This window comes from Callorhinus ursinus, unplaced genomic scaffold (genome assembly GCF_003265705.2).
Source record: "Callorhinus ursinus isolate GAN/ISIS: 27379988/994484 unplaced genomic scaffold, GSC_fseal_2.0 scaffold55, whole genome shotgun sequence".
Taxonomy (NCBI): domain Eukaryota; kingdom Metazoa; phylum Chordata; class Mammalia; order Carnivora; family Otariidae; genus Callorhinus; species Callorhinus ursinus.
In genome coordinates, this window is record NW_027397117.1 from 5,207,208 (window position 1) to 5,279,296 (window position 72,089).

Here is a 72,089-nt window from a genome sequence, read left to right on the forward strand (position 1 = left end):
TATTTATGATCAGTGGCTCCAAAACATCAGTCTCACAAACATTCTCTAGGTTACAACCAACCAACTTTATTTATTTATTTATTTATTTTCAAGTAGGCTCTACTTCCAACACGAGAATTGAACTTACAACCCCAAGATCAAGAGTCGAATGCTCTACTGACCGAGCTAGCCAGGTGCCACAGCCAACCAACTTTATTTAATGAAGAGTCCACTGCCCTTTCAGGACAATGCTGTGTTCAGTGCTATACTTGCATTATTTTTGTTTCTGTCTTTCTCAATTCCCTTTATCTTATTATAACTTGTATCATAGGCACTCCATTTTGATTCTCATTCATTCTGCATGTGTCTATATGGTGGATTCCACAGAATAGCAGCTGCACTGAAATATGACTTGGATTTAGACATTCAACCTCTTTGATTATTTGGACACATTTTGAGATTCTAAACTTAGAAATAGCCAAAGGGCTGACCCAGGAAATCCTGGGATCTGGGCAGTAGGTGCTGTGATTGGTAAGGATTCTGAAGCTATTTTGAGTCTGGTTGATGCTCAGCCAAGCCAGGGCGCCCATAACATAGTGATGAAATGGGTTAAGGAATGGATTCATGTATTTCTTAAGCTTGCTTTGATTGCAACAGTAGAAAACATCCCCTCTCTCCAGAGAGAGACTCTAATGACCCCCCATGGCTCAATGTGCCATGGCTTGGAGGCAAGTGTCACACAGTGGCATCATGGGTGTTCTGGAGGCTCAGCCCTGTGAGCCGGGTGGCCCATTTCCCCAAACAGTAATCCTTGGCCACCCCCATTGGCATTTACCATGATCTAAAAAAAATGGAGCCACGTGAAATAGACTGTAAGTTCCCAGCAGACTGGTAGCCTGTTGAGAGCAGGATATATGTCTGATTCACCTCCCTGACACTTGCAACATGGGCTCAGTGGCTGGGAACACCATTTTTGGACTCGGCCTGCCTCAGGTTGAACTGCCACTCTCCTTACCAAAGTCATTCATCTGACTTTGGACATGTCTCTTAACTCTCAAGCTGCTGTTTCTTCATCTGTAAAATAAGGGTAGTGTGAGTACCTGACTCCCAGGTTGTTATAAGGATGAAATGTGAATGCTGGCATCCACCTGACAACACCAGGCTGGGAGATTCCACCATCCACCAAGCACTACTGGGAAAACTGTAGCCCCAGCCCCAGGTGGGAAGGTATAAACCTCATTAACTGACAGCAGCAAGACTGTTTTTCAACCTGAACTTGTTAGATAATAAATAAATTATCTCTTTAAATCTAAAAGGGACATTCTAATGGCAGTTGTCCAGAGTTTTCAGAAAGGTCCCTTAACAATGAACTGTTCTTCATGGTGAACCAATCCCAACACCCTTCCAGATGGCCTCCATTGTGGATCTCCTTGCTGTCTTCCCTGATTTCAGAATAGCCACTCTCATGCTCTGTTTCCCCTATAGGAATTATTCAAATGCTTATGTGATATAATGGAATGAGAAATTAGTTGGAGTCTTGCCTTCTACCACACTCACCTCCAGCCTTACCTCCACAGGGCTGGGACTAGAAACAGGGTCTGGTGTCCCACTAGAGGGTAAGATCTATGCCCACACCCACAAAGTGCTTGCAGAGGTCAGGACCTACCAAGGGCATGGCTTCAAGGAGGCCCACGGGGCTTAAAGCCAAGCGTTGGGACACCAGCAACATGGGTGTCCTGGAAGCCCATCCCTATGGCCAAGTCTGCCTCCAACACAAGGTCTCGGGGCATTGCTGGACAGCACCCCAAAAAGTGTTGTGGTTACCCCCAGGGAGCATCCTGATTTTGATGAGACTATATAAACCCTCGAGTTCTTATACAGTCCAATAAGGGAGATACCCCAAATATCAGACTGATCTCAGCCAGTTGGTGTCATGGAGTTTTATTTCAATTTTTTATTTAAGAAGTGTGGCATTTCTTGCACTTTCAGTTAGTTGGAGTAATCACACTGGTATCATCCAACCTCCTGCCTGTTCCCTGAGGTGGGCTTCAGGACTCCCTTCCCAGTGGGGGCAATTCCTTCAGCAACTGCTATTCAGTAGTTGGAATTGGGGACTGGACCAGCAAAGCATGTGATCCAGGAGGGGCAGTGATTTAACTCTTCAGGTGGCTTCAACTGCATGCCCACAACTACAGAATGAGGGTAGAACCTGCCTGGTGTGAGCCTGAAAACCTGCTTCAACCTACAAAAAGCCATTGGGGCCTGGGCAGTGGAGAGAGGACCCAGACCATGTAAGGTCCAAGAACAGAGAAGCTGGGAGAAGCCATCAGAAAGGGGCCAGCCACAGGGAAGATAGGCAGAGAGGAACAGGGAGGCTCAGATAAGGGCCGAAATAACCAGCCTCTAGGATTAAGCAGTGCTTAGAACTCTAGCATTATAAAAATAACTCCAAACCAAGATCTTCACTATTATCTTAATAATCATTAAGTTTTGTGATGATCTGTGCATTGTGCTAAGCACTTTATGTATATTAATTTTACCTTATTCCCCAAGCAACTCTGCAAAGCAGTATTAAGAACCCCACCCTACAGAGGAAGAAAGAGAACAGGTAATTTACCCAAGATCACTGAGCTGGTAAGCAAACAGGACACTTGCCTCTTGAAGCAGCAAATCCTCACTTCCATCCTCTGCACAGGAAAAGCTGACCTGGGGCTTGGGCAGGTCTGACTCTAACAGAGAAGAATGGAAGCCTGGCTGGTGTGACGGTACCATGCGGCAGGGGCCAGACCCCTCTCACAGTCTCCCCACTTCCTTCTTCAAGATGACAGAAGAGGCAAACGGAACTGATGCAAAGTACAATTGATTCTCATGATTCATGGTAATAATGTTCTATAAAGTCCCCATGAACACTGGATTAGCAAATACTGAACCAGTGCTCCTAGGGGAAATACACAGGTTAGGTTCCTGTGAGCCTCTGGTCACAACATTTTCATCAATCACATCAATACATGACCTTGTTTTAGGTGTATGTCTGTTTCAAGACACCTTACTTAATACATATTGTTGATTCATTAACATTGAACTCACAGCCCATAGCACCGTAACTCTTCCTGAACAAAGTTTACCTAACACATGCGTTTTCTCCACAAAGCACATCACAGCATTCTCACGCATGGGAACACAAAACTGTGAAAAACGTGGCACCAGATCAACCACGAAAAGGACACTTGTTGACAGTGTGAACATCACGTCATCCAACCTCATGTGGGAATTGTGTGTGTTGGGCAACTCAAATTCTGTGCTACTCTGGGCATGTCTACACATAGCTACAAAGAGCCATGAGTATTGACCCGGTGCTTACATATAAGTTTTAGCAAGTGAGCGAACTCACAAGTGTGGAATCTGTGAGTCATGAAGATCAGACTGACTGTAGCTTCTCCACTAGCTGTGTGGCCTTGAGCAAGAAAGCACCAGAGCCCAGTTACCCATCTGTAAAATGGGTCTAACATCAGCTTTGTCCCAGGATTGCAGAGGGCTGTAATGGTGATGATAACTCGGGGAAGCAGGCCATGAAACTCTGTGATATGGGTTCAGAGAGCATTCGTTCCCTTCTCTCTCTCTATCCAGGGACATACTTGGATTGTCTGCCATCCCTACAGTGGGAAAAACCTCCACAAGGCTAAGTGAGTGTTCAAGGTCACACAGCTTAAAAGCATCAGACCCCAGACGGTTAGGAAGAAGGACCCAGTTTAATTCCTCTCAACCACAGCTGAAATAACTGGTATGTGAACAGACTTGGCTCTCTGTACGCTTTTCTTCCATCCTTCTTCTCAATTCCTCCCCTCTTGGCTCAGGGAGATTGACTCCATGGCAGAAGAGCAAGATCTGGTTGGAGTGGGCCCGGCAAACACCATCACACAGCAGGCCTGCCTGTGGGGAGTTCACAGAGTCAAGTGCAGGCATTGAATCCCGACACATCACAGGACCAACGTCATCTTCATCTTCCAGCGCTTTCCAGGCCATTCATTCACCAAATAGACAAATATCTGCATTTTTGTAGATAAAATGAATGCAGAAGGAGCTATTTCCAAAGATAGATGACTGTCCTTTTTCCTTCAGCAAAGTTTAAAAAGGTAAAAATTATCATATTATGGGCACAGTGGTCATGGAGAGAAAATGAGGAGACTGCTCTACAGGGGAAATTGCTCTCCCTGCATGGGAATGTTTTAGCATTAAATTAACTCTCCTATCTCCTGCCTGCTAATAGGAAAGCTTTCACCTCTCTGTTTGGCAGGGGATCTGCATTTGCATTTAGATGGACCTGTTGTAAAGATGGCCCCGTGCAGGGGCCTCCATCCCTTATTTACAATAGCAGCCAAGTGATAAAATGATTATCACATAAGTGGTTGTTTCACTGGTTTGGATAGGGCTGGAACCAGAATGGGGAAGGCTGTCATCTGAATTAGTCAATGAAAGGAAAGGATCATTTTTCCCCCACGGTGAGCATTCTGTGGCCCCCTTGACAACACGGAGGTGTGCTCTCTCCCTCCTAGCTGCCCTGGCTGGATGCTGGGAGGCAAGGTGACAGTGACTTCTTCTATTGCTACCGCTGCTGCTTCATGGGCAGATTCCATGTTACCATTTGCAAATCTTCTCACATCTCACTGGAGTTGGGCAGTGCATGGATTATTGTTCCCATTTTTTAGACTTTGGGGGTGGGATGCAATGATTGTCCCATGGCCATACCTCCAAAAGGGTAGCATTTTAAGTGAGATCCTGACCCCAACACAGTCTCCTGTCAACAAGCTTCCTTACCATCCATCCATCCATCCTCCCGATGAGCACCTAGAATGGAAAGTACACAGAAGTGAGAATGCAGAGAACTAGAAGCCATTCTGATTTCTGCAATTAACTGCATGATTTGGGGCAGCTCTCCCCCACACTAGTACATTTTTTTTAGCCTCAAGGTTTTTGTCTGTAAAAGCAAAGGATCTGGACAAATGTAGTGAAAAGAAAAGCTTGCTTCTCTTGTCTGAATGCTCCGAATCTCTCTAACATCACATATGCACCCGTCCTGTGGACTGTGGGAGCAAAATGAGCAGCTGTTGCAGCTGTCAAGAAAAATCAGTCTGTTTCCAGCCACAGAGAGGTGTTTCTCGGATGTTAGCTGCCACTCAAATCACCTGGAGGGCTTGTTAAGATAGTTTCTGGGCCCCAGAGATTCTGATTCAGTGAGTCCAGGATGGGGCCCAAGAATTTGCATTTCCAACAAGTTCTTGGGTCATGTTCATGCTGCTTGTGCAGAGATGACAGATGACACTTTGAGAACCACTGCTCTAGAGATAATAAGGCTCATACCACTGTGGGAAGGACTACTTTTGCACACCTGTGATGACCTAATATGGTACAAGCCCGACCAGTGAAGTAGCTCACCATCCAAGTTTCCTTATGGGCTAGGGGAATAAAGACCATGGTCAGTGACCAGACCAACAACAGGAAAGAGAAAGTAATCTTGAAATGCACCAATGGAAAAAATTCTTACTTTGAAGAAACCATACAACGAAGTCATGCGGGTCTTTGGGCAGCCGGTCAACTTATGTGCATTAGTCATATGTCCTCTAATCAATAGAACTGTAATGTCCCTTTATCAAGTGGTAGATAGAAAGATAGACAGATTTGGACCCAAATCAACTAAATGGATCCAGAGGAGGGGCACCCAAGGAGACCGAGGCCAACCACATAAAGGAGGCCCTGCCTTGATAGCCCATAGTCCCTCTAGGCCCAGAAAACGGTCACACTAATTAGTTTCTGTTTTACTGCTTAAAGACTGGAATCTACCCACACATCCCAGCCTGGAAGGAGTTACTGCAAAGCAAACTCAACGTCTCTGTGGCCAGGCACCAAGAACTCCCAACAGGATAGAGTAATGAGATGGTCTCCAAGATTTCCCACACAAATTAAATTCCCTGTTCCTGAGTGTCCCAGTGTTTAAGGCAATTTATTGCTCCAAAGACAATGTCTCATTTTATTATGGGTGGAAAAACCATCCTCAAGAAAAAGGAGATGCTTGGTCAAGACTGGAAGACCCAGTTTACCAGAGCTGATCTCGTTCTTGCCATGAACCCCATGGAAACAAACGACAAGAGGAATGAGGTGGGCAGGGCTGGTGGCAGCTCCCTCAGAGGCTAGCTTGCCCCAGCTTAGGACAGATGCATATGTTGGAGCAGTAAAGTAGGGAACACTTCCTATTATCCACACTAAAAAATGAGAAAAGAAGCCCAGAATATCCAAAACAGGTTTCCTCCAGTCTATATTCTTTGGTCTTAGAATGGCATGCACTCATCTCACACACACACACACACACACACACACACACACGCGCGCGCGCGCACGCGCGTGCACACACACACACACACAGTCCCCGTTTTGCTCTCCATCTCACCTCACTGCTACCCCTCAGTCGAAGTCAAGGACCCAGGAGAGCAAGGGCTGATGAAGAAGGGAAACAGAAGAGTAATGACAACTTACAATAACTGAGTGTCCTACCCAGCTAGGCACAAGTAGGGGGAGGGGCAGAGGGACAGAATCTTGAGCAGGCTTTACGCTCAGTGTGGAGCCCAACGCAGGGCTCGATCTCACAACCCTGAGATCATGACCTGAGCCGAAATCAAGATTCGGATGCTGAACCAACTGAAACACCCAGGCGCCTTGACCAATATACTTTTTGATAGTCCTTGTACCAAAATTTTTCTGTGCCAATTTAGCTGAGATGTTATTATGTTTCCCGGAGTCTCCTTCCCTACACAGTTTGGTTAGTCATTTTGCATGAGATTTGAAAGATGCACCTGAACCAGCAGCCATATTCCTTATTTGCTTGGAACGTTGGTGCTGGGTGCGTCTATTTCAGCTTAAGTAAAGCATCGCTCATCTCTGGAGCACCTGGTTAGCATAGGGAGGCAACTTGCTGGTCACCCAGCTGATAAACAGTAGATCTGGAATCCTAACCTTCAGGATCTAGTTAATCAGATAATCCAAACTCATGCAACAGGTGCAGGGAGCATCTCCCTGGCAAGTCACCATCTTTAACTTGAAAAAGACAGAGGGTACCCTCTGTTTTGTGTTCTCTTAAATAAAATAGACATAGAAATAATATTTTAAGAGAAGTTTAGCTCATCATCTACCGTGTATAAGTAATTGCTGATCTTTCTGTTGAGATTTTAGCGTTCATGAGAGCATCCTGTCTTGCCGGCACTCAGAGAACGGGGTCAGCAGAGATGCCCAGGTGAGTGGAGAGACTGACTGCCCATGCCAGACACCAACGGAGAGCCAGTTAAAAGGTTGCTAGCTGCTACTTTTGCTTCACCTCTAGCCCCCACTGTGGGGTAATGACCCCTGAGAGAGAGGAGGGAAGGCCAGACAGAGTGCAGAGGGAAAATGTAGATGAAAAGAAATCAGAAGTCTTTTTCTTTCATGTTTCAAGTACCAAATTATGCTTGACATTTGAATTTTCCCCAAGGCTCACTTCCATGAAATCATGCCAAATTATCCTGAAAGGGATGGAGCTTCCCGGAGAGACTTTTGACTGTAATCAAACAGGTTCCTTCCATTGTTCCAGACACTCTGCAAGGATCTAGAGGAGAAAGGGGTGGAAGGGCAGGCGGGTCGGGGGGAGTGGTGGGGGGTGGGGATGGTGAGGTGGCCGCCTTTCTTGTGGGTCAGGGACTCACCGCCGTGAAACCAGGCATTGACGCAGCTCCTCAAAATGCAGACATCCCAGGGCACTGGGCAGATAGATACAAGGAGGCGAAAACATTCCAGGGCAAAGGGACATATGACAAGACTCACGGTGGCTAACATTATGGAGTTTATTGCAAGGCGGGCACTGTGCTGGGATCATGACCCATTTGAACTTCGCGACAACCAAGCACTACTATTATTCAGTCTGTGGGTATGAGAGCTGAAACTAAGAAAGCGAAAGGAACTTATCCTGGCCTTCTGGATGCCAGAGCCTGAGCTAGAGGTGCACCGTCCTGCCTGGGTGACCAGGTATAATGCCAATGCCACAAGCAGAAGAAAGAGGCATCTGGGTGCCAAAATATCACTGGATGTCAACATATCAATGGGTATCATCACTTGATTGAATCAAACCACCCAACTTCAGGGGCCTCATCTACACTAGCTTCTATTCACTGACTAATCAGAAAACACTCCTTCTATCCTGTTCTTCTGCCGGACTTGCTGAGGTCAGTGCTGGTTGGAAAAAAATTATCTTTAGAACCAGCAGGAGCTCACTGTCGCAAGAGGTCAAAATAGGTCCCGATACAGCAACAGGTCCTTCTGGATCGACTCCGAAGCTAGGCCTATTTCCTGGGGACCCTTTGCTGCCTTTGCTATCGGAGTCACCCATAGACTGTGGTTTGCATCCTTGTTCCCACTGCCCTTTGTTCTTTGCTCTCTCCAAGCACTGCATTTACCTTTCTTGTGCACGGATGCTGGCGTACCTGAGGTCCCCATCATTCCCTCTCCTGGATTATTCTTAACACCTCTCAACAGTTTGCCTCTTGACCCCTTGCATTTCTACCCGAGGGATCTAGAAGCAAATCTGCTCTGCACTCCTCCCACAGCTTCCCACTGTTCTCGGGATGCAGTCCCGGTACACCAAGGCTCTGCTCCCTCTGGGCCCACCTGTCTCCAAGTCCTGCTCCTCACCCTGTGCTCCATCCACTGTGACCCATCAGCATGTCTACAAGGGCACATTAACCTCCAGACCTTTGTGTGGCACCCTCAGATCCTTGAGGTGGTGCTAAAGCAAACTCATGCTCATTCTTCCACTCCCATCAAATGCCACTTACAGGCTCAAGGCCAATTTATGGATCAGCAGTCAATGTAATGCAACTACCTCCACTTTGTCCCTACGACAACTGGATGGTTGGGTGGGATTGACCAAAGTGACCATGGGGCTTTTGGCCATGAGTGACTACTGGCCCGGCCACCCATGGAACCAACAGGGGTAAAGTTCACTACCAGGCAGTGAGTCTCTAGGAGCATGGAAACTAGAGGGAGCACCACAGAAAAAGCCAGCTCTGACTCCCAAATAGCAGCACTCCAGGGAAGCCAACGTGGAATATATTTTTGGCATTGCCCGAGTTAGGCTTTGTGCGTTTCTTTTGCAGTTTTTACCTTCAGATTTAGCTCAGCTTCACTGCAGACAGTGCCGATGCTTCAGAGAGTGAACCAGGTACCCATCTCTCCAGCACCCACCTTGCTTGGCTCACTGCATGCCCAGAGGTGTTAGTTTAGTCTATGTGGCACATGCCTTTCTATTCCTGCCCGGGAGCCTCTCAGAATCCCAGACCGACTGGCTGGACCTTGATAGTCTGTTTAGATGCAGTCAGCCTCTTTCCCAGAGGGCTGGGCCCGCAGCTGTTTCCTGGCTTCCACTCCCAGTGAACCGTGAGCACTCGGATTCCTTGCCCCCTCTCCTCCAACAAACCAGCTCAGCCAAGTCAACCTGGTACTGCTGCATGGAGGTGAATGACAGATGTCCCAGCTCCCGGATGCATCCCAAATGGCCATGCACCACTCTTCCTTTTCTAAGCCTTCTCCTTTTCCAATTACTTAGGTCTTCCTGCCTTGGACTCAATGCCGACCCAACTCAGTTCTACATCTCCAACTGCCTCCTTTGAATACCAATGTTTGAACTCCCGCTTACACCTCTTTGAGGCAAGACCCCCATCTGGACCCGTTCACCTTACCTGGGGCCCACCTGTGCCTGGCATCTTCCCCTGCACTGTGACTCAAAATATTTCATTTTAATTTTATCGTCTCTCTCTCTGTAGGATACACCGCACCAATCTGCAAATGCCTAGTGACATCACTCAGGTTGGTGCTTTACGTAGCATAGGTTTTCAATGAATATTTGATTAGAACCATTAACAATTATAATTCACAGTGACGGATTGTGGCTACAAGCTGGAGGTCATCACTACAAAAACCCCTTGTCTAAAATATGACGGAATCATAAATAGAGGTGTCAGAGGTGGGGTTTCCCAGGAAGCAGCTTCTGAAATGCAGAGAAAGTTTATTAGGAAGCACTCTAGGGATCCTAGCTGTGAAAGGCCAGGGAAGGAAATGGTATGGGGCAGAGAATGAAGTGAGCCTTCTTGGAATCTGAAGGAAGGTCTCAGCAAACCCCAAGCAAACTTGGGCCAAGGTGGGTTAGCCCTGCAGAGCTGTCCTGGATTGAGGAAAAGGGATGGAGCTTTTAATTCTTGCATTGGCCAATCAGTGGGTACAGGTTGCCCCAGAAAGTGTATGTGATGTCGAGTGAGATTTCTTCAGCCAATGTACTTTCTACAGAGAACTGAAGGCTAAGGGCTGTCTGCTGGACATACTTCTACCAGCAGAGGAATAAATCCTTCATCCCTCAATGGGGATGCAAGTGGCCTATCTCACCATCCAGCAAAAAGGCAGATGATGCCCCCTCTCCTCCAACAAACCAACTCTGCCAAGTCAACCTGGTACTGCTTCATGGAGGTGAATGACAGATGTCCCCGCTCCAAAGTGCATCCCAAATGGCTATTCACCACTATTCCCTTCCCATCCCTTTTCCCTTTCCAGTGCCCCTGACTCATGATCTTGAATGTCCCAGTCTCACCTCCTTTCTAAGTGAATGCTTTCTCTCAAACCAGACAAGGCAATACTACTTGTCCCCTCTAAGATGAGCAGATGGCAGGGTAGCAGCTGAAGAAGAAGTGAAGGATGTGAGAACACAGGATACTAGGGCGTGGCATGATGGAACCAGGACAACATAGAGGTCAGACCAGAGAAGTGGGAGCAGGTGTGGTGCGGCAGGTGGTACCAGGGAGGACCAGCCAGGGTCTGAAGATGGGAGATCAGTGGAGGATGCCAAGAGCTGGAAGGAGAGGAAGAGAACAGAGCAGGACATTCAGAGTTTGGGCTTCAAGACAGAAGGCAAGACAGCTGCTAGGGGACCACAGACCATGCCTGGGGCCATTAATGGATGACCTGCCTCTGTTCTGCTCAGGGGTGGTGCCTTCTGGCCTGGGACCCAACGTTGGGCTAAGGTCACAGAGCAGCCTCTTTCTAAAACCATCCTTGGTGGCACCATCTAAAACAGGGAAAGCATATTGTGTTTTTCTAAAATCTGACTTCCTCAATCCTAAACAGCAAGTCAGGAATCAGTGAGGATCTCAAGGCATCATGGGCTGTTGCGCCTGGACAGGAGCCCAGAAAGGAGTTGGCAAGGAGGGAGTCAAGCCCGTCCCGGGAAGTGAGAAGCAGCCCCCTCACCAGCTTCTCCCTGGACTTCCAGCTCCTCTGCAGGGGGCAGGCTGCTCTGGAACTTGCTCTCCATCTGTGTGTGCCCAGAGATCTCTCAGGTCTCATCTCTGGGGCTCTAACTTGTCCAACTCATAGGGAGCATCCGCCTGGGATGCCAACCTTGGTAACCATGCATTCAGATGCTCAAGGGAAGCGTGTCTTAGGCTCCAGGAAACATGGCATGTTTTCCCTTGTGCTTGCCCTTAAATGTTCACACAATTAAGAGGCTCATGAAAAGGTACATGTAGCTTGAATTAAAACAGTAAGAGACCGCTTTGCTCTGGCCCTTGATTTAAAAAGGGGGGGGGCAGCCATGAAGACATGCTTCTCAGTTCTCCTTTCAAGAAAGAAGATGCTCTTCCACTCACTCTAAGGGGTGTAATAGGATGACAGCTTCTAGCTCCAACACTGGGCTAAGGGCACAGGCTTCCAGGGAGTCCCCAGTCAATGACTGAGCCTGGAAGGGGCCCCAGGGCCTGGCCAGTTCTGCCCCAACACAGGACCTCTCCATGGGCAACCCACACCAGAGCTCCCCATTTAACTGGCCAAGGCTTTCCGGGAGCTGCACCACTATCTCAAGATCTTCCCACCCTTTATTTCTTCCTGCCCCTCTTCTTGTATGCGCATCAGGCCTGCGAAATTGTCTGACAGTTTCCCCTGCCCCCGCCATACTGGTCTGAAGGCTTACCTGGCTCCCCCATTTATCTCTCATGAGTAAAGCTCTTGTACTTCTAACTACCTCTTGGCGTCTATCTCCTAGAGGGCCTGAATTGGTACAGCATCATCCCACAGATCAGGATACTGAGAGGTAGGGAGGCTAAATGACTTGCCTTAGGTTGCAACACAAGGTGATCTAGAAGAGACAGAATTTACGTCTTGAGAGATAAGTATCAGACCAAAGCCCAACACCGCCATCACTGTTAGTGGATGAATTATCTGAGACTCCAGACAAGGATGGTGGATGCAGGACCTCCCATGGTTTGGGCTGGCTGGACAGGAGGACCAGAAACATTCTGGTCAGTGCCAGAAATCAGGGAGCAAGCAGAAGGTCCCGTCTGTCACCCTGGGAAGAGATAGTCAACACAGGTAGCAGGAGATCATTAGGACTCACAGGTACTCATAAAAGGAATGTCTTGAAAATCCAAATCCCGAAATGACAACCTAGGAATAAAAGACAGGAAATAGAAACATGGAACAGGGACTGGCCACGGGCGTGCTCCTAAGGAGGTCTACTGACCAGGGGCTTTTCACCCCGTCCCTGCCTCTGACATTTCAGAGCAAACCAGACAGATGGGATCTGAGAAAAGCCAATCTCCATCTGTGCCTTAGTTCCCTCCAGTTGGAGCAGCAGGGTTCAAAACCATAATGTGGCTATAGCTGAGCAGACATTTCTTGGTCATTTTCCAAGCTGATGGGACTTTCAGAGCAGTGAATCCTTTATAGGCTCGTGTCCCACACAGAGCAGAAAACAGACCAGCATTGAACAATATCTGAGAAGTTGCCCAACATTCCGGAGTATGGGGGGCTCCCTCTTTCACCATCAAAAAAATCCAAAGAGCCCTCTCCTCCAAAAGAATAGCATTTATACTTTTTAGCCATTATTTGAGGAAGTGGACAACAACTGCTCAGATGCTGTGAATGAGGCAATTTTTTTAAAGATTTTATTTATTTATTTGAAAGACAGAGAGCATGAGTGGGAGGAGGGGCAGAGGAAGAAGGAGAGGGAGAGAATCATCAAAGAGACTCCCCGCTGAGCATGGAGCCTGACATGGGGTTTGATCCCAGGACCCCAAGATCATGACCTGAGCCAAAGTTGGATGCTTAACCGACTGAGCCACCCAGGTGCCCTTCTAAGATGCCATTTAAAGCACAGAGGCCCCTGTACTTTGCTCAGACAGAAATCAGGAAACTGAGGGGACAGAATCCAGACCACGGATCTGTCGATCAATGAGTCAGTCAGTGACCATCAGACAATGAGAACCTGATCCCGTGGTGGTCATAAAACCCCATGGGTGTCGTTCTGAATATAACAGCAGCACCAATGAAAAGGAACTGACGTGCAGACCCACTATGATGCCTACCAAATGCCAAACAGTAAGTTATAAAACTTGGACAAATGGGTACTGGAGCACCACAGAGAAAAAAGAATTATATCCAGCCATACCCATCTGTGTATGGGGATACAATAAACCAAAACCATCCTGTGCTTTCATTCGGAGCACAGAGTTCTGATTAATTGCCAGTTTCTCAGACTCTTTAAAGTCTGTTTTTAAACTCAAAGGTCTGACATTTTGAAACATAAATATTGTGGCTTTGCGGATTGTGGTCTGATACGCCTGCCGAGCAGCAATTCCTGACACGTCAGCAATTCCCCACAAAAGGAACTGCAGGGATGTCTTTCTGGCGAAATGACTCCACCTTCACATGCTCACCCATAAATCCCCCCTCTCTGGAGGGACACCCTCTCCTGTGTCAGAACTCACAGCAGCGGGACACCCTGCCTGGTTCACTCCGTTTTCATCTGCCTCTTATGCCCTGGGAGTTGAGTGTGGGGCAGGGATCCTAGACCCAGTGGGACGGGAGCCAAGGTTCTCTTGTAGCAAGTTGTCCTGAGGGAAGGTGTTCTCTCTTACCTGAGCCACGAGGAGAGGTCTTCCTGGGATTACAATGAAAAGGTTTTTTTGTTTTGTTTTGTTTTGTTTTGTTTTGAAGATTTATTTATGTATGGTAAAGGGGCGAGGGGAAGGGGCAGAGGGGAGAGGGAGAGAGAAACTCAAGCAGACTCCATGCTGAGCGCGGAACCTGATGCGGGGCTCGAACCCACAACCCTGAGATCATGACCTGAGCCAAAACCAAGAGTCAGACACTCAACCAACTGCCCTACCTAGGAGCAACCCCCCCTTTTTTAAGATTTATTTACGGTGAAAAGGTTTAATCCAGGGTGGAAATATTTCCCTTTGGCTGTTAAGCTTCCAGGCGTAACCTCAAAGAGACACACAAATTCAAGTGACTATAACTTTATGGAAATATGGCAGCTGGTGATGTTGATCATAAAAATAGCTGACATTTATTGAGCATTTACTAACTGCTGAATTCTTTGCATGCTCTCTCATCTGTAACCAGCTGAGAACACAGAGCCCATACCGGGAGTACATGTGCAGGACTTGAGTGGGGAGCTCGGTACCAAGGTGGGCTGAGGCATCCCAGAGACGAGCCACAGCAGCAAGGGGCCGCCCCTCTGCTTTTTCCATCCAACCTCCAACCACAGTTGGAGTAACTCAGACCCACTGTGATTTTTCCAACTGGGACCTTTGAGCTATGTGCTGTTCACTACCCTCAATAGCCCTGCCCACCACCATGCTGCCCTTCTTGGTCTGGGGAAGTTCTTGTCCTTTGGGGACAAGTTCCTGTCCCCAGCTTCCCTGGGCTGCCTCTATTCATTCTTTCTCTGTGCTTCCAAAACCTTGGGGAGGCAAAACATGAATTCTCATCCACTGCATTGTCACTCCACTAGAAAGGGAGATCCTTGAAGGTAAGGACCGTGAATAAGTCATCTTTAATCCCTGACCTGATAGCCACAGAATGGTGGCTTAGTAAAAACGAGTTGAATGACTAGACCATAACGATTCCAGATGTAGGAAAAAGGTTCCTCGGACATTCAGAATTTTTTTAAAGATTTACATATTTATTTTAGAGAGCGGGAAGGAGGGCAGAAGGCTAGAGAGAATTTCAAGCAGACTCTGCACTAAGCGTGGAACCCAAAAAGGGGCTCGATCCCACAACCCTGAGCTCATGACCTGAGCTGAAACCAAGAGTCCAGTGCTCAACCGACCAAGCCACCTAGGTGCCTCTCCTCTGACATTCTTTAGACTCCAAAGCACTACATAATTGTATGCTAATAAAAGCTTAAATTAATGAAACAAGGCCATGCTAAAGAATTCATAGTTTTTATACCCATCCTCTGCAGGGCATGAAGAGATGCAACTTGACAGCTATCTAATATACCAAATTGCACCTTGATATTCTTTTCTCTTACCTTTGCTGCCATCCTAGTCACAGGCTATTCATCCACATAAAGTCCTTTGAAAACTCCAGAATCCATTGACAGTGAATAACTGGTGAGTAGCTGTATTTTGTACCCATTAAAAAATAGCCCATTGTTGAATGGGTTTTAGTTCAAGTCTTGCTGGGAGTCCACCCTGTCTGGAGAAGCAGTCTGTACACCGTCAGCCCTCTGGCACCATTCCCAAATGCAGTGACATTTCCAACAGCAAACCCTCCTGTAGGAGTCCCCCCTGCCCCCAGCCTGAGCAGCGGGACCGCTAAGTTCATGGAACATCAAGGCCAAAGACTGGTTTCCATTTTGGTGATGACACGCATTCCAAAATGTTAACAGAGGTGGGATTAGAGACGAGTTTTTCTTGTATTTGCCTAAGTTTTCCATTTAGCGCAAGGATTGTGCTATTTTGATTATAGATTCGATTATAAATTACACTAGAGATATAGTATGAGCTAGGATACAATTGATCTACTATAGCCACAGATGGATTTGGTCACAAATTATACCATACGTTATGCTACTTTACAGTAAGAAAAACAATTATTTGTAAAAGGAAGAAAAATTGAGTTTCAAAGCATCCTTTTTCTTTTTATTTCAGAAGCAACAGCCAGCATTTTTTAGGTATAAGTAGGAAAGCAAACCAGAGTAGAAATATAAAATAAATCCGGGACTGAATTTAAATCAAACAAACGCGCATGCCTCCATGATTGCGCCTGTGTTCTATGTGGGCCACACGTGTGGCTCGAGGGTTTTCAGCAGCCAATGTGGAAAGGGGGTACCTAAGCAATTCTACAGTCGTGACCTCAGACAGAAACAGACCAATTACTCTAGAGAGGGACAACGTTTCCTGACTCTGGGCCCAGAAACTTCTACTCGAGCTGCCTGGTGGTGAGTTGGGTCTTTCAGGTGGCCCAGGCTGACGGGCCAGGTCTCCCAACATCTTAGCACTGCCCTTGGGTTTGCCAAACCAGGGATGCAGGACCGCCCAGGGCAGGAGCTCCCCCAGGTCTGCCTTCTCCATCATTGCTACCCCTCCCCATCCGCTGGTGGTCCTTCTGCTGATGACTGGTCCTCCTCTACTGCCTCTCCTGCCCTGTCCTCCCAGTGCAAGCCCGCATTTGGCTACTCTCCCAGCTCCACAACATAAACTTGGCTCTCCCCACTCCGTCGAGCACTTTCCTTTCATGGTGGCCCCTCTGCAAGCTGGTCGGCCAGGCTTCAAAGCCCCTGTGCACCTGGTCTCACTCACACTGCCTCTTGTCCTTCTCAATGGTCACCCTTTGGCGAAAGATCACACAGCTGCTGCCCAGGGTGACTGGAGAGCTATCTAGAGCAGGGTTCCTCAAAGCTGGTGCCTCAGCCAGTGCCAGCCCACAAGCTGCTTGTTATTGGCCCATAGCGAGAGAAGGACAGAAGTGGATAGCAAGCTTGTCAAAGCTTTGACAGCGTTGCCAGGGGACCGGAGCTTGGGAGCACTGGACTCGCTCATTATGGAGGGTAGAGACTAGTTCAGGTGCAGCTGACTCAAGGTAAGCTGCCCACCGGTAACATGCAGGAGGACCACTTACCCCGCCTGATGGATTGCAAATCTTTATAAAGCTCCACATCCAACTTGGTTGGGAGGAACCATATAGAGCCCCAGAAACCACAGCCTCTTGTCTAAGTGTAACAGCATAGTGAGGAGCTGAGCTCTTACTACTACTCTCCAGGCTCTGCGCTAGACAAATTGGGCATGTTGTCTCATGTAATCACAACCACTCCAGGAGATAAGTACTACTGTCATCCTTGTTGCATGATTAACACAAAGGAGTTGCAGAATCGTCCCGTGGCTTACTGTAGGTCTTGCAGGTGGTGTGGGCAAACCAGGGATGCAGACCCAAATTTGTCTGAATCTGAAACCCATGCATTTACTATTGCCCTCCAGAGTAGCAGGACGATGTCTGCAGGACTTCTGGAATCAGCAGGAAACCCCGGGCTGTTTTCCCTAATGAGGAGCAGGTACCGGGGAGCTATGTCCCCTGCCTTCCGTACCTTAGCTCCTTCTGGTTAGAGCTTGTTATTCCTGATTTTAAAACAATTGTTCCCATGGCAACACCCCTGGCAGCTTCCCTTAGCAACCAGGGCTATCTTTCACAATTGTAACAAAGTTGGTTCAAATACAAAATTGCTTTTTGAAAGAGTTTTCAGAGGCAAAACCAAATTGACCGATTGACCAGAGCTTAACTTTTTACACAGCTTAAGAAAATCGTAGAAAGATTTGAAAACCACTGGAAAGCAGTTCCACCAGGCCGAACAATGGGGGACAAAGGAAACACCCGCATTTGCCGCCCAGGGTACCCTTTCAAATCTAAAAACCAACAATAGGTAAACTCTAAAAGGTGCATTTTTCCTCTGATTGACAAAAGGTTCACAAATTGAGAGTATTTAAGGCTTATAGACCGTATTAGTTCTCTACAGCTGCTTTGACAAATTATCACCAATTCAGCAGCTTAAAAAGGAGACAAATTCAATATCTCACAATTCTGTCCATCAGAAGTCTGACATGGGGTTCACGGGGCTAAACTCAGGATGTTGGCAAGGTGCACTGCTTTCCATAGGGTCGGAGGGGGGGATTCCTTTTCTTGTCTTTTCAAGCTCCTACAAGCTGCCTGCTTCCCTTGCCTGATGGTCCCCTTCTTCCTTCCTCAAAGCCACCAACACTGAGCTGAGTCCTTCCCTTGTCCTCTGTTCCAATTCTCTCTTCCACTTTTAAGGACACCCATCATGCTGGGCCCTCCGCTCCTCCAGGCTAATCTCCTTATTAACAAACTTAATTCCATCTGTACCCTTAATTTCTCTTTGCTGTGTTAACTAACATATCCACAGGTTCCAGAGATTAGGATGGGGACATCTCTGGGGAACCATGGTGCTCTCTACCACAGTGGACAGAGCAGCCGAGGTAGGCAGGTGTTTCTAAGGAGGAAAAGAATGGGGGGGGGTGCTTCTGCTCTGTCTTCTCCTCCTTGTGTTCAGAAGCACAGTACCTCTTGACCCTCAGCCTCATGGACCCCTCTGGCCTCCCTCTTGGATATTCTGGAGGTTGGCTAAAGTACCTCCTCATGAAGGGGGAAAAAGATGTGAAGCACAATCTTTTCCCCAATCTTTACCCCAAACAGCCATGGTTGGTGGCAAAGGCTAGCCCACAAGGCGGTGGGGTCCGGCATGAGGGAGACGGGCCCAGAAAACCAGTCCTGTTTTGGAGCAAGGGCAAGGTCGCCTGCCAGGGCAGGAGGGGCTGGGAGGGGAGAGCAGCCGAAAGGTTAACCGAAGACAGCTGGGATGGATGCTGAGCAGGCGGATGAAGCGCGAACCATCCCTGCAACACGGCTGTAGTTACCCACGAAGACAATTCTGGAGCAAGATGGCAAACATCCCCACAGCAATCAATGAGAACAAATGGAAGGAGAACTTAGCAGAAGAAATGGCCTCCAGCTCTGGCTGAGAATGCACAAGAATGTGCTCGGTCCTATGGTGACCCCTTGGAGGAACAGCCTGAGGGAAGCCTCAGGCCCTAGCAGGAGATGGAAAAAATACACTTTGAAAAGCTAACTCACAATTGCAAACACACTAGTCAATGAGTCAAAGAACTATGAGCTGTTTTCAAAGAGGAATTTGGAAGAGGTTGCGGGGGGGGGGCGTCTTGTGGCCTGGGATCTAGGGGGCAAGGGGAAGCAACAGACGGTTGGGAGTTACCAGCTTTGTGACTCGGGAAGTGACTTCACCTCCCGTGCCTCAGTTTCCCTGTCTGCGACCGCAGAACTCTTGTTGAGGCAAGCCCCGGGGGTAAGTGCTGGGATCCCAGTGGGCATGCTCTGTTGGTGTTTGTTTCTCTTTTTGCTCTTTTGTGGTAAAAATTTAACAGACGATCTACCCTCTTAACAGATCTGTTAAGTGTCGGCTCCGATCCAGTATTGTTACTGTAGGCACAACGGTGCAGCCCAGAGCTCCAGAATGTATTCATCTCGCGGAACTGGTATCCTACGGGCTGGGTGATTGCTGATTGCGGAGTTGTTGTTAATCAGCGTGTTGGTTCTAGCTCCTTCTTGCACCGCAGCTGTGGTTGTGAGTTTACTTCCATTTTCCGGGGAAGGGTGGGAATGAGGCTAGACAGCCAGGGAAGAAGCAGGTGAGGCAGTAAGAACCATTTGGCAACAGGAAGAGCCCAGGTGGGTGGTCTGACCACGCTCCTGCGTCCTCTGGGGAACACAGCTCAAGGTCAAAGTTGCAAAGTGGTCCAAAGGCTGTCTAAAATCCCCTAGGTAGTCCCCAGATGAGGGAGATCAAAAGAGCCAAACCAGATCATTTGCAGCTTGCCTAGAGATATTCCAGAATGTGTGGTTTTCTACAGAAAGTCAGAGACCCAGGCTTGGTGCCGCCCTGAGCCCACTTCTTCACTTGCAAGGTGAGGGTGACAGTCACCTTCCTCAAAGGGCAGGAGTGAGGATATACCGGGATAGAGATAGCAAGCAAGTGCTCCAAAAGTATTAACTATTATTATTCCCAAGAATGCATGCTTGTCTTTTTTAGTCGTTTGATTTCAAAATGCTTTTCAGTTGCTTTTAACAGTGAAACATTTTTTCCCCAAAAAACTTCATAGGGTAAAAGAGGGCACACTTGGTTGATGTGGGGGTTCCCAGAGCCTAACTTGCTGGGTCTTCTCCCTCCCCACAGGGCACCTGTAGTTGATTCTGCAACACGAGCTCCAGCCACAGGGAGCTCGGGACAGGAGGAACAGTTCTTAAAATCTTGTTCTGGAGGCAAAATGAAAGCTGATCCCCTAAAACTTAACTGAAATCTTCTAAATGTCTTTAAAAAAAAAAAAAAAGTCCAACAGTTTGAAATAAATACATTCCGAGTAAATTATTTGAATTTTTTATTTGGCAAGTTGACTGTATTGTGAATTAGACAATTGTCTGTTGGCAGATTGGTTTTTTTGAAAACTGACCGAAAACTGGAACCCAGGCCCCAGATTTCTGGTCCAATCTACTTTCTTCTACGTAATATTTCTCACTACTTGGTGGTAAACACACTCAGTATGTCCTTATTAGTATGGTTAACTTTGGTTTCTTTCTCTATTTTTGGCAACTTTGTTTTTGCAAAATGCATTCTCTCAATCTTTTCCCCACTCGCTTTCTTTTAAAAAACGCCGTGTATTTAAGATGTTAATGGACTCATTTTAATTTGCACATATCCTTGTTAATAATGAAATCTACTTAATGTGAGTTAAAACTAAAAGCCTGTCAGGGCAATTCACAAACATTGAGAAACTGTAGCAATTCTAGGAGGATTCCCTGTTAATATTCTTAAGGACTTCCAATGGGTATACTAAGTAGGGCTTGGTATTAACAGAAATAGCAAACAAATTAAAATTGGACTCTCGGTAACAATTGGGAAAAATGAATATGCACACCCTTCAGTGTGCAATTGAATCTAGTTGCGCGGGTGCCTCCTACATGTTTAAGAAGAATATCTTTATTGAATAACCATCATGCTAAGTATCACTTAAGACTAGTAGGGAGTCACCTGACTTCACTATATTTCTTTCAGGAATGCACAAGAGAATAGCATCAATCAAATTTAAAAGAATGCAATCCTCATTTGGCATCTAGGTTAGCAACAATCTCTATTTGTAGCATATAACAAATTTTCATGTGCAGTGTAATTTACAAGGAATGCACATTTTATTAAAATTCCAGCCTTGGAGACATCTTAAAACCCATTCTCTGGCCTTGGAGAATACCTTGATGATCCATGAGAAATGTCAAAATGATCCCCGATTTCCACAGTGGATTACAACTTCAAGAACAGTGCCTATCACTGTAAGGATAAATCTCTCTTCAGGCTTAATCTCTTCACGAATTCCATTTATATTAAAAGAAAAACATTTTGCTATGTGTTTGTACATAAAAAAAAAACAGGATTTAAAGTGGAGCTTTCATACATTATCCTGTTTAATCTTCACAACAATCTTTGGCAGTAGGTATTATAATCGCCACTCAAAAGATGAGGTGCCTGAAGCTCAGAGAGGCTAAATGACATTTCCAACCCCACATGGCTCATGAGAAGTAGCTAGGCATTAAATTTAAGTCTCCTGGCTCTGAGTCAATCAATAGTCAATAAGAAAGCAACAAACATGCATCACCTGTTATATACACAGACCCTTCTCTTTTTTTCTTCTTTTTTTTCCAGCGCTACTTAGATGTAATTGACATATAACATTGTGTAAGTTTAGGGTATACAACACAGTGATTTCATATATGTGTATATTGCGAAATGATTACCACAATAAGGTTAACATATCTATCACCTCAATTTTATTTATTTTTTATTTTTTCAAGATTTATTTATTTATTGGGTGCCCGGGTGGCTCAGTTGGTTAAGCAACTGCCTTCAGCTCAGGTCATGATCCTGGAGTCCCAGGATCGAGTCCCACATCGGGCTCCCTGCTCAGCAGGGAGTCTGCTTCTCCCTCTGACCCTCTTCCCTCTCGTGCTATCTCTCCTTCTCTCTCTCTCAAATAAATAAATAAAATCTTTAAAAAAAAGGTTTATTTATTTATTTGAGAGGGAGAGAGAGAACACAAGCGGGGGTCAGAAGGAGAGGGAGAAGCAGACTCCCCGCTGAGCATGGAGCCCGATCCGGGGCTTGATCCCAGGACCCTGAGATCATGACCTGAGCTGAAGGCAGATGGTTAACCCACTGAGCCACCCAGGCACCCCATCACCTCAATTTTAGTTACAAGTGTTTTGTGTACTCAGGGAGAATTTTTAAAACCTACTCTCTTAGCAAATTGCAATGATACACTGTTACCATTAACAATAATCACCATGTTGTACATTACCTCTGCAGAACTAATTCATCTCATAACTGGGATTTTGTACCCTTCAACCACCTTCACCGGTTTCCTTCATCCTGGGCAACCAACAATCTATTCTGTGTTTCTATGAGTTTGCCTTTTTTGTATTCTACACGTAAGTGAAATCATACTTTGTCCGATTTATTTCATTTAGCATAATGCCCTCAAGCTTCATCCATGCTGACACAAATGACAGGAATTCCTTCTTTCTTGTGGCTTTAATATTCTGTTGTATATACATACCACATTTTCTTTATCCACTTGTCTGTGAGTGGACACTTAGTTTCCATATCTTAGTTATTGTGAATAATGCTATAATGAACACAGGACTGCTGATATCTCTTTGAGATGTGATTCCATTTCCTTCAGATATACACCCAGAAGTAGAATGGCCAGGTCATACGGTAGACCTATTTTTAATTTTTGAGGAACCTAATACTGTTTTTCACAGTGGCTGCACCAATTTACACTCCTACCAACAGTGCACAAGGGTTCCCTTTCTCCACATCCTCACCAACACTGTTATCTCTTGTTTTTCTTTGTGTGTGTGCGTTTTTTTTTATAATAGCCATCCTAACAGGTGTGATGTGATGTCTCATTGTGGTTTTGATTTGCATTTCCCTGATGACTAGTGACGTTGAACATCTTTTCATGTACCCATTGGGCATTCAAATACCTTCTTTGGAAAAAAAATCTGTTCCGGTACACAGACCCTTCTTGCCTGGCATGTCTATGGGGAAGTGGCCACTGTGCAGACTGCCACAAACGCTGACCCGTCCTCTCTCACCTGGATGGTTTCAATAACTTGCTGATGTATCCCCCTGCCCCACACCTCAACGTTCCATTCACCCCATGGTGCCACATCAATCCAAGAAATGCCTCATTTTCATGTCACAGCCCTGCTTAAAACCCCTTAAACAGGTCCCCATCGTCCATAAGAACAAAGTTCATTCTTCTCAACAGGTCTCACAGAAACTTCACCATCTATCCCCAGCCCCTCACCCCTCTCAGTTCTAACCTCCCTCCCTGCTTCCAAAGTTCCTCCAGCTGAGATGGTCTTCCTCTTCCAGACCTGGTAAAATTATCCAAGGCTGGCTCAAAGTCCTCTTTATGAAGCCTTCCTAGGTGTCCAACCCATGACCTCAGCAGAATTTGTCCCACCCTTCTGTTATCAACTGTCCCATTGTTTCATAACTAGGTCTGCTGTCCATCCCTCCAACACACTGAGCTCTCAGTTAAATAAATCGATAATCCACTCTTCGTGTGTGTGTGTGTGTGTGTGTGTGTGTGTGTGTGTGTGTGTGATATGTCCTGCTAGCAACCCGTACCCCACTGCTTTCTCTCTGTACTACAACAGGGCCCAAAGAAGGCAGATGCTTAACCGACTGAGCCACCCAGGTGCCCCTCCGATGCCTGTTTTTTTAAAGTTTTACTGGAACACGCAGGTGCTTAACCGTTTACATATTGTCTACGGCTGTTTTGCACTACAAGGACAGAGACTGCAGAGCCTGTAAAACTGAAAATATTTATGATTTAACCCTTCACAGCAAAGTTTCACTGATCCCCATGCTGGAAGTTAGGTCAAAAGTTAAAGTCAACCTGTACAGCCCTACCAAGTGGGGACACAAATCTCTGTGGGATGCCAGGGACTTTAGCCCCAGTCTAAGTTCTGAGATGGGCTTGCTCCTGTATATTGGACAAATCTGTTCCCCCCTATGGACCTCAGTTTCCCTATCTGTAAGATAATAAAGCTAGATTAGATCAATGATTTTTAAACGAGAACGCTTTTCCTAGAAGTTGTCTACAGCAAGCCCTGTGTGTGAAGCAGATAAAGACAAAGCTATTCTGATAAGGGCTGGGGTTGGAAGCCAGAGTCCTAACCCTAGCCCGATCTTGCTCCTGAAGGGGTCTCATAGTCCCCCCACAACCCCAAGTAGAAAGGCCACTCTCTGAGTCCCTTCTACAGTTGCTGTCCATGATTCTGAGTCTAAGGCACCATGAAAGCCTCCAAGATTTAGAACCGTACAAAAGCAAACTCCATCTTTCAGAACTTTCTTCCTCACCAAACCACAGCTGAGGTAGATTGGAAAGGAAATAAACAAACAAACAAACATACATCATCAGACATTTCCCCCCACTTAGCCACAGGACAGCCTAAAGGATACCCTCTTGCTTTCTGGAATGAACTGGCACTTTCTGTGATCTGTCTCGGGCATTTGAAAACACAAAAGCAGAGTGTCAGCTTTGGGGAGATGTGCAACATGAGGGACTGTCACTCCAGTGACAGAGCACTCTTGGGAACGGTGCTGCTTCAAAAGGCATCAGGCAGGGAATGACATGGTGAGTTATCTGTTGCCTGAGCAGGGACGATTTTGAGTCGCTCACAAGTGCATTGGAACCGCATCAAAGGGTATTTTGGTCCCTAGGTAGGGAGCTTCCGTGAAGGAGAGCTGGTCGAAGGTCCTTACAGCCCAGAGCTCTGGAGCTGGTCAGGATATCTGCACAATCTTCCCTCAGACACTCCAGGTACCTGTGACAAGTTCTCTGGGGCTTGGCTTCCTTCTCTGCAAAATGAGGAGGTTGCACCAGATACTAACAGTGTGTCAGGCTTTGCATACAATAACTCAATTAATACTCACAAACGGAAAATGTAGGAAATTGAGTCTTAGAGAAGTTGAGTGCCACCCAAAATTACAGAGCCGACCAGTAGGATGGCCGGACTTCAGACTCGCTGTACGAAGCAGTTCATCAAGATGGTTGAGGTATGGCTCTGTAGCCAAATAGCTTCTGTGTGGATCCTGGCTTTGCCCCTGATGGGAGTATGACCCTAGTTCGTTGAAATACTTTCATTTCAATTTCCTTAAAAGTGAGTCTGACGGCCCTGTCAGCCTCACAGAATTGTTTAGAGGATCGGATGAGGTAATTTTCATAAAACACCTGGGACATACCAAGTCATAATTAATAGTAGCTATCACTGTCTTCCAGCTAATTCCAAAAATCCATATTATTGACCACTCTGTATACATTGAGCTTGCCTCCCTATCTCTTAGAAGTGTTAGGATTCTTAGCAATGTCACCGATGACCTACATCAGGCCAAAACCAGTGAATGATCAATTCTCTCTCCTCATCCCCTCTCTCAGCTCTGAGTAGCATCAGACGTTGCTGAACACCCCTCCTTGAAATAGTCTCCTCTCTAGGCTTTGGGATGCCACCTTTTCCTGACTCTCCTACTACCTCAGAGGTCGCTCCTTCTCAGCTTCCTTCGCCAGGCCCTCCTCCTTTCTCAGACTCCTACAGGTAGGACATCCCCAAGGCCCTATTCTCACACCCTTCTCTTTCCCACCAACACTTTTCTTAGGGCCTAACGTTTCTTCCCACAGCTTTGAATGGGTGGACAACTCACATTTCTCTCCCTACCTGGACCTAGCCTCTGAGCTCCAGTTGTCCTAATGCTTCTATGTGGAGGCCTCAAAGGCGTCTCAAACGGACACATCCTGAACACAAATATATGTTTCCTCTCTGCTCACGTAGCTGTGCTCCCACCAATCCACGTCACTAAAGGCCACCGCCATTGCGTGGTACCCAGTTGTTCAGGCCACAGACCTAGATATCATCTGGGTTCCTCACCTTCTCTTACACCCTGCATCAAGTTCATCAGCAAGTTCTTTCGGCTGTACCTCCAAAATATATATTATCGAACCTGACATTTTTCACCAGGCTCCGAGGCTGCAAGCCTGGTCCAAACCACTATCACCCACTTCCTGGGAGCCCATAACAGCGTCCTTCTAACCCCTGGTAGGCTTTCTGTTGAGCATTTGAATGCAATTTAATTTGTTCCCCCAAAGTGACTGGATTTTAACCTTACGTTTCTCTGAAGACTGTGCGCTCAAGAGCTCTCAACTCCATAGTTAAGCAGTGTCACTTTATTTCCCTGTATTAAGAACAGAACAGGTATGAATGGGATGAATTTGGTCATTTTTGCAAACTGGAGGAGAATCTGAGCCCAGGTATCATTCAATCCACCTCCTCCTCATGCTGGCTCCACTACGTGATCCCTAATCAACCAAATAACACGCTAAGCTTTCCTGGATTTGTGGACACTTGTGTTCATACACGTTGAAGTCGTAATGACAGGCCGTGCTGGAAGGTCTGGCCGGGGGAAAGGAGTGAATTGGAATCAGTCAAAGACAATGCAAGGACAGAGAAATGGCCCCCGTGTGACAAGCCAGGCTAACAAGAGGACATGTCCAGGGCGGGTATGGCAAACTCAATTCTGGAATAGGTGAATATATAGACCAAGGGGTCCAGTTATGAAGGCTGGGAGAGCGCAAACTCTCGACTTCTAGAGGGCACTGGTTCTGTGTTGATAGTTATTCAACAGCTACTTTTAGGATCCACTATGGATCATTTCAAACCCTGACATCAAACAACAGTTTGGATATCACGTCCAGCCAAAAGAACACCGAGCTTCATGCCTCATCCAGGATTAGAGGTATCTCATTTTGAGACCTCTAGGTGGTTCATGAAGGTAGTCTATGAATGATTTTTTATCTTTTTATTTTAGTTTTTAAATTATTCTTTTTGTTGTTATTGTTATTATTTAAGTAGGTGCCACACCCAGCGTGGAGCCCAACACAGGGCTTGAACTCACGACCCTAAGATCAAGACCTGAGCGGAGATCAAGAGTAGACATTTAACCGACTGAGCCACCCAGGCGCCCCTGAATGATTTTTTAATACATGTTTCCGGAAAGCTTAGCCAAACCCATACAGTGACTGTGGCAAAATCTACCTGCTTTAAATTTCTTCGCTTTTTTCTGAAATTACATCCATTCAGTTACACTCACATTGGGATTCCCTTCCCGTTTCTGAGATCACAAAGAAGGAAAAGACAGATCTTTATTTATGTTAAAGTATAATTTTTAGAATTTTAAAATCATAACTCATGCAAATATAAAATGAACACTTGTCAAAGATTTTATTCTACTCATTAATTACTGAGGGAACAAGCGAGATGTTGAGACTGGTTCAAATAGCATTTAAGGAACCAAATCTTTATGGGCAATTAATTAAATGGCTATCAGGATAAAATTTCTGGACTAGACACAAACCCGTTAACATCCATGAGGGCGACAAGCTATAAACTTTGGAGTTATCTGTTCCGTTGGACAGAAATCATTTGTATCTCTACTGGACAAAAATCTATAAAAGTTAACAGGTAACTTCACTAAATCTAAACTTTAATCAATATTAAGCAATAAATTGAACAAGATAAACCCCTCTAAAGTTGTGTGGATCTGTGCTCCTGTAGGACATGGAAAGGACACATCACCCTCTTTTTGACATTATTTCCAAGTTTTGGATAACTCATCAATCTCTCTACCATCCTGCCAGTACCAAAAATAATCCTCCAAAAGGCTGGTGTCCGTATGTTTGGCGCGATTGCTCACATATGTGCAGAAAAGGTGTTTATTACTGATGCCTGGCTCCTTCAATTTGCTCTGCAAATCTAGAGCCCTTCAGTATGGAGCAACTTCTGTGTGGAAATTTTCAATAAAAAAATCTTGGATTGAGGGCGCCTGGGTAGGGGCTCAGTCGTTAAGCGTCTGCCCTCCACTCAGGTCATGATCCCAGGGTCCTCGGATGGAGCCCCGCATTGGGTTCCCTGCTCAGCAGGAAGCCTGCTTCTCCCTCTCCCACTCCCCCTGCTTGTGTTCCCTCTCTCGCTGTCTCTCTCTCTCTGTGTCAAATAAATAAAATAAAAAATCTTTAAAAAAAAATCTTGGATTGAGTTTTTGAAACCCTCCATTAATTTGCTCTTTTATCCTAAGCCTAGGAAAGAAAGTACAAGGCACTCTCTCCACGAGACTTTACCTGGTGGTGTATGTACCTACATTTGGGGGGTGAATTGCTCTCTTGAGGACTCTGAAATCTGTGAAGATCCCCTGCCACCAGGAAGTGGTCTCCCTCATCAACTGTGTGACCCGGAGACTCTAAGCCCGATATCACACTGGTTTCCTTGGGAGGGATTTGTAGGCATTGGCTACACTTAGCAGGTCAGTAGTTGTATTAGTCAGGGTTCTCTAGAGAAACAGAACCATTTATTCTAGGAATTGGTTCACGTAATCATGGAGACAGGGAAGTTCCGTGATCATGCTGTCTGCAACCTGGAGGTTCAAAAAAGCTGGTGGTGTAATTCAAGTCTGAATGTGAAGGGGAGTCTATGGTTAAATCCCAGCGCTGGAGTCAAAGCTGATGTCCCCGCTCAAGGAGGCAGGCTGGGAGCAACAGAAGGATGAATTCTTCCTTCCTCTGCCTTTTTGTTCTATTCAGGCTCTCAAAGAATGAGTGATGACTGCTTACACTGGGGAAGGAAATCTAGTTTAAGGAATCTACTGATTCAAATGCTAATCTCACCCAGAAACTCCCTCACAGACACACCCAGAAATAATGCTTAATCTAAGGACCCCATAGGGCAACCATAAAATAATCACTGCAGTAATTTTCCTTAATTGTGGGTTTGTCATACCTAATTAAATAAGAATCCTCCTCAGGGAGCCTGGGTGGCTCAGTCAGTTAAGCGTCTGCCCTTGGCTCAGGTCATGATCTCAGGGTCCTGGGATCGAGTCCCAAATCGGGCTCCCTGCTCAGTAGGGAGCCTGCTTCTCCCTCTCCCTCTGCTGCTCCCGCTGCTTGTGCTCTCTCATGCTCTCTCTCTCTCTGTCAAATAAATAAATGAAATCTTTAAAAATTTTTAAAAAATAAGAGAATCCTCCTCAAATCTGACATCCACTTATGGCCTCAGTTGTACAATTGATCTGTCCAATTATAGTCTGGTAAACAAGAGGACTGATTCTTATGAACTCATGTAAAAACTACATGGCCATAAAAAAAAAAATGAGACTCAGTAAAAGTATTTCTGAACTCTGAGGAATCAGGTAAGAATCAGAGACCATTAAAAGTTTCCCTTTGAGGGGCACCTGGGGGGTTCAGTCATTAAGTGTCTGCCTTCGGCTCAGGTCATGATCCCAGGGTCCTGGGATCGAGCCCTGCATTCGGCTCCCTGCTTGACGGAAAGCCTGCTTCTCCCTCCCCCACTCCCCCTGCTTGTGTTCCCTCTCTCGCTGTGTCTCTCTCTGTCAAATAAAAAAATAAAATCTTAAAAAAAAAAGTTTCCCTTTGACTTAAAACTAGTCTACCAAATCCAGGGTTAGCAAAGAAAAAAGGAGAAAGTGCTTTCTCATATTTTCATCTATGCCCTTAAAATATATAAAATATAGAACATTAAAACAACATCAACAGTATTGCAAACGAACAACCCCAATTAAATTTCCCTCATCAGTCCATTTGGCCCCATATAATTAATTCTCATTCTGCTGGGTCTGTGTAAGCAAACTGGTTTCACACAGTAGACTTCTTTAAAGAGTCCTTGAACTTCTGACTCACTCTACCGATATAATCTGAAAGCTGTTTCAGCTACATCCACTCAAGAGACCTGTACCCAAGATACATTCTTAGACATATTGATAGTTGAGAGTATTTGATACAATCCTTTTCCTGGAGGCTCTGTGGCTGACCTTTGTTGTTGAAGACACAAATGCTAGGTTGTGCAACCTTCGGGCAAGCATCAGAAGAAGATAGAAGCCTCTTTGATTATGAAACTGAATGACCATGGTTAATTCATTACAGTAATCAATAATATCAGAATGGAGAAGAAAATGCTCTACTAGGGTAGTGTGCATAACTATCTCATCAGACTTTGATTGCCGTTTCCCCTGAGGGTAAGAACATGTTATGGATCGCCATAGTATCGACCAATCTCCAGGGCATTCCTGTAAAGTGTACAACCTCTGAAATATTTGAATTAATAACACTTTTAACTATGGAAACTTGACCTAGGGAAGGCTGAACATCTTTTGATTTGACGGTTTTTGCCATGCAGCTCTTATGATAATCTTGAACTGATCGAAAGCTATGGAGTAAAGCAAAATAAAAACACCCTAATTATTTCTAGCGTCTGTTTTTATAAGGTGAAATCACACACCTTTATGATTTCCAGGGGACCTCTTGAAAATCTAAAATATTGTTTCTGATGTAAAAAAATATCCTGGGAATGTCATTTTATTTTTTCTGAATTTGGGAATCAAACATGGGCCAAATAAAGGGTTATCAAAGATTTAGTGACTTGATTACGGTAGGATCATGGGTGTCTGAGGGAAACTATATGGCTACCTATTCAATCAAGGTGGCAATATAGTATTTGCATATATTGTAAAGGCAACGCGATTGTAAGCCATCCAAGCTTGTTTATGGTGAAGACATTTTGTTCTTTGTTGTTGTTATTAGTTTTTAAATAATCAAAGATGAGATAAAGTCAACACAAAGGCCAGCAAATTATTCTAGTGGGATCCAGCATCTTTACTATCTAGACGGATAAGGGCTGTAAAACAAATTTATTATTTTCACAGAGAGAATGCCAAATAGAAGTTACGAGTTAATATAGTAGTAGCAGAAAAGCTTTCATGAGTTTTTTTTTTTCTTTTACATAATTTTGTGAATAAGCCCATCAAAATTGAGCAAACTTTGCCAAAATTTTAACACATTTTGTATCCTCTTTTCAGACTCTGGTATTATAAAACCCAGACAAATAAAATCCATTACTTTTATAGCCTCTACATCTTGCTGTACATACTCACTAAGCCCTTGTATTCTGGAACAAACTGACATTTTAGGACAAATTAACAACTGTCTATTTTTCTTGAGAAAACAAAGCCTAATCCCATCATGTTGCATACATAGTTCAACTTCTCCATCACTAATGCTCCCTGTATAGTTTTGAGCACCAATTCTACTTTTTGAGGTAAAATTTACATAGTCAAATTCACGCTTTCTTTGTGGACAGCCCTGTAGTTCTGATAAATGATATGCCTTTAGTCGGGTAACCACCACCACGGTCAAGACGTACAACAGTTCTTTACCTATACCCCCAAATCCCCTCAACACCCTCTTTCAATTAACCCTTCATTGCACTCCCAGCCCCTGGCAACCACTGATAGGTTTTCTGTGCCTATGGTTTTGCTTATTCTAGAATGTTCTATAAATGGAATCTTACCATTACCAATCTTACCATTGCCCAAAGGTTGTGTGGGCAGCCTTTTGAGTTTCACCTCTCTCATTTAGTGTAACGCACTTGAGCTTCAACCTTGTGGTTGTGTGTCTCCACAGTTTGTTCCTTTCCACTGCTAAGTAGTATTCCATTGTATAGATGTACAACAGTTTATCCATTCACAGGCTAACGGACACTTGGATTGTTCCCCATGTTGAGCAATTATGAATAAAGACTCAATAAACATTCACATACAAGTTTTTGTGTAAATGTTAAGTTTTCCTGTTACACAGGTGTATCTAGGAGCGAGGCTGCTGGGTCTTATGGTAAGTAAATGTTTACTTGCCAAACTATTTCCAATGTGACTATACTATTTTGCATTCTTATCCCAACACAGAAGGGTTCCAGTTGCTTCACATCTGCACCAGCATGTGGTATTACCAGGTTTTTATTGTTGTTCCTTGGTTGGTTTCCATTGTTGGTGGTGGTGGTGTTTTGGCTGTTCTAATAATTATCCAGTGGTATCTTTGATGGATTTAATTTGCATATCCCTAGAGACTAATGATGATGAGCATCTTTTCATATGCATATTTGCCTTCCATATATCTTCATTAGTAAACTATCCATTTGCTTCTTTTGACCATTTTCTATTTGGGTTGTTTCTTTCTATTTTGTTGAGTTCAGAGAGTTCTTGTATATTCTAGATGCAAGTCTTTTATCAGATATGTGTTTGGCAGACATTTTCTGCTAACATGTGACCTGCATTTGCATTCTTTTTATAGTGTCTTCTGAAGGCAAACATGTTTAATTCCGACCAAGTATGACTTACCATTTTTGTTCTTGTAGGAATCATAGTTTATAGGCGTCATATCTAAGAAATTACTGCCTCACCCAAGATCACAAAGATTTTCTCCTATGTTTTCTTCCATAAGTGTTATAGTTTGTGCTTTACACAAGGTATGGATTGAGTCATTCTTCCACATGTGGATGTCCAGTTATCACAGCATTTGTTGAAAAGATTATAATTTCTTTAGTATGGCCTTTGTACTTTTGTCCGTCTCAATTAACCATGAAAGTAAAGGTCTCCAACTGGATTCTCTATTCTGCTCCATTGATCTATGTGTCTATACTTTTGCCAGTACCACCCTGTTTTGATTACTGTAGCTTTATTTTTTTAAAGATTTTATTTATTTGAGAGAGAGAGACCGAGCACAGAGGGAGAGTGGGAGGGAGAAGCAGACTCCCCGCTGAGCAGAGAGCCCAACGCGGGGCTCGATCCCAGGGCCCTGAGATATGACCTGAGCCAAAGGCAGACGTTTAACTGACTGAGCCACCCAGGCGCCCCTGATTAGTGTAGCTTTAAAATAAATGTTGAAATCAGGTAGTATGAGTCCTCCAACTTTGTTATTTTTATTTTATTTTTTCAACTTTGTTATTTTTAAAATAGACTTTGGCTCTTCTATATTCTTTGCCTTTCTCTGTTAATTTTAGAATCAGCTTGACAACTTCTACAATAATCCTTCTGGGTTTGATTAGACATGCACTGAATTTATAGATCAATTTGGGAAGAATTGACATCTTCACAATATTGAGTCTTCCCATCCATTAACATCTATTTATTTCCTGTTAGATTTATACAGATGATTTCTTAGTTTGGGAGCCAGTGTAAATGGTAGTGCTTTTTAAATTTCAATTTCAACTGTTCATTGCCAATACATATGAAAATATAATTGGCTGCTATATATTGACCTTGTAACCTCCATCCTTGATAAACTCATTTATTAGTTTTAGGAGCCTCTTTGGATCTTCTACGTAGGTGACCATGCCATTTGAGAGTGAAGACATTTATTACTTCTTTCTAATCGATATGCATTTTATTTCTTCTTGTTCCTTTTTTCTTGCACTGACTAGCACCTCCAGGATGATGTTGAATAGGAAGGGTTAGAGCAGCTACCATCAGTGCTAATCATAACTCTTAGTCAAAACACCTCACTTTCACCACAGATCTATACTACATGCCTCTTTGCTCCTTCTTCATATGATAAATATGAGCAAGTTTCCTTAAAATGACCCAAAAACTATAGCCATTCTTTAACATATAAAAATAATAAGACAAGTATATAACTTAAAATTAGGCTTAGTAATTAATGTTTCATTATTCATGCTTACTTACAAATTATCTGGGTAAACGACAATTACCAATTAACTCAGTGTAATATAATTCAGGGTTTCAAGTTGCCTGATGATGTTATAAAGTATGTCCAAGCTGCCATACTACAGAGCAGAAATACTGTGATGAAAACATTTGTCATAATTGTCATTCGAGGGGCACCTGGGTGGCTCAGTCACTAAGCATCTGCCTTCAGCTCAGGTCAGGATCCCAGGGTCCTGGGATCGAGCCCCGTGTCAGGCTCCCCACTCAGCGAGGAGTCTGCTTCTCCCTCTCCCTCTCTCTGCTGCTTCCCCTACTTGTGCTCTCTCTATCAAATAAATAAATAAATAAATACTTAAAAAAATTATCATTCGAGTTAGTGAAACAAAATTTGCATTTTTCAGTATCTTAAATGCCATGTAGGAGTAGTGTTAGATGATTTGATCAGTAAACCAATATTAAAAGGCTAGGAAGTTCATGAGAATGTTTAGTAAAATCTCCATACTAATAAAATCAAGGAAAAGATGTTTACTTATTTCTTATTTTTTATTTTTTATTTTTATTTTTTTAAAAGATTTTATTTATTTATTTGAGAGAGAGAGAGAATGAGAGATAGAAAGCACGAGAGGGAAGAGGGTCAGAGGGAGAAGCAGACTCCCCGCTGAGCAAGGAGCCCGATGTGGGACTCGATCCCGGGACTCCAGGATCATGACCTGAGCCGAAGGCAGTCGCTTAACCAACTGAGCCACCCAGGCACCCTATTTCTTATTTTTTAAACCAAAATTATTAAACCAGTCTAATTTTTCTACAGATTTATCTTAACTATGTGAACTTGGATTCTTATATTAAAGCACTTATGAGCTAACATTGCCATTTGTTTATATATTTGAGAGAGAGAGAGTGCAGAGGGAGAGGGAGAGGGAGAAGCCCTCTCCGTATGGAGCATTTTTAAAAATCTAGTACTTGAAAAGGAGGTGTCTTTATTTTCTGTAAATTTGGAAAGTATGAGATTTACAGAAGGTTTATCAATTTCTGAAAACTAGTTGGATCACAGCTCCTTGATTTTAAGATGTAACAATTAATCTAGAAGGAAGAAAACCTTTAATACTTGAACAAGGAGATACTGGAAGCCTTTTCTGAACCACAGACACATAGACCTCCAGACACAGAGCTCATGGCTTCAAGTCTACAGCTTCATCCAGTCTCCAGTGAAAAAAAATCCCAGAAATACAAAAATTCACTAGTTCAGGGGTTCCTGATTTGCTCAGTTGGTTAAGCTCTTAATTTCAGCTCAGGTCATGATCTCAAGGTGGTGAGATCCAGCCCCATGTCAGGCTCCACGCTCAGCGGGATCCAGCCCCATGTCAGGCTCCACGCTCAGCAGGATCCAGCCCCATGTCAGGCTCCACGCTCAGCAGGAAGTCTGCTTAAGTCTCTCTCTCTCTCCCTCTGCCCACTCCCACTCACCCTCTCTCGCTCAAATAAATAAATAAATAAAATATTTTTTAAAAATGCACTGGTTCAGATCTCAACTCTTTTTTCCAAAGAACATGAAATTCTTAATTGATTCGTGCTCACAAATAAACATAGATATTTTTTTTAAGACTATCAAATGAGAATGTCTGTTTCACCTCTAGAGAATAGTTACCCATCATCTATTCGAGAGCATCAAATGGTTGGACCATAAAACCAAATTCCCAGTTACAATGCCCACCAATGGGAATAACAAACAAGAATCTAAACAAATATACAGCATCTGTAGGTATGAAAAAATGAAGAAATCTGGAGAAACAGAAAGCCAGCCCAGTTAGAGTTCTCTTGTCACTTGGGATTCATTCTGGAAGCAAGAAAAGACTAGCCTGGGCTCACACGGCCCTTGAGATGCGAGCTCAGGCAACCCAGCATAATCGGTGCTGTCAGGTTAGTCCACTTAGGCATCCCTGTACAGCAAGCTACAAAAAGCATAATTTTCAAAAACATAAAACTTTGACTCTTGTGTAAATATAAAATGAACATATGTCAAAGGTTTGACTCAATTCATTAATTAATGAAGAAACCAGTAATACATTAAGACTCACTCGAAGAACATTGCAAGGACTGGATATTTAACCAAAGGAATGTTAGGATATGACTTCTGGGTTAGATACAAAACCATTTAAAGTTCAACAAGGTAATAAATTGTAACATCTGGGGTTGTCGGTTCAATCAGATAGAAATGACTCGTATCTCTGCTGGACACAAAGCTCCACGTTAATGTGTCTGGACCTTTAACCAATCGTAAGCAGAGAGTTGAACAAAATACCTTCCCCACCTTCGGTGGGTCTGGGGCCATGCATGACATTCAAAGAACATGCCACTCGCCTATTGGCCTTATTTCCAGGTTCTGAATAATTTTTCTTAACCCTAAATAAAGACTGTGCTACTTGGGAGATAAAAGCTCATGCCATTGTGTCCTTGGAGAAGAAAAATAGTAAAATTGATTGCTCCTGACTGATGAAAAGACATCCACTTCCCTTTAACCAAGACCACAAAGCTACTGCAGGTCAGGACCAAGGCTAGAACCCAAGATTTCAGCTCCCATCATGTTACAGACATTGTATTCTAAAGGTCGATTGGTTCTTTAAGAGGGCTTCAAGACAGTCAGATCAATAAAATGAGGGAAATAAATACACAATGTTAACTCAAAGGCACCCATTAGAGGAAAGTGATTGGCATAGAAAGATTAAAAAGAGAGTGTACTTCTTTCTGAAGGGGACAAAAGACAAAGTTTGAAGTCTGTAACAGTAAAATGCTCCCTCTGTGTCTCTCGGTCTCTCTTTCTCGCGCTCTCTCTCTTTTCTGTGTATGAATGCCTCCTTCCAAAAGAAACTACAGACCCCAACCTAAGTGCCATACCCCAACCTAAGTGCCTGACCTGAGTAATGACTCAGGAAAGCCTCTAGTGGGGGACAGACATGGGTCGGAAAACGAGACTCACAGGGGCCCCTGGGTGGCTCAGTTGGTTAAGCGTCTGCCTTCAGCTCAGGTCTTGATCTCAGGGTCCTGGGATCGAGCCCCACATCGGGCTCCTTGCCCAGTGGGGAGCCTGCTTCTACCTCTCCCTCCGTGATCGCTCTCACTTTCACTCTCTCAAATAAATATATCTTAAAAAAAGAAAAAGAAAAGAAAAGAAAATGAGACTCACAGATTTGGTTTTCAAGCCCTCCCCACACCCCTGCCCCCAGCCTGCAGCACAACCACAGCGGAGGCCTGGTCCCTAAAATCACCCTTGGATCTTCTAGTTTAATGTTCTCTCTCTGCTTTAAAAACAAAACGCAGATAGGCAGGGAGCTGTGATATTATTCATTTGGGATTCTGTGCTCCTGGCACAGTGTCTTCCAAACTGCTGAAATGTACGTTACTAACCTTTATAAAGCAAAATCAGACACAAGAGCAGGTAACTATATGCAATGACCGTACCACCTAGTGACTTATTATTATAAGGTGAATGTCCCTCTAAACTACAGCCCAGGTCAAGAAATAGAACTCAACCAAGGCACCCCAGGAACCTACCGCCTTCCTCCAAAAGGTACCACGCTAGACCACATTTTAAGTTGCATGCCATGGAAAATATTACTGGGCATGCAAGAGTTTAGGTACTGTATTCAAGAACTTCTGTTCTATATAACTTCGGTGTGTATGTGTCTGTGTAGGTATTTGGGCCACAATTTCTCACCGAGGGTTATACTCACAAAAGGCTGATAGCCATTGCCATTGGGAAAGCCTACTGGATTACCGGAGGGAAAGAGAAAGCTCTGGGATTTTGTTACTGCCCCCCGAGCAGGGGTGGGCACAGACCCAGAAACACGTGCTTCACATTTTATAAATGCTGCTGAAAACTTCCTTTTTCACCTCTCAGAACATTCTAGAAAACACCAAATATTTTTAAAGAAGATAAAATATCTGTCCATATTATGCAAAAAAAGAATATGGGAGATGATAAAGAAAGCAATTAATCCACACTTAAAACTAATTGCCTCACCCAGTGGGTCTTTAAATTATTCATCAGCGCTATTTAAAAATAATTGCAGTTTATGAAGAAAAGCCATTATGGATTTCGTTTTAAAACTAAAAAGAAAGGGTTTCCTTATTTTTTATTTACCAACTCCTTGCAGCTCTTGAAACCAACCCATTTTTAAACCGGTTCAAGATCCTCATTATGCCCTCCCCAGTCGAATCAACTTTAACATTTATTATACCAACTCTTCCCAAGGTTCCCTGAAATAGATTCCAAACTTACAGAGAGAACAGTGGCAGTGTTCTAGAAGAATATGAAAGGTGTATACAAAAAAGGAAAAAGAACAGGGGCACCTGGATGGTTCAGTCAGTTAAGCAACTGACTCTTGATTTCAGCTCAGGTCATGATCTCAGGGTGGTGAGATCGAGCCTGGCGTTGGGCTCCGAGCTGAGCGTGGAGCCTGCTAGGGATTCTCTGCCTCTTCCTCACCCTCTGCCCCTCCCCACCCTAAAAAAAAAAAAAAAAAAGGAAAAGGTAAAAAGAAAAAGGCTTTCAGAGAGCAAGGCAGGAAACTGCCACCATGATGTCTTTCTGCCATGAAGTTTGTGGTGGGACCCCCACCTCCTTCCAAGTGGCTTGGGTTTCCCATCGTATTTGTGCCCCAGGGGAGAGTGCTCCCCAAGCTAGACCATTTGGATTGTTCAGTTGAGGAAAAACTCACTTCCTTCCCCCCACACAACCACCGCCCACAAGCTTTCCTGTTACGTGTACACCAGTGTTCGTGTTTGTGTCCAAGCACAAACATACACCCACACGCACACCCCTACTGCTATTAGGACAACACAGAGACCCAAAGAAGATGTTGTGACTTGCCATATCATGATCCCCCTACACACACCCTAACAGCGTAGAAACATCTAGAGCCCTCCTACCCATTGGTCACCTCTTCCTTCTTGACCTCATTAAAACCAAACAAACCGGGGGTTGGGAAGCAAAATAATCAGAACATGGGCTTTTCTGACAGTCACGGTAAATACCAATTTATAGTAGTTGAGCTAAGTAACAGATTATTTGGGGGGCTGGAGAAAAGATGGAACCACTTAATTAAATTAATGACTAGAGTGACATATACATGATTGACACCCAAGATTCATGGTCCCTGCCTAGAGCGACAAGACCCTGATTTTCATGGTCTGTCTTTCTGCAGCCAGTTCTCCCATTCATAGCGGATTGGCTGCAATAGGACTAACCCCACCCCCAACCCCAGAACTGGGCTCTTATTAGCTGAAGCCAGTGGATGTATTCCATTCCTCTGGCCACAGCACTGGGTTCTCAGAAGGAGCAGAACCCAGTGAGGGCCCAGAGAAATGTTAGCTGGATCTATTGGGAACCCCATGTTGGGGGTAGAGATTACTTAATATAAAATAAAATAAAAATTTTAAAAATCTTTGATATTTTGTTCATCATAGATGTTTGCATTGATTCTTATTTGTTTACATATGGCATGAAAAAATTCTGTATCTTGACTGCTGAGTGTTCTGGGTGCCCATTTAAGTTTTGCACCCGAGGTGAGTGCCTCAACGCCCTCAGCCTAGTCCTGGCCCCGGGGAGATGTGGGGCTCCCGGCTGCCACGGTCATTTTATTTTACTTGATAAGAGACTTGTGAGCTGAGGTAGGGCAGCCACATGGAGCTTTAGGAGCAAGCCACGGAACCAAGAGAAATCAACTCTCAGTTATTGAGCTGCCGGATCAAGCTTTGCCTAAAGCTAGCCCTACTGCTTGAAAATTTACAAGAACCAGCAAATTCTCTTTATGCTGTGAGCCAACTTGAGTTGTTTTCTGTGACTTATCACCAAAATAATGCAAATGGACACAATGGCTAATTACAAGGAGTTAACTTCCGGAATGTCTTGTAGACAGGTGCTCCTAAAATCTGAGTAACACTGCTTCCTTTAAACATGTGGTCCACCAACCAGAGCCCAAGTGCCCTCGCTGGCTGAGGTCAACTTTCGGAACAGCAGCTTTCACTGTAGAGTAGTAATATTTTAGTGTATAATTTATACGCCAGGACAGGACAGGAGTCCTACTGGTATACGTTATTTTTTAAATTGTTCCCCCCCAAAATGGTATCGGGTCATATGTTATCCATATTTTACAGGAAAGGAGGCCAAAACTGGAAGAAGAAAAGCAGCATGTACAGGATCACATGAGAAAAGGCGGGGGGCGGTGGTTCCCAGCCAGATCTGTGAGTACCAAAGCCTGGGTTCTTAATGACTATATTGATGCGGCCCCAAGATTTTAGCTACATATGGGAAGCAACATCCACTTACATAATAGATGCTCAATACCTATTTGAGGAGGGACACCTGGGAGGCTCAGTCAGTTAAGCGTCTGCCTTCAGCTCAGGTCATGATCCCAGGGTCCTGGGATCGAGCCCCGCATCGGGCTCCCTGCTCGGCGGGAAGCCTGCTTCTCCCTCTCCCGCTCCCCCTGCTTGTGTTCCCTCTCTCGCTGTGTCTCTGTCAAATAAACACATAAATAATCTTTTTAAAAAAGTAAGTAAAATCTTTAAAAAAATACATGTTTGAGGAATGAATAATGAGTTAATCAAGAAGTTGAAAGATGAAATGTTAGCCATTTCCATATCCACTCATTTAGTTTTAATTTACCTCCCTCTGTAAATAGGGTGTGGAACATAGCCTCTCCTTGTTCAGTTTGGGTTAACAGAGGTTTTTCTATTTAAGGGACATAATTCTCAGGAATTGCACATCAACAACAAATTTGAATACAAATTGGTGGAAAAGCACACACAGACAGAATCATGGCTATAGAATCTAAAGAAGTTTCGTGGTAAATTTGGTCTCCTTATTTCGAGGGCTTGGGAGGGAATCAAACCAGGTCAAGGATTTTAAGATGTTTTGTAAACTCCAAGGCACATAAACAACTAATTACTAATATGATTTTTTGGTGTATTTTCTTCACACAAGGACTTACCATCCCCAAAGCCTAAATTGAATGCTAAATTTCTCTCACTCCAAGACCTAGAGCAATCACTTAATGAGTATGTTTGTAAGAGGAAATCAATACAATCTTAGGCAATACATTTATCTGACAAAGGTAAATATCACAGTAGAGAGTTCCAGGTTTTTAGCATTCTTAACCAAAGCAATAAACAGACTCCTCCCAAAGTAAAGATGGAAATATAATTATTCAGTCTCTCCATGTTAGATTTGCCCAGAAACTGAAATATTGTTAGCAAACACGGATTTAAATTTTGTGCTCCAATGAATTGGTAGATCTCTTAGTTTATTGTTTTGATTTCTCTGCATTCTACCACAGGGAAATTATGCAAACTCGTACCGTACACAAAAAGAATACTGATAATTATGGAATTTGCCACTTAGCTTGAAGATAATTTCATGAATCTCTTTCGATCTATTGGCACGAGAGCCCTTGTATGTTTGCATGGCTGCCAGTCTTAAGACCCGTGGTCTGATGCGTGTGCAAAGTATGTATGAAATTGTACAAATGCCAAGCCAACTGTTCAGTTCAGCAAATAAAAATCAGTTCAGGTGGTTTTCTCCGAGGCGCTGGTTGTTTCACAGACTTAAGGCATCCTGAAGTCCAAGGTTGGAAGCCCACAGTTTAGTTCCAAGCCCACATGCTAATCAGAAGCCCTCAGAGAGTTTCATGAATGGAAAGCCCGGGTCCCACCCTAGGCCCACTGGATGAGCATCAGAGCCCGGGGAATCTGTTTTTAAAAATGCCCTGTGGGGGATTCCTCTGCACACTGCCAGATGGAGAACACGTCTGTGTCCGTGACCCACAGAGGCCACAAGGGACAAAAATAATTCCATCCTGTGTTGTAGTTGCATGAAACTTAACTAACTTTCATTTTGTTAGATGTATTTACTTACTTACTTGTGTATTTATTTTTACAAAACCTATTGGATCCCCTGACTGCCATAATGTCAGGGAGCTACCAGCCCACAGGCTTTGCTTCTGTCTGGAAAAGTCTGTACTACTTAGACCCTGAAAGGACTGTATTGATCGCGGAGTCTTAGAGGGCATCTGTTTCAAAAGTCCCATCTGCCTTCACCATAGTTCTTCCCGGCGAGTCTCAAACTCTTCTCTCTGTTGTAAATAATGACCCTTCCACTCCATGAAGGCAGCAAAGTCTCTCCGTGAAATGCCTCTTTTTACTTGATCGTCCCAAACATCAAAAGGAAATGGAGTGTAGCAGAAGGTATAAAAGAAAAATATATTTTAATCCTGCGTTTGCCACCTGGCAGACGACCGAATCCCACTGACCTCAGTTTCTTTATCTGCAAAATGGGATTTAATGGCATGATTATCATCTATTACACATAACCTCTTGGGATTATGAGAATTAGTTGAGCTAACTCACGTAAAATGTGTGTACCCAATAAGCGGTCTCTATGATTATTGTTATGACATTATGATGTTTCCCAGACCTCTGAGCACTAGAGTTTTCTATTACATACCGCTGAATCTACCAATTTCTTGCTGACATTGTGAATATAATCCCAGCTCTCGTTCGCCCCTAGCAGTGTCAAATAAACAGATTATTTTATTTAAGATTGGGAAGTTCATACTCCCAAAATGCTTCTCCCTATTCAGACAACACATGGAACATCGCAATTATTTCTGGACGCCTCCACTTTAAGAAGGACACTGACAGGGCACCTGGGTGGCTCAGTTGGTTAAGTGACTGCCTTCGGCTCAGGCCATGATCCTGGAGTCCCGGGATCGAGTCCCGCATCGGGCTCCCTGCTCAGCAGGGAGTCTGCTTCTCCCTCATACCCTGCCCCCTCTCATGCTCTCTCTCTCTCTCTCTCTCTCTCATTCTCACTCTCGCAAATAAATAAATCTTAAAAAAAAAGAAAGAAAGAAAGAAAGAAACCTTCATTCTCAGCCAGGAAAAGAAGGGCCACAGGGAAAGTAGGACAGCTGTTTACAAACGTCTACACGATGTCTCCAGAGAGGTAGAATGAGATCTACGGAGGGGTCCTCAAGTAGTGGAATTAGCTGAGAGCATAGAGCTGAGCCAGGAGGTCTCCCCAGCCCGGAGAACCTAAGGCACCTGGGATCCAGGATTCTCCTTGAACGGAGCACTCGGCTTCTATTGTGCCTAACAAGAAATGTGTGTTCGTGTTTAAACTGTCATAGGCAGCACTGCCCTTTCTGAATCTTCAAATGTGCCTGGGGTCCTTGCTGGGAACAGATAGCCTGCAAATTACAAAGGAACCCCTGTAATTCACATGAGAAAAGCAACCCCCAAAACACAGATATATGAGTAGCAAAAGCCAGCCACCTTGTGGAGTGACTGGAGGGGGCCCAGAGCTCTTAACCCTGACTCTCACGATTACCAGTAAAGTGGGGAGAAAGTTCACCCACGGAAAGCCAGGTCACTCCACAAACCCATGGCCCACAGAACTGAAAACCAGTCCAGTGCAAATCAGGGACTTTCCTTAATGTGAAAAACAGAGCGTTGTTCAACAGGATCGAAATCCCCTAAGTTCTGAAGAGAATTGGGAAGCTACTTTTTATTAAAGTTAACATTCATGATTATAAAGTATGATGCAGCCGATTGAGAACTCTGAAATCTCTTCAGGTTATTCCATAAAAATATTACAATTTTTGTTTTGTGTGATGATGATAACAGCAATGCATTGAAACACAGCTTTTCTGGGAAAATCGGAGTCTAATGGATTTTCTTATGCATACTACAAAAATAAAGGAATTAGCCGATCTACATGATACACACGAACCCTTACTGCAACTGAATTGCATGCCTCTGTGACTCTCATTTTATTCCCCAAACATATTTATGAGTGCTACAGCCTGAAGAGTGTCCCCACAGAATTCATATGTTGAAAACTAAGCCCCAGGTAGGTGGTATTTGGACATGGGGCCTTTGGGTGGTACTTGGGTCATGAGGGTGGAGCTCAGTGCTCTCATAAAAGAGGCCCCAGAGAGCTTCCTCCCCCTTCCACCATGTGAGCATGTAACAAGAAGTCTGAGTGAGACCAGGAGGAGAGCCCTCACTTGACCATGCCTTGATCTTGGACTTCCAGCTTCCAAAACTTGATTAGTAGATGTCTATTGTTTATCAGCTGCTGAGTCTGGGGTCTTTTGTTAGAGCAGCCCAGACAAAGTCAAAGGGAGAGCCATTTAAGGAGGAAGACAGCTGGGCACAAAGGACTGACTTGCACCCCTTGCTCTGGGTCACGCAATGAAAGTGGCCAAGTTGGCACCAAAACTCAAACCCTCTTCTCCTCCTGGTATATTACAGACCAAAATGGCCAAAGGCCATGAGGAGCGCTAACTCAAAGCCCCGGAATAAACTGGAGCCGGGGTGCTGGGGGGGATGCCCTGTTAAGAGCCAAGGTTAGAAAGAGTGGAGCCGATGCCAGAAATGCCAAAATTAAGGTATAAACCGAGAAAGAGACTTTCTGGAAAATCCATGATGTGCCAGGTACTCTGAAGGGCCCTCTTATATCAAGTGGAGGCTTGGCCTTGGCAAAGTTAACTTGAGCTTCCAAATCTTAGTTTCAAAATCTTGAGGGTAACCTGGAAGGCCCACAATCATGTCACAAATTAGATCTCCACATGGCAAGATGGCACCACCACTTGGCCCAACCCCAAGAAGACGTGATTGACAACATGGAAGACGTCTTCTGAGTTGTGCAACATGGCAGCCCGGTGGTGTGGTTGGAGTATCCGAAGAGATCTAAGCTCGTGAACAAACCTAACTCACTGCCTAGCATCCATATCCTGATGCGTTCTGGATGCTCTCTTTATTCAACCTCAAACATACCATTGTACCTGTGATGTGTAAAATATTCTGTGTCTTTGTGGGGAAAGAATAAGACTGTATATAAGCTGATTGCAAATATGAAAAATAGGAATAAGGAGAAAGTGAAAAGTTGTGTGGGATCAATTCAAGGGTAAAATGGAGCATTTGGAAGTTGCTTGGAGCCGCCAAATACTCTATCAGGCATCGAGAGAAAATTTCTGAAACCGCTCAGCGAGTGTTCTGGCAAGAATTTACTTTAATTGCTTTATAAATTGCTTTAATCCTATATTTAGGGAATCATTAGGGGCTTAAAAGGGTCACTTAAAATTTTCACTTATGCTTAACTAAATTTTATGGAGAAAATTACATGTTTTAATAGTATTCATAGATTTGGGGACTTGCAAAGGTCTCGAGATGTGTCCTTCTAAAATAGCAAAGGTCCGTGACTCAATATCACTTAATTCCCACAATAGTCATGTGAGGTAAGGATAATTATTCTCTTTTTACAGATGAGGCAACTGACCCTCGGAGAATCTGAATTATTTGCCAAGCAAGCGATTCAAAGGAAGGATCCTGCCTCATCCATCTTTTTATCTCAAGAGGCTGGCACATGGCGGATACTCGCCCTATTACTCAAGGGTTCCCAAAGCGTGGTCCCCAGACCAGCAGCAGCAGCTTCACCTGGGCCTGGTGAGAAATGCAAGTTGCCAGGCCCTGCCCCCAGCCCTCCTGATTCGGATCTAGTGAGTACAGTGCCCAGCAACCTATGTTTTCACAAGCCTTCCAGAAGATTCTGATGCACACAAAAGTTTGTGAGAAGCCTTGTCTCAATGGTGAATGGAGCTGGATCTCTAGGCTCCTCAGAGCGCGGAGGCCAAAGTCAAAGGGAAGAGCCGTAGTGAGAGAAACAAGGGTACGAACTTTCAAAGAGCTTGGAAAGTAGCATCCCAGCTATGGACTGACCTTTGATGGAATCTGCCCCCTTGTCCTGTTTCTTAAAGGAGCCCCGTGCCCTCAGACCCCAGTTGGGCAGCATCTGCCCACAACAGGGATGCCACCCCTCAAGTCCCTGCCGGCAACAGGCGTGGAATCCAGGGCCCTTCCTCCCTCCCACGAATACAATTAGTCAAGTTTCCATTTTTTCTCTCTTCCTCCCAAATCCCCCACAGTGAGGGCCACCCGAGGAAAGATTTCATCTTGCACCAAGCCAGATTTATCTCCGTTCTTTGCACAACAATACACTGCAAGCCCAGATGATTTTTCCACATTTGGTAGCACTTAGAAGGCTTTTCATCAGCGCAAGAATAAAGAGGAGAACTGTTTTCCTCATTTCTGTTTACGGCAGCGATATGGCGGAAAGAAAACAGTCTAAATCTATAAATTACGAAGATGCTTTTGACTTAAGACAAGCACCAAAGTTTCAGCCATTTATCTAGAATCACAGCTTGTCTGCAACGAAAAAGCCCCGGGAGATCATCTGGTGGGCGCGAGATGATTTGCAGTGCCTCCCAGATACAGTTTTTTAAAGAGCTGTATCTGGATTTTAAAAAATACATAGCCTTCGTATCAAACCCATAATTTCATGGCTATTACTGCTTATGGTGAAGCTAACGTCATTATTAGGTGAAAGACAAAAGTAGGATGATTAAAAAAAAAATCAGGACAGAAGCAATAGCCCGCGTGTTGTTCAGATATGGCCAAAATCATGAAAGTGATGCATGGAGTTTGGTGATTCGCTAATCATCCCTAATAGGGTCCTGGCAGGAAAGAGAATTTACCCCACCCCAGATGGGTCAATGCAGAGCCTTCGATGAAAGAGCGTCTTAGGGAATTGTGGGCAGCGTTAAGGGGACCAAAGCCATGGTGAGGCAAGGGACAAGGGAAGGACATTGGTGTAGCTGCAGAAGAAATGGCCTGCACAAGAAACAGCTTGGCAAGAGCCAAGACAGACCTCTGGAGAGAAGAGGCAGTGAGAATAGAGCTCAACCCTTCCTCCCACTCCAGTCTCCCACCTCTACTTCCCATTGGCCAAACCCAACCGGAAGCCGGAGGGCAAAGCAGTCAGATGATCTCAGCGGTAGAGGCCAGCCTCCAGGGCACAGGTGACACAGAGGATGAGGCCCATGGCAAGAAAGGCAACTGCTGGTGACAGGGGGACATGGGTCTATTCCCCCTGTCCTTTTTACACATGTAGAGCTATCCAACCAGCAGGAAACTCGGGTCGGGGTGTCGGGGGAAGACTGCAGGGGGAGTCACTGGGCTGGTCAGAAATACTACCAGAGATATCTGTAGATCTCAGGAAAGTTACTTCAACTCTTTGCACCTCAGTTTCTTTATCTGAAAAGTGGGAAGATGATTTCTACTTTGCAGGTTTTGTGTGAAGACGGTAGATTACCTGTAACATTGCTGCGACACAGAAGATAGTCGATAAAATGTAGCAACTATCATGCTAAGTGAAAGAAGCCAGACACAAAAGGTCACACATTGTCTGATTCCATATATATGGAATATCCAGAATAAAGAACCATATAAAATTAACTATTAATATGGGTTGAATTGTGCCCCCACCACATTCATTTGCATTCAGTCTATATTAATGGTTAATTTTGCATGGCTATAATAAGTAATGGTTATGTGAATTTTACCTCAAAAAGTGGGGAGAAAGTAACAACTAATTATTACGATCTTATTATGAAAATCTGGTCGGGGGTTCATTATCTCAGGAGCAGGTATAGCATAAAAACACCTGTTAAAAAATTAATTTTTCCTGGGCCCTGAAAACCACTCCTTTGATGGTCATAGAGAATGCCCACTTACCCCAAGTACCTTCAAAAGTACCTGGAAATATAGATTATGAAGGCTTCATGGGGTCACTAAGAAGATAATTGAAATGCCTGTTGAGTATATTAACTGTTATCCTGAAGGGAGAACTGTAGACAGTGTAGAATGTTCTAGAAAGCATATGCATGACGCAGTGAATTTATTGTCTGTTAACTCCTAACTAAAGACATCTTGATAACCCTTTAGTTAGCTGGGAGTTTCCTGCTCTGCCCTGTGCTGGCCAAATTCTGCTGAGCCCACCCTCTCCTTGGGGTCCCAGAACACTCCTGGGTCTTGTCACTCTGTGCTGGGAACCTCGGCTCATGTCTTTATCACTGTCTGCAGCCAGACTTGGGTCACTGCAAGTGTTCAGAATTCTCTTTAAGCGTGGACCTTCACTTCCCTCCAGCATGCTGTGTCAGGTGGGAGCTACCAGTTCTGTCTTATGAACACCAGAGATGGCATCTGTTCGGCCCTGGGGTCCCCATTCTAAACCTGTAGCTCTGTCCTAAGTCCGCATGGTTTCTGCCTGCTCCATCGTCCCTCTTGCAAAATTACATAGCTCTGTCGTCCCCACCCTCTGCTTTGCCTCTATATGTACTGTCAGATCACCAAACCCATCCCTGACAGCAGAGTTTCTAGGGATTTGTGTCCATGACCCTACACTCGACACCGGTGGCAATGTGAATCCCAAAAGTGTAATCTCACCAGGAGGACAGCAGACTGCTCCAAACACCCGGCGGAGGGGGAAATTCAACACCAAGGTAGGCTCTTACTCGGGGCGGCCACCAGCACACGGAGGGGAAAGTTCCAGTCTCTGAAAAGGGCAGCAGCCTGAGGCATGGTTCTTGGCCCCTCATGCTCTCCCAGCCAGGATCGAATCCACGCTGGGGCCAGGGAGACCTTGGTTATCAGCCAAGGTCAGGGCTGAGGTGAGAGAGAAGAGGGGCAAGGTGCCATTATACCAACCCCCACCCCCGATGCCCCACATGGCAGCCCCACCTCTCAGAAAATATTCTGGCGACCCCAAACACCTTTCTTCCCACACTCTCTTCCCTCCCCAACTTTCTCTCAGCTCATCTTTTTCATTCCACTTTCCACTTTTCCACCTTTATTCGTGACCTGTTGCTGTTTAACAAACCACCAAAATTGAGTGGCTGAGAACAACAATCATTTTCTGTTCACAGTTCAGCAATCTCAGCTGGAAAGTTTTTGTGCTGGCCTCACTGGGGGTCACTCAAGCATCCATGGTTATGGTCATGCAGGAGCTCACCTAAAGCTGGATGGCCTCACATACACGCCTTGGTCTCCTGGGAGCTGTTGGCTGGGGAGATTCAGTTCATTTCCATGTGGCTTCTCCAATGGGAAAGTTCAAGTTTCTTACACGATAGCAGCCACATTCTACAAGAGTGAGCCTTATATTTGCGGAAGCCCCATCAGCCAAGAAAGTCACATGGCCAAACCACACACAGTCGATATGGGAGGGCAATACACAAGTCATAGGTACCAGGAGTGGTGATTCGACAGGGACCAATGATATTACAATTTATTTCACCATTCCAAAGATTGAATTAAGTCAGAGGAAAATACCAGAGGAGAGAAAATGAAAACTGAAGTCATCAGACATGTTTCAGGACCTAGTCTGTGCCAGAGATTATGCTAATTGCTAGGGAAGCCAAACTAAATAAGAGAGCCACTCTTCCCTTGAGAAATTCACAGTCTAGGGGCACCTGGGTGGCTCAGTCGGTTAAACATCCGACTCTTGATTTTGGGTCAGGTCATGACCTCAGGGTCGTGAGATCGAGCCTGCTTAAGATTCTCTCTCTCTCAAGGGGAACCCTCCTACACTGTTGGTGGGAATGCAAGCTGGTGCAACCACTCTGGAAAACAGTATGGAGGTTCCTCAAACAGTTGAAAATAGAGCTACCATACGATCCAGCAATTGCACTACTGGGTATTTACCCCAAAGATACAAAGGTAGGGATCCAAAGGGGTACGTGCACCCCAATGTTTATAGCAGCAATGTCCACAATAGCCAAACTGTGGAAAGAGCCGAGATGTCCATCGACAGATGAATGGATAAAGAAGAGGTGGTAGATATACACAATGGAATATTATGCAGCCATCAAAAGGAATGAGATCTTGCCATTTGCAACGACGTGGATGGAACTGGAGGGTGTTATGCTGAGTGAAGTAAGTCCATCAGAGAAAGACATGTATCATATGACCTCGCTGATATGAGGAGTTTTTAACCTCAGGAAACAAACTGAGGGTTGCTGGAGTGGTGGGGGGTGGGAGGGACGGGGTGGCTGGGTGATAGACATTGGGGAGGGTATGTGCTATGGTGAGCGCTGTGAATTGTACAAGACTGTTGAATCACAGATCTGTACTTCTGAAACAAATAATGCAATATATGTTAAGAAAAAAAAAGAAGAAGCTAGCAGGAGGGGAAGAATGAAGGGGAGTAAGTCGGAGGGGGAGACGAACCATGAGAGACGATGGACTCTGAAAAACAAACTGAGGGTTCTAGAGGGGAGGGGGGTGGGGGGATGGGTTAGCCTGGTGATGGGTATTGAGGAGGGCACGTTCTGCGTGGAGCACTGGGTGTTATGCACAAACAATGAACCATGGGACACTACATCAAAAACTAATGATGTAATGTATGGTGATTAACATAACAATAAAAAATTTAAAAAAAAAGGATTCTCTCTCTCTCTCCTTCGGCCCCTCTCCCTGCTCTCTCTCTCTCTTTCTCTCTAAAAAAAAAATAAATAAAACTAAATAAAAATTAAAAATAAATTCAGAGTCTAGTGGGCACATATAAGAAAGTAAATCATAATACAGTATGATAACAGTTAACAACAGGTGTAATGGGCGCTAAAGAGGAAGTGATTGACTCTGTTAGGGTCATACCCATGCTTAACGCCCGTCAGGGGCCTCACTGTACTTAAAATAAAACCCAAAGTCTTTATATCAGCCTAGAAGACCTAACATGAGCTGCTCCTACTTGATCCCTCCCCCCCCCGCCTCTCTTCCCATGATCACCCCCCGGGATCCAGCCACACTGGCCTGCTTGTGGGTCTTCAAAAGGCCCAAAGTTCATTCCAGGCTATGACCATAACTGAGCCCTTCTTTATGCCGTCAAACACCCAACTCCAGTATATCAAGCGGGGTCTGTTCATGGAAAACCACACACATCCAGTACTTCAACAGAGGGACTTCAATTAGTTTTACAACGGTGTTAGAAGAGCTGGAAGCACAAATGGGGAAAGCGAGGCAATGCAGAGGCTTGCAAACTGCAGAAAGGCGCTACCATACCCAGAGATGGAGAGACCAAGGGAGGAAGGGGTGCTAATGGAGCTCAGGAGCTGGGGCTCCCGGGCAGGAGCTGAAAATATAGAGGAAAACTCTGCACAGCAGATCCTGGGACAATGGAGAGACGGAGTCCCTGCAGAACTACCCCCTTACAGAGAGAGAAGGGGGGAGCACACATTGATGGTCTCTTTCCCCACCCTCCAAACCCCTGCCAGTGCCTCCCCCTTGTCAAATCAAGCTGGAAACCATTTGGAAGGGGAGCCTGGGAACTGTAGTTTCCAGGGGTCAGTCCCTTGCCATGCAGAGCCGAGCTAGGGGAGGCAAGCAATAAATTTGAGAGCGAATCAGCAAATGCCCTTCATGTCGTTGACTCCTGTTCATCCTTCAGGCACAGCTTTTTCTTTTTTTTTTTTTAAGATTTATTTATTTTAGAGAGAGAGAGAGCAGGAGGAGGGGCAGAGGGGGAGAGAGAGAGAGAGAGACTCTCAAGCAGACTCCCTGCTGAGTGGGGAGCCTGACACAGGGGCTTGATTCCATGACCCTGAGACCACAACCTGAGTTGCCATCAAGAGCTGGGTGCTCAACCGACAGAGCCACCCCGGCGCCCCCAGGCTCAGCTTTAAGCCACCTCCACGGCAAGCCTTCCTTGGGCACTCTAAGTTAGTACCCCCCCTCCCCCCGCCCCCATCCTCTATCACAAAACCTGCTTGCTCGTTCCCTGCCTAGCAGTTGACAGCTGGGGATTCGTTTGTTGAAACAACAAGGAGACACCACGCACACTTGTCTGAATGGCCAAAATCCACAGCACTGACTCTGCCAAACACTGTCGAGGACGTGGCGCCACAGATCGCTCACTCACAGCTGGTGGGGCTGCAAAATGGTGCAGCCGCTCTGGAGAGCGGCTTGGCGGGTTCTTAGAAAATCAAACATCCTCTTCCCGTACCATCCAGCTTTGCACTCCAAATCAGACCAATCCTGATCTCTTCTTGGTTTATTCCAGCAAAGGCTGTGTGCAATCAGAACCAGCTTACAGCTCATGCTCCCACACATACGAGAAGAGAGAAGGGGTCGGTCGCCCTCCTGCATCCATCTCCACTTCCAACCAAGATTTAAAAGAAAGATCACGACTCCAGCTCTGGACCTTTGCCATTTGGTGTTTGAAGTCCATCTCCTGCCTGGTTCTCATGCTTCATGAGGGAGGTGTCCTCAGGACATCAGGCTCCAAGGTCAGTCTTGGCAGAATGTCCTGATGATGATTTGAACAGCTGGGATGAGTGAGTGTTCTCGATCTCTCTCTCTCTCTCTCTCTCTTTTTTTAATATCTGAAAAATGTGTACATGATCTGAAAAAAAAATAATAATGAAACGCTAACTTCAGATGAACAAGCAAAGTGTCTTCCTTAAAAAGTTAAACATACAGATATCCTTATGTCTCAGCCATTCCACTCCCGGGTATATGCCCCAGAACTTACGTCCGCATAGGAATTTATACATGCGCGTTCACAGCAGCATGAGTCACAACAGCCAAAAGGTGGAAACAGTGCAAACGTCCATCAAATGAGGAATGGGAAACAAACTGTGGTATCTTTATACATTGGACTATTATTTGGCTCTAAAAAAGGAAGGAAACATACTGATACGTACTACAGCATGGAAGACCCTTGAAAACACCGCGCTAAGAAAAAAAAAGCCAGGCACAACAGGCATATGTGATATGAGATGTCCAGAAGGGGAAAAGCCATAGAGGCAGAAAATAGAGTAGTGGTTGCCGGGGCTGGGGGAGTTGCATATAGAGAGAGACTGCTAATGGGTTCAAGTTTTCTTTTGGGTGATGAAAATGTTCTAGAACTAGATAGTGGTGATGGTTTGCACAACTTTGTGACTAAATGCCCCCCCCAAAAGAAAAACCTGATTATATACTATGAAATGGTGAATTTTATGCTATGTGAGTTATATTTCACTTTATTTTATTTTTAATTTAAATTCAATTAGCCAACGTATAGTACATACTTAAGTTTCAGATGTAGTGTTCAATAATTAATCAGTTGCGTATAACACCCAGTGCTCATCCCATCATTTGCCTTCCTTAATGCCCATCACCCAATTAAGAAACTAGCAACAAGTATATCGCATCTCTGGATTAATACACTGAGTCCATTTTCATAATCATAACATGTTTGAAATGGTGTCAAGGTAAGAACATGGCACATGGTAATCTAGAGGATCATTAATACGGTCAGTATTTCGAGGTAGGGAGCCTCGAGAGCTTATCATTTCTTTTTTTTCTTTAGAGAGAAAGAGAGAGCATGAGCTGAGGGATGGGGGGCAGAGGGAGAGAGAGAGAGAATCTTAAGCAGGCTCGACGCCCAGTGCAGAGCCCCGACACAGGGCTCGATCTCATGACCCTGAGATCATGACCTGAGCCAAAATTAAGAGTTGGATGCTCAATGGACTGAGCCACTGTGGTGCCCCAAGAGCTTATCATATCTTATTTACATGTTATCACTTCTGGTAACGATCATTAGCATGCTCTGAGGGCTGACTATGTGTCCAGGGCTGTTCCCAGAACCTCATGTATTTAAACACACTGAATTCTCACAACCACCCGGTGAGTTACATCTAGTATTATTTTTTTTTAAGATTTTATATGTTTTTTTTTGAGAGAGAGAGTGCGGGAGCACAAGCAGGGGGGAGAAGCACGCAGACGGAGAGGGAGAAGCAGGCTTCCCGCTGAGCAGGGAGCCCGACGGGGGACTCGATCCTAGGACCCTGGGATCATGCCCTGAGCCGAAGGCAGACGCTTAATGACTGAGCCACCCGGGTGCCCTAGTTCTAGTATTATTATCTTTATTTTATAGATGAGGAAACTAGAGCCCAGGAGAGTTACGTGTCCAGAATCACAGAGCCAGGACGTATCAGAGAGGCAGTGAGCCAAGGAAGTCGGCCTCCAAAACCTCTATTCTTATATCCACCACACTGGACAGTCTTTCAATCCCACAAATGCTGTTAAGATTGCTGCATGTCTTTGAATTTGGTGCTGAAATAGGATCCTGGGCTAAATTCATATTCAATAAGTATTTATCCACTACCTCACTGATTTTCATGTTTTTCACAAATACTGCCTAAGAGAAGGAGTGTATTCATTGTTCGAATAAAAGCAAGAGTACACCTTATTTTACCCCGTGCTTTATAGATTTCAAAACATCTCCACATATAATATTTGATCTTTGCAAAAGTCCTCCAAGTAGAAAAAAATAGAAATGATTATTCCTGTATCTCAAGTGATAACACGGAGGCTCCAAAAAGTTGAGATGGAATTTGAACTAAGGTCTCCTGGCTTTTCACCTTCTATACAACCTGCTATCTACCAACTGAATTGTCTGGGGATGATATTGTCCCAATAATTTGGTCTATTTGGCAAATGCTGTTTCGTTATCCCTGTTAAAAAAAAAAAAAAAGGCAGCATGCCACTCTCTTGCATCCAGTTAGAACTTCTCCCTTCCTTCCTCCCTCCCTCCCTCTCTCTCTCCCTCCCTCCCTCTGAACAATGTTCTAACAAAAGCATGTTCCAACAGGAGTATTCCTGAGCTAACCATCACTATTTCCAACACTGAATCAAAATATTCCAATGACTGGTTTTACACAACAACACATCTACAGTGAAGGTAGGGAAATGATCCTTGATTTTCCTTGGTATCGATGTTCTTCATCTAACTGGAGGTTGGGATGGGCACGGAGCAAATATCTGGACTGTGTCCCTGCCTCCAGAACAGCACAGCGAGGGCAGGGGAAACTCTCGCTGCCTCGTTCAGAATTACAGGGAGGAAGGAAGATTTCAGACCTCTCACAGGCATCCCACCCCGAAGATCATATTTCCCTTTGTGTTTTCACAGCCAGGAAATCCCTCCTCAAATCCAAGTAAATCCTTCTTTCTCTTCTCTAAGCCCTTATCTTGTTCTGTTTTCCAGGAGGAGAGTGAGCAGCTGGGTTCCTGAGAAGCAACCCCTGAAATCTGCCCACCCCAGCAGGCTCTGGGATTCCAAATATTTCAGCATCAGACATGTGAGTGTTAATGACCTTCCTGTGGCTCCCACATGGATACAGATGGGTGCAAAGCCAAGCTGGCTCAGTGTTACAGCAAGAAAAAGCAGAAAACAGGCCACGGGCTCCCCAGAGGGTGCTAACATCACCCCAGAGTCTCACACATTGCTCGTTACCATTTCTCGCCCAGCCCTAGCGTTCTGCCCTCAGCCCCCACCCTGCCTACCCTCCCCCAGACACCCGTGGGGGCAAAGACACACTCACAAACACAAACAGAAACTCTGGAAGTGCCCGCCCACCCACTCTCTCAGCTCTCCCACCCCATCCTACCCACCCAACTTCATTTCTTTCTTCTTGGCTGTTGGACACTTTCCTCCTCCCTTAGTCTGAAGCTAAAGCCTCCTCTCTACAACCACATGTCTCGTCCACTCCCTTGTCCAGAGCTGGGGTTTCTCAGGACAGTTTTGCACAATCAACACATATTCCCTTCCACAGTGGACAGCGACTAGGAGAAGCAGAGTCTGCATGACTCCTCACTGAAAGAAGACCTAGGGACTAGTAGATGCAGAGCAAACATTCCGTATGTATTTGGTGCTCCCTCCCCACCGACCAAGGATGCAAAAGACAACCCTAAGAGTTGGACACAGGTCTTTTCACAAAGTCCACCACAGAGAGGAGGGCATTTAGCTGGAATGGGATCATAAATATAATCATAATAATATAAATATATTGTAAAAGATCTATGATCAAATTATATAATAAAATGACCTAATAAATATAGATCATAAATGTAAAAAACTAAATTATAAAAAAAACAGCTAATGAGAGAGAGTTCTGGACCTCAGTCACTGTTATTCCTGGGGGGCTAGGGTCGCTGGAGACTTGAATCCACATAACCCTGGTCCCCGGCTCCAGACCCTCATCACCTGCCCCCCGCAACACACACCCAAGTCCAGATTAGGGACCGGCAAAAAGACTTGTAATAAGGGGTTTTGACCTTCACAGAACAGAGGGGCCATAGCCCTATAATCCCATACACAATGCCCCCAGTCTGGGGGACACTCCCCAGAGAGACCCAAACCTTTATATATCACCAACTTGGACAATTACTTACTGTTCTGCAATTACACTCACTCAGGATAATGGGATCATTACTGCGAAGAGCAGCTAATCAGCAAAAGGGGAAAGTGAGCTTTCAGCCAGATGACGGGCAATTCCCAGCGATGTCAACAGAAAATTGCCCGTGAGTACCTGCAAGGTGAGACTCATCCCTGGGACGGGCTCTGCGGTTTTACTACCATAAAGGGAAGTGGTAAAAAGCATAGGAACTAAACATGGCTGTAGAAAGCTATCATTTCCAGGCCAACGAAGACAGATTTTGCAGGTCAGGCTGACCAATCCCATACAGGTCGTGATGGCTTATTCTTCCATTCGGTCCAATTTTTAGGGGAGCGATTTTTAGAGCATCTTTTGCAAAAGCTTCATTGTTAAATTTCTTTTTTGCATGCTGAGATCCTGCTCATATCAAGGAGACACTCAAGAATAGTATCTGTTTAGAGTTAACGAGTCCAGCTCCCCAGTATAGTGACAATTGTGTGGAAGGAACGCACAAAGTCTAAAGGACAAAATCTACCACCATGAGGTCTGTGTTGGAGGGTTCCTGGTAAGGTGGAGAAGTAACTCACCGAAAGCAATAAACACAGAGCGCACCTTCTATGAAGTGTTGGCACTGTCTCAACAGGGAGGCAACTGGATGCCTCGCCATCTGCCTCCTCAGGTAGGGCGGTGATGAACTGACTTCCATGGGGTCACTGGAAGCAAAAGGCCTGGCCTTCAGGTGGCCCACGACATCCACGAAGGTCGTCAGCTGAGCTGCTGCTGGAGTTGTGCCATGCACCACATGCCAGCAAGAAACAGCACTAGGAAGGTAGGAGCTCTGTGTCCTCCCAGAAACGCTCTTCCTGGGTGCTCCGGACGCTGGGATCGTAGACACCCGATTGGAGCCTCTCTTGAATCCCTTCCCCTTGGGACGACCAAGAGCCAACTGCACCTCCAACACTCACTATCGCGACCACTTACTCCGAGGTGATGTCAACCCCAGGGCCCTACTTACTTAGTCCAATGCTCCTTTTTAATTCACTCCCAGGCCCTCTCTGGGGTGGAGGGGGGGGGCGGTGTCAGACCTTTTGAGGCAGATCCAAAGATCTAGAGCATCATGTTATCAGAAGCTTCCTCCCAGTGACGTGTCCCCAGACGCTCGTCGGAGACGTGGGCCAGTGCCCCTTGTTAAACCGTCAGGGTTCATTAACAGCTCACTTTCGAACTTCTTTGCCAATTTAGGAAGAATCTTCATCCCGGCTCCTTTGGACTTGCCTGTTTCCACTTTCTCTTTCCGGTAAACAAGAGAGGTGACATTCCAAGGACAGTTTTGTGCCACTACAAATAAGAAAAACCCTTTGGTTAATTTTTCTGCAGATAAGGATGTAACACCGCTCTCAAATAAGGGAGCAGAGAGGGTTTCCAGTGGCAGCAGCTGGGAAGGTGATAAGTAAATGGAAAAGTTCTCTGTCAACAGCTACATTTCGCAGCCCTGCAACTTCTTCATCGGGCGCCTTTGAGACCGGCTCTCCTGCAACCATTTGTTTCTCTGCAAGGACAGAATGTTTGAAAACCAAAACTAAACAAAGATTCTGACCGTATGGTTAAACATGGTTTGTGATAATAGATGAGGGAGCTGGGTTTGAAATAAGGAGCAGGCGCCTTGCTCCTGCCTCGAGCGTGAGTTGGGGGTTCGAAATCTCCGGTCCTGAAAACAGCTTCGGGGGGACACGGGCGATAAGTTCATGACCAAGCTCCAAATCATTCGCCCCCTTTTCAAATGCACTCGCCACTCCAACCGTCCTTCACCTCATTTAATCACGTGTTTGGTGTTTCCAGAGGCTCTTCAGAATCTGGCGGGGCTCGGGGGTCTTCATTCTGGATAGAAACTTCTAATTCCACCAGAGATTTGTCTGCCTCTGGCCCTGCCTCCCTGTCGTCTTGTTTCAACCCAGCAGCCAGAATGATCCTCCGAAAGTGGGACAGCTCGAGTCCTCTGTGCTCAAAATCCTCCAAAGCGTCCCTTTATTAGTCAAAGCAAAATCCGAAGTTCCGACTTGAGACATCCAAGCTCACCAGTCCACCCCCACCTCCTTACCCCTGATCTTCTGTCTCTCTCTCTCCTCCTCCCCCCCCCACTTTCTTCTCTCTCTCCTTCTCCTACACCTGCTCTGTGCACATCCCTAAAACAACGCACCCCACACTCTGCATTTCTGACCCCCTCCCTCGAGAATTACTCCTCTTTACCCCCAGTTTCAGCAGGGGATAGATATCCCTTCACCGCCTTTAGATCTGGACACAAATATCCCCTTAGCAGTAACTCCTTCTCTAGCTTCTATAACAACCCTGCTTAAACCAGCACACTTCTCCCCTCCCCAAGCCCCACCAGCAGATACCCACAGGCACATGCATTCCTTATCTCTTTCACCTTGTTTTCCTCCATGTCACTTACCTAACACTGCATTCTTCTGTTGTTGTATTCCCCCCTGCCCCCCGCCACGAGGGCAAGGCTTTGTCTATTTGTCCATTTCTTGGTCTATTTCGATCACGGCTAAATCCCTAGCGCCTGAGATCAGTGCCTAGAATATCCTTGGGGCTGCTGAATTCTTGTTGAATCTTTAATGCATATGCCTGCCACATAAAAGTTGCTTGAAAAATTCAAGTTTTGGCTTACTTGTTCCAAACGTGGATTGATCCAAGACCTGGGAGTTGTCTGACTGGCTCAGGAGACAGGGTATATGATTCTAGTCAACCATCAAGTCATTAGCTCACTGCGTAAGTTTCAGAGCCCGCTCTTGCTGTTGCTATAAGCACTGGCCACTTTCTATTTTGTGTATTTACCCAACAACCGTCCTTAGACAATGAGTTCCCTGGTGGCAGTTTTATTTTTTCATATACAACAGGCATTGGGTAAATGGTTACAATGCATCAGGTATCAGGCCAGACATTCATGATACAGAAATAAGATATAATGGTGATTTAAGGCGGCTGCACATCTTTGGGCAGGCTGGGCCACACCTATCAAGTTGTGCAGTGCACAACATGCACAATGGTACATAAGAGTCCTGTAATAATGATCAATCAATGACCAATCAATGACCAATTCCAACTTTCCAATGCCTCTCATATCCTTTTGCAGCACTGCTGGTAACCTAGTTTATGTCTAATTAAATAATCTCCCTGGATTATTGTTTTATACTTGTGTGACAGCCATGAAAATGTGCCTTGCAAGGACTGTAATTGACCAAGGACCTTGACTACTTGAATACTCCAAAATCCATGGCCTAATCTGTGCTCCCCACCAATGACCAAGTGTAGCAGTCCCACCAGGAAACTCTTTGTCTTAAGGAGAGGGTAAATATTCATGCCTATTCCTGGGAGATACATACTCCTCTGATGGCCAACTGTGGCTCGGGGACTTCTTTGTAGTTTTCCAAAACTTCCTAAGACTATACAGCAATCTAGGACGCTATCATCCCCCCTTCCTTCCCTCCCTCTTTTGCTCATGGTCTGATGGCTCCCCCAGGCTTCTCCAGCTGCCTCTCCAGAAACTCACAGGCGTTTCTACTATAAAATCCTTGCACGTGTAATCCTGTCTCCACTTCTGCTTCCTGGAGGACCTGGACCAATGCACCTTTCTTGACTTTCCAGCTCTGTTTTCAATTCCCTATATGTCCCCCAAATAGAGCGAGCTTCCCAACAAGAAAATTAGATCATGTTTCTCCTTTACTCCAAATTCTTTGCTGGCTATTCATCACTCACAGGAGAAAAGCTGACCTGCCAAGTGTGACATATAAGCATATGAGACCCTTCATGCACGAGTCTTTGCTGACTTTTCAAGCCTCTCCCAACCTTCGCTGCCTTGCATTTTATGCTTCAGCAGCTCCAAAATACTACAGTTCCCAAAAGGGTCATCTTCCCTAGGCTGCTTTATTTTCAGCACGTTTTCCCTCTGCCTGAAGAGCCACCCTATCCCAACCTTCCATGGCCCACACACACACACACACACACACACACACACACACACACACACACACCTTTCTGTGTTGAAGACTCAGCTCCAGTGGTGTACGCTCTATGGAGCCCTCTGCATGCCTGTCAAGCTGACCTGGGTCCTGAGCTCTAAAATCTGGAGAAGCTTCCTTTCCAGAGCCCCTCGCAGCACAGCATTTATGGGCTTCCTTCTCACTTCTCAGGGGAGCTCTTCAAAGGCAGCAACTAGGAGGGGACCCCAATGGGCTATCGGCTCAGCCCCTCTTTTTCAGGGGCTGCTTTATCATCCCAACCCGCAGATGACTTCCTCGGGCCCCAGACACCTTATTCAGTGTGACCTGGCTCCCCTCACCATAGCTGAGGGAACCAGATGTGGGTACATAGTCTTTGAGTCAGTTAGTTTCCTTCCCAGGAATTTGGCTTTTGAACCAAGAGAAAGTCAGACTCTCTTTGGGTGGCTGGATCTGCAATATCATCTCCCACCGTTTGTGAGAAACAGGGAAGAACAAAGCCAACATATGGAAAGAAGCAGAGATGCAAGGGAGTTCCAATGCCTTCCTTCTGCCATCTTCCCCCTTGCTATGGTGACACTCCCTGATTCTTTCTAAGAAACTTCTCTTTTGCTGTTAAGCTAGTTTGAAAAGGCCAAGTCATCTTTTTCACCTGTGCATCCAAAGTGCCTGGCATGTAGTAGGCACTCAGTAAATGTTTGGAATGGAACGAACAGACACGTGAATGAATCAGTGGGTTGGGTGGGTGGGTGGAAAATTCGTGGTGGAGGGCTACGCTACCTGTCCTTGATAGAACAGGACAATCCGAGAGAAGTATGAAGACATCACCCTGGTGTTAAGATACCCAGAGAGAGATTCGGGGTAAATGCCATAATGCTAGCATCCCACCCAGGTGCGGAAGGACCTGAGAGGGAATTCATGACTTCCAACCCTGCCGGGATGTCTTGGACTCAGCCACACTGCCAGCCAGCAGGTGTTTCCACTACTGTCCCAACTCAGAAAACCCTGGCGGTCCATGCAGGGCTTTGCAAAGAAGTCAGTCTTGCACCTCTAGTGATGTTTCACACTTCCAGGGTCTATGCCTTCAAGTTCAGGGACATGGTCCTTTTGGGGACAGGTGTCTTCGTAGGCCAGAGTCGATCTGTCCCTGAAGTTGGAGTACTCATCTTAGCCCTTAGCATTGGGCAGCACTGCCTCCTCCACCCAGGGGCCACACTCCTAAAGGGTGGTCCCTCCCACTGCATCAGCTCTTGCAAGTGTGCCTCGTGGGGACAGCATCTGCCCTGCCCACCCCCCGCTACCTTGTGCATCCTACATCCATTCCCACCTGCTACGTCCTCGGCAAAGCCTGGCTCTCAATAAAGACGACTAAAGCAGTTCCTGTCGGCCTCTGGTCCCTGTCAGGAGCCCGAATTCAATTGGACTTGAGGCTTTCTGAGGTTTTTCCAATTGTGAATGTCTACGAGTTTTCTTGGTCACAGCACAGTTGGGGGGCATAGCTTTGGGGCATTCTCGGTGTTGCCCAATCAAGCCCATGCCCAAATCAAAACCTGCCAGGGAAACAAGCATCCCATGAGGACTAAAGAAGCAACATCAGGGACAGTGACAGTGATGAGCAACGTTCTTTTGTGGAGCTACTGGTCGTTAGCTGGTCTCCCAGGGTCCCCCGGGGAACCTCCGTTGCTAATTAGGAAAGATGCAGCAAGAGGCGTCCTGGTCCCCAGGGCTCTCGCTTCATAATTTCTCATGACTCTACTTCTTTGTGGTTACAACTCCATCCCATTAGTGCAGGCTGCTCTCCTTATCCCTGATTGATGGGAATGAAGGGGGACAAAGGCAACAAGAAGAGCCAGCAAGCCTGGGTGCCCAGGCAACGCCTCAAGTGCTATCTCCAAAATGTAAGCCCTTATCCCTGGAAATCTCCCCGCAGAATCTGGACACTGGGAGTCCTGAACCTCACCCACCTTCGTCCCCTCGGTGCGGGTGAAGGGCCTCTGTCTGTCCTGGCATGTGTAACTAGACAGCAGATTATAAACAAGCAATTAGTGAAACAATGAGCGCTTTCATTGACACAGGAAATTGTGTTGAAAGCACCTGGCTCTGCTGAAGAAGGTCACAGAGGAGGAAATTTCTTTCTTTTGGCGGGGGCGGGGGGCAGGAGGGAAGGGCAGAGGGAGAGAGGGAGAAAGAGAATCTTAAGCAGGCTCCAAGCCAGTGCAGAGTCTGACGGCGGGGGCGCGGGGTGGGGGGGCGGCGCAGCTCCATCTCACAACCCTGAGATCATGACCTGAGCCAAAATCAAGAGTCAGATGCTGAACCGACTGATTCCCCCAGGGGCCCCTGGAGGAGGAAATTTCTGATCAGGGCAGAACAGCCCATCGGAGTCGTCGATCGAGACCAGCCCCAGCCCGTGTCTAACTTGGTTGGCCCACTGCACACCCCAGCTTCCTTCTTGCTCCCTGCAGCCCTTGTAAACCCAAGGTCCCGGTCATGGGTGGTGACAGTGTAATGGCTATTCTCCATCCCTACCCCTAGATACACGCTCTGCCTTTCTCCCCACCCCTAGCCCCAGATTGCTGAACCTGGCCCCTCTGGACTCCATCCATGGCCCTCTGGCTCCCTTGAGTTAAACCAATAGGAAACACCCAAAGGAAGCTGCCAGGCAAGAGGCGCGAGAGGTCAGAATGTGTACCCCCAGCTCCGTCCCCGCTGGCTGGTGGTTCCTCCACCCGTGGCCACACTCCCAAGGGGCGGTTCCCCCTCCTGCACCAGCTCTTGCATGGTTCTAGAACCCTTCTCCCGAGCCTTCAGGCCAGGGTGATGACAGCCTCGGGCCGGCCACCCCAGAAAACCATCCCAGGGCACTTGACTACCTCCCACCGGTTCCTTTAACCCCGCCCACATCTGTGTAAATAGCCCTGTCACTGAAATCTCTTCAGCTTCGCCTTTGGAGTGTGCCACCCGTTTCCTGCCGGGACCCTGACTGAGACAGATGTTTACATAAATACTTTGAGACCCGTGGATTTAGACCAATCCCAGAGTTATTTCCCTAGTGGGTACGATATTTTATAGAGGGTCTCGTTTGTAAACTTAAGATTTTTACAAATGAAAATCAAAGAAACCCTTTTTTGGTATCTCTTTCCCCTCCCCAGGAGGCTTTCGGGAAGCTTAAAATCCCCTGGAATTCCATCCGCCTGGATTTCTGTTATGAAATCACTGCTCAAAATTATTTAGCAACAGCAAATACCCCAAAAAGACCTGGGGTAGGGATGTCTCACTCAGACATTCAGAGCCCATTGTCATTGGGCACTGACCGGCCTCACTGGCTTCCCTCCCCCTTCCCCACCTGCATCTCTACAACCACAGCCCCCAGAATACTGCCTCTCCCCTCTTTCTGTTTCCTTCTGCTGTCATATCCCATCCCCTCCAAGCACCATCCACCTGCCTCTTCTCCTGTTATTGCCTGACGCTCTATTCCTCCTGGCTTTCAGCCCAGCTCCTGTTCTCTCCCTACTTTGAGTTCCCGATGCATTTTTATTTTTAAAGTAATACTCAGTAAAATTGGCTTTCTTGTTGGGGGGGGAGGGTGTACAGCTCTATGAATTCTTTTTAAGATTTTTATTTATTTGTCTGAGAGAGAGAGTGAGCAAGAGAGAGAGCACTGAGCAGGGGCAGGATTATGGAGGCTGGCAAGTCCCCACATTTGTAGAATGAGTCAGCTAGCTGGAGACCCAGGACAGCGGATGGTGTAGTTCCAGTCCAAAGGCCAGCAGGCTCCGGAATAGCTGATGTTTTAGTTTGGGTCCAAACGCAAAAAAACAAAACAAAACAAAACAAAAAAAAAAACTTATGTCCTAGTTGGAAAGCAGACAGGCAGGAGTAAACTCTCCTTTACTCAGGAAGGATCATCCTTTTTGTTCTACTCTGGCCTTCAACTGATTGGATGAGGCTCACCTGCATTAGGGAGGACAAATTGCTTTACCTAGTCTACCAATTTAAATGTTAAACTCACCCAAAAACATCCTCACAGAAATGCCCAGAATGTTAGACCAAATATCTGGGCACCCTGCGGCCAAGATGAGTTGGCACATAAAACTAGCCATCAAGATCATACAATTGGAATCAAATAATATGTAAATTTCTGAGACCGACTTCTTTCATCCAGCATAATGCATCTGAGATCAATTCAAGTTGTGTGTGTTAATAGTTCGTTCCTTGTTATTGCATAGTAGGGTTTATTGTGGACGTAGCACAGTTTATCCATTTACTCATGAAAACATATTTGTATCGGTTTCAGTTTAGGACAATTATGAGCAGAGCTACTATAAATATTCATGTACAGGTTTTTGTATGAACATAAGCTTTCATTTCTCTAGGGCAATCTGGGAGTGCAATTGCTGGGTCGCATGGGAATTGCCGAAGTGTTTTCCAGAAGGGCTGGGCCATTTCCCATTCTTAGCAATAATGCGTGAGAATTCCAGTTGGTTCCCATCTGAGGGATTGGTATTACCACTTATTTTTGGAAAATTAGCCACTCTGGGGACTCTGGGTGGCTCAGTTTGTTAGGCATCCGACTCTTGATTGTGGCTCAGGTCATGATCTTGGGGTCATGGGATCGAGCCCCAAGTCAGGCAAGTTTTTAATTGAGTGTTTTGATTCTTTCCACTTAATTCCTCTTTTTCAAAATTGTTCCAGTTATTTGGAATCCTTAGCCTTTCCATATAATTTAGAATAAGCTTGTCTATATCTACAAAAAAAAAAAAATCTTGCTTAGGTCTTTATTGGAATTTCAGTAGATCTTGCATCCTGTGACTGTGCTAAACCCATTTATGAGTTTCAGGAGCTTTCTCATAGATGCCTTAGGATTGTCTGTGTAGAAAATCATGTCATCTGTGAATAGAGACAGTTTTATTTATTTGTTTCTGATCTATATACCTTTAATTTCTTTTTCTTACCTTATTGCACTAGCTGGAACTTCTAGTATGGTGGAAGATTGGGGAAAGTGGATCCTTGCCTTCTTGATCTTGCAGGGAAAACATTTAATCTTTTGCCACTAGGTACAATGTTCTATACTTTTTCATAGATGCCCTTTATCAGTTTGAGGAATCTCCCTTCTGCTCTTAGTTCACTGAGAAATTTTATAATAAATAGATGTTTTGTCAAGTGGTTTTTCTGCATTGATATTGATCATGTGGTCTTTCTTTTTTATTACAATGATGGATTTTGAATGGTGAACCAGCTCTGCACTCCTAGAGAAACTCCACTTGGTGACGGTGTACTATTCCTTTCATAAATCACTAAGTTTGATTTGTTAACATTTTAGAAGATTCTTTTACATCTATACTCGTGAAGGATATTGGTTTGCAGTTTTGTTTTTTAATACCAGCTTTGTCTGGTCTGTTATCAAGGTAATCCTGGCTTCATAAAATGATTTGGCAAGTGCTCCTTCTCCTCTTGTTTCTAGAAGAGATTATACAGAATGGATAGTATTTCTTTCCAGTTTTGGTAGTATTAGCCGGTGAAACTACCTGGTCCTAGAGATTTCTTTTTCAGGGTTTTTTTTTTTTAAACTATGAATTCAGTTGCTTGAATAATTGAAATTCAATTTATCGCTTATATCTTGGGTGAGTTTTGGTAGTTTGTGATTTTTTTGAAGAATTGGTCCATTTCTTCCAAGTTGTAGTATTTATGGGTATAGAGTTGTTCATGCTCTGCCTTTGTTATCCTTTTAATTCATATCCCCCCTTTCTTCCCTGATATTGGTCATTTGTGTCTTCTCGATTTTCCTCTTTGTTAGTCTTGCTAGACCTACAACATTGGATGTTTCTCTTGTCACTTTTTGATGTTTCTTTCTTCCTTCTTTGCATCGCAGCTCTGTTATCCCGGAGTATATTTTACGTGCTCCCACCACCCCAAGATTCTTCCCAGCATCTAGGATAGAGCCCCACACACTGTCGAATGGATGAGGAAATTTTTTCTTTTAAGTAAGAGAAGCACCCACAGCCCTGCGGGACTTCTCATGAATGCAGCTCCGACTCCAAGCTGCATTTTGACGCAGCCACATTTACCTGGCGAGAAGTAGCACCCGTGACTGCTCCTAGGGGGAGCCCATCACCTCTCTCTGTCTGCTCATACACACCCTGTCCTCGAAGCACAAGGAGTTCTCAAGTGCATTGGTCAAGAAGAGGGACATTCGCTGGCTCATTAGGCTAGGGATATAGGTTTTCCTTCTCTTTTTTTCCTTGGTTTTCAGTTTTTTCTTCCTTCTTTCCATAAGCCTTAAAGGAAAGGGGATTATATTCAGTTCCTAGTTAGGAATCACCCACTCTGAGATTTCTGGGGTTCTATGTCTTCTGGGCTTTTGGGGGGTCTTCTTTCTCTCAGTCAATCAATCAGTCAATCTCTTTCTTGCTCTCCCTCCCCCTCACCCCCTCTCTCTGTATGGAAGGAGGGTTGAGAGGGTTTCACTCTAGGAAGGATGCGTGGCCTGCTCTGCTCTCAGCAGGACAAACACTCCATTCTTTCCTCCAGTGATTTGCTAGTGTTTCCTTAAATTGGCCCATCTTCAGTTGTTAGAGAGATAGAATACAGAGGGCCAAAACTTAAGTGGTGTGCACTTAGAAGAAAATAGGTGGAGGAGGCTGTCCAGCCCGCCTTTACTCTATGTCTTGAGTCGGCCCCTAGGCCAAAAAGAAAGGCTCCATGAGACCTAGTCAAGTTCACCTGGAGATAGCACTGTGGTTTGGACCAAAATCCTCTGGGTGTCAAAGAGTATGATTTTTTGCCTGGCGCTTCACTCTAGGTATGTATTTCATTCAGATACATCACAGAGTGGGATTGGGGGAGGCTGTGGCAGGAAACTTTTGGGGGGTTCAGGTGCTGAGCCCTAATCATCGCTTGAGACTTGCACAGGCCTTTGGTGCGTTGATGATCAAGAGGCCACCATGAAGACCCCATGGCTTCCCAAGAGGGACATGATTTGGGTCACTCTGCAGGTGGAAGCATCCCCAGTAACAGGCCCCTTGGCTTAATTAACAATCAAGTCTGTGCAGCTAGAGAACAATTCAGCTATAAACATTTGGGGGCTTCCAGAAGTTTACTCCATCGACTGAGCAGGCTTTCTGGTCACTGAGCCTATAAATATTGATTTCTGGATAAGGTATAATTCTCCTAAAAGTACTAGCATGGCCTGGATCAAGGCCCTGGGTCTCCAACTCTGCTGCCATCGTCCTCCTCACTAGCGTGGGCCCAACCCTAAACCAGTTTATACAAGCAAACCACCTATTGCGCAGTGAACCCCCGATCGTATTTATCATAAGAGCTGTCATGAAATTATCAACAAAGTCCCACATCATAATTTTAAATCCCTTATCTTAAATTCTACTCAACTTTTTTGAAGTGTGGGGGGAAAATTAAGTTAAAAAGGGAAAAAGCGTTCTTAGAAAGCGTCCCCCCAGTGTCCTTTTCAAAGGCTTGATTGAGATTTATTAAGTTTTAATTACACGTGAAGGGCATAACTAGACACTCTGATGCATACAAAACAGGTATCAAACATGGGCAAACCTAAGAGCATTCATTCTGGTATAGACAGTTAGACCAGAGCTGAAAATCCAGATCTCTTCAGTTACTTGCTGTGTGATTTAGGCAGGAGATTTGTGGACAAAGTATTGGGAAATCTAAGGCTCAAAGAACAATCTGTGAAGCTGGGGGTGAAAACTCCCTCATTGTGTTTTGTGTGGAATAAGATAAAATAACAGGTGAAAGCAATTAGCACAGACCTGGCACGTGGCGGGTCCTTGGTCAATATCAGCTCAGGTGGTTAAATGGGTAAAGGCTCGCATGGACAAACATATTATCTTGATGGAAAATGAAGAAAAATAGAAAGAAAACCTTGAGAGAATAACCTCGAATTATGTACTCGCTGGAATAGAAACTTCCTACTTCTGTTATGAGTGGAATAAAGTAAAAAAGCATCATGCTGAGGTTTATATGAGGATCACTTTCTAATGTATGTAAATGTCAAATCACCGCGTTGTACACCTGGAATGGGTATTATATCGTAGGTCAAGTTCACTTCAATTAAAAAAAAAAAAAAAGCATCACTTGGGGAGCAAATGTGACCAAGAGACACGTTGGGGAAGAGGGAAGATAATAACTGGGTCTGAAAAATGGGCATGGTTTGGGTCGGCAGTGAGAGAGTGCTAAGCAATGGCACCACCGAGGATGAAGATACCAACAAAACAGGAAGGGGGCATGCAGCCGCCAACACCCATCAGCAGGCATCCACATGCAGAGCATCTTTCTTGACAGCAAGCCTTCTCACACCTCACTCGCTCATGGTCTTCAAAGGAAGGACTGCTTTCTCCTGTTTGGAAAGGGGAGGATCCATACATAACAGCTCTTCAAGTCAGGTGATGAAGGGGTGTGTAGGCAAGCTGCCTGGGGCTGCTGCAGCATCCAGTAAGTACTCCCACACTCCCACATTCACACAGTGATGCCATGGCTTGCCTGCGTGCCCAGGTGCCCCTCTGCAAGCTCCTGGCAGGGCGAGGAGAGAGGTGCCGAACATACCCCTGATGAATTCTAGTCATCGAGCTAGGAAACCTATTCTCTGTTAGAAAGTGAAGCGGAAAAATTTCACATTTTTTTTTAAGTTTTTATTTATTTATTTGACAGAGAGAGAGAGAGAGAGAGAGCACACAAGCAGGGGGAGCAGCAGAGGGAGAAGGAGATGCAGACCCTCTGCTGAGCAGGGAGCCCGATGGAGGGCTCGATCCCAGGACCCTGAGATCATGACCTGAGCTGAAGGCAGACGGTTAACCAACTGAGCCACCCAGGGGCCCCAGATTTCACATTTTCAAGAGAACATCCTCAGCATTCTTTATCAGAGAGCATGCTCTGGGGGACTCCGGGGGCTGCATGTGAGTTACCTCCCTTGCTTAAGACAAAGGCTTCAGGAGGCTGGTAAATGTATCTGTAATTTACAGGTAATGAAATATACTCCACTTAGTGAGATGAGAACACAATGCCAGAAAACAGTCAAAGCAGAATTTGAAGGTAGGCTCATCTGACTCAAAAGCCTGCTCTAACATGTTATTTTTTTATTTTTTTAAAGATTTTATTTATTTATTTGACAGAGAGAGACAGCGAGAGAGGGAACACAAGCAGGGGGAGTGGGAGAGGGAGAAGCAGGCCTCCCGCCGAGCAGGGAGTCCGATGCGGGGCTCGATCCCAGGACCCCGGGATCACGACCTGAACCGAAGGCAGACACCCGACGACTGAGCCACCCAGGCGCCCCTGCTCTAACATGTTAAACGCTGGGACAGACTATGGGGCCTGAGAAAGACGAGGCCACACGGTAAAGACCCTTGTCCATCCGTGTCCATGGAACTTAGGGCAGTGATCCATAAGATACAAAGGGCAAATAAATGAAAGTACGTGCAGATGCAAATGCAGAGACGTGTGGAGGACAAGAATTTGATACACACAAGAGGTTTGGGGAAGGGTTGTGAGATACCATTACTTAACATCATTATGCTTCATTATTGATGCTTCACAGCTCTAAATTTTATATTTATTTGTGGGTTTATTTTAAAACGCAGTCTCTTTTTGATATGAAAGTCATGCTGACAAAACAAGATTGATTAAAGTTTCTAATTATCTGTCATCACAGCATGACCAGTGGCAAATGGAATGCATTTTCTTGTTTCTTCCAGAAAAAAAAAAAATAGGGAGCTCCCTGATGCAAGACGTAAAGCTCTTCTGGCTCACTCGAGTGATCAGTAAAAATCTGCATGGCAGGGCACTTAAATGAGAGGGTGACATCATATCGTCTCCCAGCAAAGCTGATTTTTCATTGAAAAGACAATCAGCCAGGACCAAAAGTAAGGGCTGCAAGAGTAAGGCTCCAATGCAGACATCTTATAGAATAATGATTCTCTTCCTGTCTTTAAATTTGGTACCGGGTAGGGGCACCTGCGTGGCTCAGTCGTTAAGCATCTGCCTTTGGCTCAGGTCATGGTCCCAGGGTCCTGGGATCGAGCCCCACATGGGGCTCCCTCCCCAACAGGAAGCCTGCTTCTCCCTCTCCCTCTGCTTGTGTTCCCTCTCTCGCTGTGTCTCTCTCTGTCAAATAAATAAACAAATAAAACTAAAAAAAAAAAAAAAAAAATTTGGTACCAGGTATACCTGGGTTCTATCTGCCCTTCCTGTTGTAGCCATTACTCACAGCAACGCTACCTGCTGTAGCAAATAAACAACATTATCAGCGGCTTCCCACAAAGGAAATGTATTTCTCATTCAAGCCCCCATCCGGTACAGGCCTTCCTGATCGGTCAGCAGCCTCCACAAGGTGATGCGGGGATCCAGGCTCCTTCTATCCCGTGTTTGCCCCATCCTCTCAGGCTCAGAGTCCTCCGCAATCCAACCAGTGGGTGGGAGAAAGACAGAAACCCTTTTTGACCTCTTCAGGCTATAGACGGCGCTTTACACATAGTCCATGGCCAGATGTCATGATGACTATGGGGACTAGTCAGCCACTTCCCAGTCAAACACTCATCCCTGGGACAGCAGACGTCGGTGGCAATGAGTCATCTTGCCACTGTTGTTTCTTTGGGCCACCAATATCCTCGCACCCCCTTTCTTCCACACATGCAAATACCCACCCCCCTCCTCGGCTCTCACCCTCGACAGCATCCAGTGCAAAGAGCGGGGTTGAAGAACAGCCACTTTCATAGAGTTTTGACAAAGGTCCTCATGGTATGGTAACTCATGCAGCAAAAATAAAGTTATCTACCCTCCAAACACTCAATATACACAGTGGTAATAAAGCAGGAACCAGAGAAGCACTAATAATAACAATGATAATAATAACAATAAAGGAACAAACCCTCCCATCCCTCTCTACTGAAGGAAATCCAGCACACACCAGTAACACTCTGTTTTCTCATTTTTTTTTCCACCAGAGCTACAGCCTTAGAAGCACTCAGCTTGCCTTCCAAGTTTACTACAGACAGCCCTGTTTTCTGCATCTGTTGCATACCATGGATCTGCACCCATTCTGTCTCCGATACCAGTACCCTCAAAGCCCACCACCCCCACACGAAGCCAATAGTACATATTTACGGCTTCTTCCGATGGCGGCACCCCTCCTCAGGAGGACCCAGGAAGTGGGAATATTGCTGCAGAAGAAAGCCTCCATGCTTTCACACTTAGCAGAAATCTGAAAATGACCCAAACTGGTATTAGAAGGCAGTCATTCTAGAAATGTGATGTGTATTTGGCCGGCTACATTTAAAGAGTTTTGTAGAGTGGTTTTTAATAACTTCTTAGAAACAAAGAAGCTGTGAGGCTTGATTCTTTCTTCCAATGTATGGTTTGGTAATTTTATCGACATTCAAGGACTGACTGAAAACAAATGCAATCAGTTTGGGCTCATGTCCAGTAGGCTCCATAGGTCTATATTGCCCCTTCCCAGCGTCTTGTTGATAGTCCATATGTGCATCCCAGCTATGCTCCTCTTAACGAAGCATCTTCAGAACCGCTAATGCCTTCTTTTGACTTTCTTCATTGTGGCAAAACTTTGTTGTTAGAGTATTTCCGAAAACCTAAACCTACTTCCAAAGGTACCCATTACCAAATCCGGTCAGTAAAATGGATGGTCAGAGTGGCCCCGTGTGGGGTCATACCTATGGGGTGTATTTCAGGAGCGGTAGACAAGTAATCTGTGTATGAGAATCACAGGTGAAGCTTTATAAAAACAAGCATCCCCGGGTGGGAATGTGGGGATATATATGTACATTCATCATCTTTCATTTTGTGAAAGAAAAAAAGTTTGATGAATGCTCTAGCATATCCCTGGGAACCCACTAATTTAAGAAACAGGTGGTAGGGTTACCCCACCCCTCCACCCTTGTTCAGTCACCAAAGCTCATCACTTCTGGGTTCTGTTCCCCATACACATCTTTATACTTCTTTATACTTTTACACTGTATGTAGTGAAATGATACATAGCATTATTTTGTATATGGCTGAGCCTTAAATAAATGATGTACTAAAGTCATTCCTGTACAATCTCCTTTTTTCACTCGATCTTAGATTTGTAAGATTTATCCATGGTGCTAGATACCGCTCTACTTCATTTTCCACTTCCGTTTGGTGGTTCACTATATGAATATTCCCATATTTAGTTATCTAATCCCCTGCTGTTGGCATTTGCTTTGTTTCTAACTTGTCATAATTACATACATACTTGGTGATGGTGATTTTTGTATATGCTTCCTATTTCATTGATATATTTTAAGAGTTCCCCAGCTATTTTGCTTGTCTACCCGGATCAAGAACCAATGCTCCAGGGCAGGAGTTCTCAAAATGTGATGCTTGGACCAGCATGCATTCATATCACCCGGGCACCTGCCAGAGATGCAGGGGGCAGGGGATCGTACTCTTTATTTTAACAAG